The sequence below is a fragment of the Hemitrygon akajei genome, chromosome 1, assembly GCF_048418815.1.
Source record: "Hemitrygon akajei chromosome 1, sHemAka1.3, whole genome shotgun sequence".
In the NCBI taxonomy this organism is placed as follows: domain Eukaryota; kingdom Metazoa; phylum Chordata; class Chondrichthyes; order Myliobatiformes; family Dasyatidae; genus Hemitrygon; species Hemitrygon akajei.
The window spans coordinates 133,905,336-133,977,424 of NC_133124.1; the positions used below are offsets into that span (position 1 = coordinate 133,905,336).

The following is a 72,089-nucleotide window of genomic DNA, read 5'->3' on the forward strand; positions in this document are numbered from 1 at the left end:
CCTTCTACTTCCTCATCCAGGTCATTTATAAAAATCACAAAGGGGAGGGGTCCCGGAACAGATCTTTGTGGAACACCATTGGTCACTGACCTCCATGCAGAATATGAACAGCCACCCTTTGCCTTCTGTGGTCAAGCCAGCTCTGGATCCACAAAGCAAATTCTCCCTAGATCCCATGATTCCTTACTTTCTGAATGAGCCTAGCATGAGGAACCTTATCAAATGCTTATATACATAGATTGATTGTACGTACATAAAATGACACTAGGTGTGGGAGTGTCAGTACATAAGGACAGGAAATGCTAAAGTAGTGGAGATGTTGATCGGACTTACTGCTGGGGAAATTAATGGTTTTTTGAGCTTGGTTCTCCTGGCATGGATGCTACTTAGCCTCCTGCCTAATGGAAGTGGGACAAAGTGGGATCTTTCATGATACTGCTGGCCTTTTTCTGGTACCTTTATGCATATATGTCCTTGATGCATAGGCTGATACATTTGACTACCCATTGTAGAGGCTTCCTGTCCACTGCAGTGCAGTTTCCATACCACATAGTGATGCAGCTTGTTAGGATGCCCTTTACTTTACATCTGTAGAAGGCCATGAGTATTATGTCTCTCTTCATCCTCCTCAGGAAGTAGAGGTTTTAGTGAGCTTTCTCGAATGTGTTCTGGGACCATAAGAATGGTGTGAGATGTGCACCCCCACAAGTTTTAAACTGCTTTCAGTTTTCACCGCTGTGTGGTCAGTGGAAAGAGGGTGTCGAGTGATGCGAGCTCTCCTGAAGTCAGTAATGATCACCTTTGTCTTGGAGACATTGTCCGCTGTTGAGTCATCGCCGTACTTCACAGGGGGAAGAGATCCTGCACAGTGAGTACAGGGAGTCATGGAAGAGGCTGAGGAGCTGGACCTCCAAGACAGTAATCTCTGGATTACTCCCAGTGCCACATGCTAGTCAGTGCAGGAATAGAATGATAGTACAGATGAAGGAGTGGCTGAGGAAATGGTGCAGGGGGAAGGGTTTCAGATTTCTCGATTATTATAATCCCTTCTGGCAAAAGTATCATCTGTACAAAAAGATGTTGGGGCAAATTGCTGATACAATTGAAAAGGGTGATGAACACAGGACTGAAGGTGGTATATTTGAATGCATGTAGTATGCGGAATAAGATAGAAGGGGTGTTGTTGCACAGTTAGAGATTGGCAGGCATGGAATTGTAGGCATCAATGAGACATGGTTGAAAGAAGATCACAGTCAGAAGCTTAACACCCAAGGATACATCTTATATTGAAAGGACAGGCAGGTAGGCAGAGTGGGTAGAGTGGCTCTGTTGGTAAAAAATGAAATCAAATCCTTAAAAACACGAACGTAAGACAGGTTGTGGGTACGGTAAAGAAAACACAAGGATAAAGACTCTTGTAGGAAATTATATACAGCTCCCTGTACAGTAGCCAGGATGTGGGATATAAATTTCAAAGGAAAGTAAACAAGGCACGTAATAAGGGCAATTAGCAATAGTCATGGGAGGGGGTTTCAATATGCAGGTAGATTGGGGAAATCAGGATGATGAATCCTGATGAGAGGGAATTTATAGAATGCCTTTGAAATGGCTTTTTTGGAGCAGCTTGTGGTCAAGCCCACAGGAGGAAAGGCTATTCTGGTTCGGATGCTGTGTAATGAACCGGATTTGAGTAGAGAGTTGAAGGTAAAGGAACCCTTAAGAGACATGTATCATAATATAATAGAATTCACCCTGCAGTTTAAGAGAGAAAAGATTAAGTCACATGCATCATTACTACAGTGGAGTAAAGGGAGTTATAGAGGCATGAGTGGAGTTGGCCAAAGTTGTTTGGAAGGGGACACTAGCAGGGATGATGGAAGAATAGCAATGGCTGGAGTTTCTGGGGCCAATTTGGAAGGCACAGGATACATACAGGCTGAAGATGAAGAAGTATTCTAAAAAGTGGATAAGCCAACTGAGGCTGACAAAGGGAAATCAATAACAGCATAAAGCAAAAGAGAGGGCATACAAAGACAGGAAAGTTAGAGGATTGGGAAGCTTTAAAAAAAACAACAGAAGGCAACTAAAAAAAAGAGAGAAAAGATAAAATAAGAAGGATACCAAAAGATTTTTCTGCTATATAAAGAGTAAAAGGGAGGTGAGAGTTGAGATTGGACTGCTGGAAAATTATGCTAGAGAATTAGTAATGGGGTCAAAGAAATGTCATACAAACATAATAAGTATTTTTGTATCAGTCTTCTTTGTGGAAGGCACTAGCCGTATGCCAGAAGTTTGCGTATGTCGGGTGGCAGAAGTGAATGTAGTTGCTCTTACTAAGGAGAAGGTGCTTGGGATGCTGAAAGGTCTGAAGATAGATAAGTCACCTGGTCCAGATGGACTACACCCCACAATTCTGAAGGAGATAGCTGAAGAGATTGTGGAGGCATTAGTAATTATCTTTCAAGAATCACAAAATTCTGGAATGGTTCCAGCAAACTGGAAAATTGCAAATGTCGCTCCACATTTTAAGAAGGGAGGGAGGCTGAAGATAGGAAGTTACTGGCTGGTTAGCCAAACTTCGGTAGTTACACAGATGTTGGAATCCATTATTAAGGATGAGGTGTCATGTTACTTGGAGGTACATAATGAAGTCGGCCAAAGGCAGCATGGTTTCCTTAAGGGGAAATCTGCCAGATAAATCTGTTGAAAATCTTTGATGAAATGACAGGCAGGATAGACAAAGGACAGTCAGTGGATGTTGATTATTTGATCTTTCATAAAGCCTTTGACAAAGTGCTGCACATGAGACTGTCATAGGCTGAATCAAAGGTGGTGACAAATCAGCGTATAGGAGGGAGATTGAAAATCTGGCTGACTAGTGCCACAACAACAACCTCTTCTTACTCACTGTCAGCAAGACCAAGCAGCTGATTATTGACTTCAAGGAGGAGGAAGCCTGAAGTGCATGAGCCAGTCCTCATTGGAGGCTTAGAGATGGAGAGGGTCAGTAACTTTAAGTTCCTCGGTGTTAACATTTTGGAGGACCTATCCTGGGCCCAGCACTTAAGGACAATTATGAAGAAAGAATGCCAGCACCTCTACTTCCTTAGGAGTTTGTGAAGATTCAACATGACATTTAAAACTTTAATGAACTTCTATGGATGTGTGGTTAAGAGTGTATTGACTGTTTGCATCATGGCCTGCTATAGAAACACCATTGCCCTTGTATGAAAAAGCTTACAAAAAGTAATGAATATTACACAGTCCATCATGGATAAAGCCCTCCCCACCATAGAGCATATCTACACAGAGTGCAAAATCAACATCTATTATAAAAGACCACCACCATCCAGGTCATGCTCTCTTCTGAATGCTGCCATCAGGGAAAGGTACAGAAGACTCAAGACTCATACCACCATGTTCAGGAACAGCTATCACTGCTCAATCGTCAGGCTCCTGAAGCAGAAGAGATGACCACTCAACTTCACTCACCCCGTCACTGAATGTTCTCAGAGCCTATGGACTCATTTTCAAGGATTTTTCATCTCATGTTCTCAATATATATAGTGCTTGCTTGCTTGCTTGTTTGTTTATTTATTATTATTATTCTCTTTCTTTTTGATTTGCAGTTTGTTGTTCTTGTTTGCACATTTTTTGTTGTCCGTCCTGTTGGTTGCGGTCTAAACAGATTGTGGAGGCATTAGTAATGATTTTTCAAGAATCACTAGATACTGGAATGGTTCTGGAGGACTGGAAAATTGAGAATGTCCTCCATTATTTAATATAGGAGGGAAGCAAAGGGAAGCATCGGCCAGTTAGCCTGATTTCAGTGGTTGGGACGATGTTTGAGTCCATTAGTAAGGATGAGCTTTCAGTGTACTTGGAGGCACATCATAAAATAGACCAAAGTCAGCATGATTCCTTTAAGAGGAAATCTTGCCTGACAAAGCCATTGGAACTCTTTGAGGAAATACTGGCAGGATTACATCCTCCCCGTGGAATGCGTGGGTTTTCCTTGAATGCTCTGATTTGCTCCCATAGTCTAAAGACGTTCTGGATAGGTTAGTTGGTCATTGTAAATTGTCCCACGATTAGGTAAGGGTTAATCAGGTTTGTCCAGGGTTGCTGGGACATCGTGGCTCGAAGGACCAGAGGGGCCGACTCCACACTGCGGTGCTAAACAAATAAATAATTATAGATGATACAACGGCAGGTGGGGGATAGGTAGTGAGGTAGCGTTGAGGAAGCAGGGAGTCTACAGAAGGACTTAGATGGATGAGAGAATGGGCAAGGAAGTGGCAGATGAAATACAGTCTAGAGACACAAGTAACAGTCCTCCTCGATAATACAATAACTAAAATATAATTTTATTATTTAGTTATAATAAAATTAATACAATTCCTTTCATTTTTTCTTGTGCACGAGGAGAACAGTAGGGGAGGAGGACCCCTGCCACCCACACAGTTCTGAAGTCTGAACAGAAAACTGCTATTTTTATATGAAATTTATTATTAGGTATGGATATTGATTATTCTATTTTGTATGTTTGAATTCTTTACTCTCAAGATCAATTGCCATTCACATTAGAGATGTAAAAAGTCAATTGAAACTTCTAACAAACAGCCAATGAAATTTTAAAGGTAGTAAAGACAATGCAGCCTGAATTGTTGGGTATGTTTCCCATCATTCTGATATCCTGTCTTTCTCTGGCACCTCCTTTTGTGTGAAGTGATGCTAGGTTTCAGGAAGACCTTTCTGGAAAAAATCTTGTTATTATAGAGAGGCTTTATATAGTTGATCGTGTTTGTCGGGGCTTGGTGGGGCAGCATGGCTCAAAGGGCCAGAAGGGCCTACTCCAAACTGTATTGCTAAATATATAACAGATGATGCAAAAGAGAGGCAGGGAGTGTTGGCTTGTGTATGAAAGAGGACAATCTTGGTGTTCCCAAACTAGAACCCATAGATGAACTCGGAGATCCAGTCCCTACTGAAGTCTAGAACTGCAGTGCTCATGTCAGGTGACCCTGACCTTTACAAGAAATCAAGATATGATCTCTGTAAAACTATCCACCATGCCAAGAGACAATATCAGTCCAAAATCAAGACCCAACTCAGCCGCCAGTTGTACCAGCATTCATATGTTGTAACGGGCTAGAAGACCAAGTTGGGTAACATCGTTGACAACAGTGCATCCCTTCCCAATGAACCTCATGCATCCTATGCATGTTCAAACAGAGTGGGATTGGAATGTCACCACCACCCCAACAGCCTCCAATGCACCTCAAACCAGTCCTGTTGAAGACATAAGAACAGTTGTTCAGAGAATGAATCCCTGGAAAGCAACTGGCCTGGATGGTGTCCCAGGTGATGTCCTTATATCATATGTAGATCTGCTGGTGGGAGTATTTGCAGTCATTTTTAATCTCATTCTGAGATTCTCAACCATAAAAAGACCACTATCCTCCCTAAGAAAAGCAATGTAACATGCTTCAATAACCACGGCCTGATGTCTCTGGCATCCACCAACATGATGTGCTTCAAGAGGCTGGTCACAGCCTCCCAGACAACCTTGATCCACTGCACTCTGCCTAATGCTGAGAAAGGTCTACAGCGGATTCCATCTCCCTGGGCTTACACTCATTTCTGGAGCAGATGGACAGTAACACACCTATGTCAGATTATTAAAAACACAAAATGCTGGCAGAACTCAACAGTCCAGACAGCATCTATGGGAGGAGGTAGTGACGATGTTTCGGGCCGAAACCCTTCATCAGGAGCTGTCAAATTATTGTTTATTGACTACAGCTCTGCATTCAATACTATAATTCTGAACAAACACCTCTCCAAACTCCTAGACCTGGGATTCAACACCTCCCCTTACACTTGGATGCTTCACTTCTTGATCAACAAACCTCAGACAGTAAGGATAGGTAGCAAGACCTCCGTCATGATTATCCTCAACACTGGTGCCCGACTCTGCTCCCTATGCATTCATGACTGTGTGGCCAGGTCCTGCTCTAACTCCATCTACATAGAGGGCTGAATATCATCAAATAACAATGAGCCAGAGTACAGGAGGGAGGAAGTGAGCTTAGTGACATGGGGTCATGACAATAACCTTTCCCTCAATGTCAGCAAAACAGAAGAGCTGGCCATTGACTCCATGAAGGGGGTTATGTACCTCAATGGTGCTATGGTCCAGAAGGTTGAGAGCTTCAAGTTCTCCCGAATGAACGTCAGCAAAAACCTGTTCTGATCCAATCACGCTCGTGCCACAGCGAAGAAAGCTTACCAGGGCCTCTTCTTCCACAGGAGGCTAAAACTTGACAAGTTTCTGTCATCCCTCATCAATCCTTATGGATGCACTGTAAAAGCATCTATCCGGATGATCATGGATTGCGACAGGAACTGCTCTACCTGTGAGCACAAGAAACTGCAGAGAGTTGTGGGCCTAGTTCAGCACATTACAGAAACCAGCGTCCCCTCTATGGGTTCTATCTCCATTTCTCACTACCTCTGTAAAGCAGCCAGCAGAATCAAAAACCCCACCCACCCAGATGTTCTCTCCTCCCCCTCCCAAAACGGTCTAAAGCAGCCTGAGGAGATGTATCACCAGGCTCAAAGCAGCTATTATCCTTCTGATACCAGACTGCTGAACAACTCCCTAGTGGCAGCACGGTAGCACAATGCTTTGTAGTACAGGCGACCTGGGTTCCATTCCCGCCATTGCCTGTATGTTCTTCCCATGACCGCATGAGTTTTCTCCTGGTGCTCCAGTTTCCTCCCACAGTCCAAAGACATAGCAATTGGTAAGTTAAATGGTCATTGGAAATTGTCCTGTGATTTGGCTATGATTAAATCGGGGGGGGGGGGGGAGGTTGCTGGGCAACGTGTCTTGAAGGGCCAAAACGGCCTATTCCATGCTGTCTCTCGATAAATAAATATTTAAAAATTTATAAGATGGATCTTACAATCTACCTCGCTATGACCTTGCACCTTATTGTTCACCTGCACTGCACATTCTCTGTGATGGTAACACTTTATTCTCTACTCGCTGATTGGTTTAGCCCGTACAACTCCCAAGCACTGTTGTAATGAATTGATCTCTATAAGAAAAGACAGATTTTTCACTGTACCTTGGCACATGCGTCAATCATAAACCAATTTACCAATTTATCCCGAGAACAAATTTAGTTATCAAGATGGACAGGAGCACAGTAAAGACTATTAGTTTAAACCATATTCACTTCAACACAGCCGGCTTGACAGGTAAGGCAGATGAACTCAGGGCATGCATTGCTTCTGGGGACTGGGACATCATAGTTTTAACAGAAACACAGTTGAGTGAAGGACAGGAATAGCAGCTCAACATTTCAGGATACAGATGCTACAAGTGTCTTGAAAGAGAGAAGATCGGGTTGTGTTATTAATGAAAAAGGACATATCACAGTTATTAAAGAGGATATTTTTGGGGACCATCAGGTGAGGCCATCTGGATGGAATTACAAAGGAGATATTCACTCTGAGAATGTTATATTATAGCCCCCCCAAGAGTCAATGGGAATTGGAGGCCAGGTATTGAGAGATGCTGCATCCTTTCTTGCTTGTAATTTATATAAATTATATGGATGTGAAAGTACAAGTCATGATTAGTAAGTTTGCAAATAACATTAAAATAGGTGACAGTGCAGAAGGCTATGAAAAATTACAGGGAATTCTTAATCAGCAAGGTACGTGGGCTGAAACTGACAAACAGATTTCAATGCACTTTGGGAGATCAACTAGAGTTTCACTTATACAGTGAATGGTCAAACCCTGGTTGTAACATGGAAGAGAGGGTTTACGAGGAATGATTGATAAGTTTGTGGAGTCAGTTTTAGAAAACCTAGCACATTTATTTCTCAACATAGTCCCCTCCTACATTTACACACTTAGTCCAGCGGTCGTGGAGCATACGGATCTTGAACCTCCAGAAAGTGTCCACAGCAGGGGTGATTGATAAGTTTGTGGCCTAAGGTAGAAGATGAGTTATTAACTTCAAACTTTCTGCATAATCACTTAAAGAGTTAACCTGCATGTGCAAGTAACGAGAGCTGTATAACTCATGTCCTTCAACCTTAGGCCACCAACTTATCAATCACCCATCTGTGGACACTTTCTGGAGGTCCATGATCCATATGCTCCACAACTGCTGGACTAAGTGAGTCAATCTATGCTGAAAAATAAATGTGCTAGGTTTTCTAAAATTGACTCCTTCTACCCTAGGACATGAATTTATCAATCATCCTTCGTAGGATTATGATTGCATTGTTTACTGAACGTGGCATCACAGGTAAATGGGTTGATGAAGAAGGCTTCTGGCATGGTGGCCTTCATCAGTCAGTGTGCTGAGTATAGGATTTGGTAAGTTATGTTGCAGTTATACCAGATATTGGTGAGTCTGCACTTGGATTATTGTGCACAGTTTTGGTCACCTGTTACAGGAAGGATATTAAACTGAAAAAGAGTGCAGAAAGGAATTACCAGGATGTTTTCTGGACCAGGTGGCCTGAGTTACAGAGGTTAACTGGACTAGGACTTTGTTCACACAAAGTTAAGAGATTCAGGGGTATCCTGATTGAGGTTTATAAGAATATGAGGGCATAGACAGAGCAAGAACGCATGATCTTTTTTGCTCAGGAACAGGGTGCTAAAAACAAGAGGATATAAATTTAAGATCTGAGACGAGAGATTTAATAAAGGACATCAGGGGTAGCTTCTTCATGCAAAAGGTGATGCAGAAATAGTGGTTGAAGTTCCGGTGTCAGCTACCTGTCATCAAGGACATACAGAAAGTATGTACAGAAAGGTGCTGGGAAAAGGCCAGCAATATCCTGGAGGAACCCTCACGCCCTGCTTGTGGACTATTTGTTACACTCCCATAAGGGAAGAGGCTACACAGTCACGCCAGGACCACCAGACTCAAAAACAGTTACTTCCCCCAAGCTGTCAGGCTGACCCAACACCTCCACCCATTGACCCACCATGTCCACATCAGCCACAGCTCTCCACTGCCTCTCAGCACTCCCATGCTCTGCCACCTTGCTTAAACGTTGTGTTTCAGAGGATTGCTTTTATATTTATTGTGGAGTACAATCATTTCATTGTAATAATTATTTGGTTCTCCTTTACACTCACGTGCTGAAGAAAGACAATAAACAATTTTGAATTTTGTATTAGCAGTATTGATTATCTATCTGGATAAGTACATGGTTATTATTCTATTATGGATTTATTGACTATGCCTGGAAGAAAATGAATCTCACGGTTGTATATCGTGACATGTATATACTTTGATCATAAATTTATTCTTGAATAGCAACATTGTATTTGTTGAAATACATTTTATACCATAAGACCATAACAGATAGGAGCATTAACTAGGCCACTTGGCCCATCGAATCTGCTACGACAGTTTAAATGCTTTACGGTTTTAGTCGTTGTATTTCTTTTATAATAAATATCCTTATATCCTTCTTATCATTCGCTTTCCTGTGATAACACCTGCATTAGCTTAATTAGCATTTTTAAGAGACATTACTGTCTGGAAGTTGGCAAGTTTTCAGTGACTTGGAATAATTACGAACCGAAATAAAATAAATGCACTCCCCAAATTTTTTTCGAAAGCCTCCATAGTTATTACAGTCATAGGAAGAAATGCATCTCGGGAGTTGTAGTTTATACTCAATTGTAATCTTGCAAGCAATAAACACGATGAACTACACATCCCATACAGCTGCCCGAATTCCGATTCCGACCGAGAATGGTAGGGACGTAGCAACTATTGAGGGAGAAGTATATTTACCTCTGTTTAGTAAACACCATGGCCTGTATTTTACTTTTGCGAGCAGTGTGCACGCATAGATTAAGAGTGGTATCACAGTCCAAGGTGCAGTTTCGGTTCGGTGACTCGGGACTGTTTGGAATCTGCAGTTCAGTCTCACTGAGGCCCGGGACAGTCAGTTGTTTGCAACAAAAGCTGGATTCACTTCACTGTTTTAGAGCGGTCTCCAGTCGGTGCATTTTTACCCAGACCAGTCTGAGAACCAGTGATGACGTTCCAGCGAGGAAGCAAAACAACACCGTGTCCTTAAGAAGGAGCCCGCCGCCCGTGTCTACAGCTCAGAAAGGTAATCCTTGCAGAAACGGGCCTCTGAATTCAAAGTTTCGGCGTGTGTGTAAGGAAAAACATTAGCATTGCTTATACCGAAATAAGCCAAAGTCAAAGTAAAATTGATTATTAAAGTACGTATACGTTATCATATACTGCCTTGAGATACATTTTCTTGCAGGCATTTAAAGAGATACAATTTACGGAAAACTATACAGTGCATTGAAAAAGTATTCCGCCCCCACAACTATTTTCACATTTTAGTATCTCTTTTCTAAATTTAAAATGTATCGAAATATGGTTCTTGAGCTAATCTGCAAAACGTTGTGCATTATGTCAATTCAAAAGAAAAATTCCAAAACCTGTCAACAATTTTCTAAAAATTAAAAACCAAAATTGAGGCTGAAAAAGTATTCATCCCATTTGTAATTACTATGCCAACATTCCTCAGGTGAAATACAAAGTATCACTGTACCACCTCACCCAGTTTGTTAATGTAGTAAATTGGAGGCTCACTAACCAGTCAATCCAAGCAACACACACAAAGTACTGGAGGAGCTCAGCAGGTCAGGCAGCATCTACAGAAAAAAATACAGTCAACGTTTCGGGCTGAAATTGGAGGGTTATCTGTTTTCAATGAATTGTTAAGAATAAACTCCTCTCTCTCAGTAAAGTCCTACAGTATGGTAGATCTTCAACAGACCTAACCAAAATGAAGACAAAAGAGCGTTCAAGACAAGTCAGGGAAATGATAAATGGAGAAGCACAAATCTGGGGGAAGATAAAAAGATTATCTGGAAGGCACTGAGCTCAGTGAAACCACGGTCACACTGCTTGGGTCAGGACACTCCTCGAAACTTAGTCGCCGGAGTCGAGTAACACTTGTAAGAGAGGCAGTCCATTTCATTGTGGTTTTTCATTGGTTCTGTTGGGTTTCTTTGTGTTTACTATAAACACCCACAAGAGAAAAAAGTCTCAGCCTGTCGTTTGATAATAAATACTGGGCAACAAAGATTTTGCTTCATGAATATCTTCATGTGTATCCTATGAATTTTGGCTACTGATCATGAAAATCACCATGAAATTTCCCCATCGCGCACATTTTTTACTAAACATGTTTATTATTTCAATTCTTAATTCAAATCAATTAAAATGTTGCCTACAATGTAAGCTGGAAAGTTTCCTATCTTGTCCAGGCATGCTTAGGTGGCGTGGCTGCTGCACGGCAGGACAAGTTTTAGTAATAATTAATGGGTTCAGGACTGTAAGGATGGAATTTGCTATCACCAGGCACAAAAATTTCTGTGAAGGATTTTGATATTTGAGACAGATGCTTCCCAGAATAACTGATGCCAAGATTAAGGACAGCATTTTTGTTGGTCCACAAATCAAATAGGCCATCAGTGACAGGCAATTTGAAGAATTTCTAGTGGGACCGGAGAAAATCACATGGAAGGCATTCAAGGAAGTTGTTGAAATTTTTCTCGGTATCTACAGAGCACCAAATTACATGCAGCTGGTTGAAAGCATGCTTCAAGCATATAAAACCATGAAATGCAACATGTCAGTAAAGATTCATGTTCTGCATTCCCATTTAGACTTCTTCCCTGCAAATCTTGGTGCTATCAGTGATGAGCATCTTGAAAGGTTTCACTAGGACGTTGCAATCATGGAGAAAAGATACCAGGGCAACTGGAATCCATTAATGCTGGCACAGTGGTTATGATAAGTGTGCTTAAATGGTTTGACATGGACTAGTTGGGTTGAAGGGCCAGTTTTTCCTGCTGTACTTTTCTATGACTCTATGCTACTGTTACGCCAATGGTCTAAGTGAGCTGCAGAAGTTATTGGAGATTGTTCATGGCTCCACAGTCTCTATGGTCTTGCACAAAAAGTGTATTTATGGAAGAGTGGCAAGGAAGAAGCTTTGGCTAAAAAAAGCACATCCTTACCTGTTAAGACTTCGCAAAGCATCACTTAGAAGATACTGTAAAGATGTGGAAGAAGGTCTTGTGGTCAGGTGAGACCAAAGTGGAACTTTTTGGCCTTAAGACTAAGCGACACGTGTGGCATAAATCTAATACAGTGCATCAGCTAGGTAACACCATCCCTACTGTAAAGTATGGTGGAGGTAGCATCATACTATGGGAATGCTTTTCAGCAGAAGGGACGGGAAATGTGGTCAGGAATGAGGGGAAGATAAATGTTGCTAAATACAGAGAGATCTTGGATAAAACCTACCAGCCTCTGCCAGAAAGCTTAAGCTGGGGAGCAAATTTCATCTTTCAGCAGGTCAACAACCCAAAGCCACCGTCTCTCCCCAACTAATCTGCCACGCCCTGAGCAATTTTGCAAGGAGGAATGGGCAAATCTTGCTCCATCACATTATGCAAAGTTAATAGAGACTTAGCCAAAAAGACTACTGGCTGTAATAGTTGTGAGGGTGGTTCAACTAAGTGCTGAGCAAAGGGGGATGAATACTTTTGAACTGTTGACATTTCAGTTTTTGAACTTACAGTTTTTCATGCTTTTCAATTTTCCCCATTTTTTAAGGCTCCACTGTGAAAAAAGGTGCATGAGATTCACAAATAAAAATTCTCAGTTAAATTGATCAAAATCCCTGATTGTAAATCTCATTTATGTGAACAAAGAGTTGGGGGCTGCATTCTTTAATGAGACTGTATATCTGGAGCTGTTGGGTCTCCACTAACAGCAGGTGCCAACTGCTAAAAGTAAAATAATAAAATTGGACATACTGGTTTAGTCTCAGTTATTGGATTCCAGGCCAACGCTTGTTTTGATTTTTTTGCCATTCCCGTATAAATTTCATTCTCAAAGCAATATTGTCAGCAGCACATTCACCTCACTGCTCTTTGCCTTGTATAAATTGGCTGTCAGGTTGCAAGAGAGTCTGAATTTGAAGAAACATTATTTTGTAATGCACTGAAGTGTGTGAGGTGCAGATCGTGCTACTGCTTGTGTCAGAGTGGCTTCGGAGGAGTTGGTGTGTGAAGAAGGCATGCAGTCTAATAGCAAGTGACCGTCTTTGTTGCTTTTCTTTCGCGTGATCGTCTTACCCCTTTGGGCATTGTTAATGTGGAATTCTGCAAGTCTTTTTCACTGATTTATTGGCAGACAACAGGGCGGACGGCCTAGTTTTATTTAGGAATGCAGTGCCTAAAATGCCCTTCCGATTCTTCGAGCTGTGCCATCCAGTAACTCACCGATTTAACTCTGGTCAATAGGAGAATATACACTGACCAATTAACCAACTAACCGGTATGTCTTTGGACTGTGGGAAGAAACTAAAGTGCCCGGAGGAAACCCACATGCCCAGCGGAATGAACATAACAAACTTGCTTACAGAGGACACCAGAATCGAACTCTGATGCCCCAAGCTGTAATGGCGTTGCGCGATGACCACTACACTACCGTGGTTCCCTGGTAAGTTGTTGCGGTATGCCAAATGGATCCAGTCCCCTGCTGTGCAAAGGGATGTTCTTCAAAGACTTTACTTGCCTGGGCTGACTGCACACTGTCTGAAAGATATCTTTGACTGGATGTTAACTTAACCTTTACCTGACTGCATCTTCTACATGCAATAATCAACAAGCATCCCCAGTCTGATCTTACGGAGCTAAAGCTGTTGATGGAACGGCTGGTGTATGTTTACTCAAGAGCTGACCTCTTCAACTAAACTCCTGTGGCTTTTTACAACCACGGTCATTTTCCCCCATGCTAAGTAGGCTTTCAGCCCGTGGAGAAATCATCTCTTCAACATGCATAAGCTTAGATTTTACTTCAGCTCCTGACCCTACATTCAGCCAAAGGCCACTCTGATGTTAAGGTTGTTGCTTCACCCCTGAAATTTGTCCCGTGTTCAGACATGTAACAGAATCATAGTCTGGAGGGAGGCAAGTGACTGAGAATGATCCTGGGGCTGAACGAGCTAACGTAGGCAGAGCATTTGGTGGCTCTGGGCCGGTACTTGCTGGAGTTTAGAAGAACGAGGAGATCTCATTGAAAACTGTCAGATAGAGTGGACGTGGAGAGGATGTTTCTTATAGTGTGGGTGAGTGTGGATGTCTAGGACCAGAGGACACAGCCTCAGAGTACAAGGATGTCCCTTTAGAACAGAGGTGAGGAGAGATTTCTTTAGCCAGTAGGTGGTAAATCTGTGGAAATCATTGCCACGGACAGCTGTGGAGGCCAAACCATTGGATATATTTAAAAAAGAAGTTGATAGGTTCTTGATTAGTAAGGGCATCAAAGGGTACAGGGAGAAGGCAGGAGCCTGGGGTTGAGAGGGATTCCATGATGGAATGGCGGAGCAGAATCAATGGGCCCCATGGCCTAATTCTGCTCCTATGTCTTATGGTCTCATATGGAGACGGGATTAATGTAGGAGTACAGACTTGTCAGCATTGCATGGGCCTGTCACTGTGCTCTTCACAAGAATGCAAGTAATTAGGAGCAGAAATAGGCCATGTGGACCCTCAGGCCTGTCCTGCTAATCAATATAATCATGGCTGGTCACCCTGGTCTTAAGTCCTGTCCTAGTTCTCCACAGCCCTCGCTCTCTCAATTTTTCAAATATTTATTGAGCTCCGCTTCTAATGGGCTAGCTTGTATAACACTAGAGCAGAGTATTCCAGAGGTTCACCGCCCTAGGGGGAGGAAAAAAAAGACTATCCAGTGCATCCAGCTACCCGTTACTATGTGGAGTGAAGAAGTGGTTGAAGGTAGTGATAGTGGGGCTGGTGAAGAGCTCGAGGCGAGTTGTCCACTTGGCTCTTTTCTGGCGAAAACTGAATAATGCTTCACTTCTACTTTTTTCTGCTCCTCGTCAGTCTCACCACTGGTGAGGGTAGGAATGTAACCGAGCCCCCTGTTCATGCTCTTTAGTTAAAAAATAATGCCAAGAGTGTGTTGGAGTGTAACCACGAAAGGACGTTCTAATGTGACGATGATGTATATACATTCTGAACAGTACAAGTAATATACTGCAGACAGTCATACGATCCTACGTGCGATCAATCCCTGCCTCATCCAATCAGGAATGGTGATTGAGGGATTACATAACCATCTGTAACATATTGCTTCCTCTTGTTTAGGATGCCAGCTCTGGGCTGGCAGCCCTGACTGGTCAAAAAGCAATTAGCTGTTTTGGGTGATCTTGAATTGGGGCAGCCTGAAGTAACAAACACTGAGCTGAACAGAATATGCCTGGTCACTTAAGGTTTTGTGTTTTGTTTTTGTGTTTTTCCCTTTTTATTTGGTCACCGTTGCACACTTTGTTTTTCTTTTGCACGTGGTTGGGGGCTTGTCTGTGGGGAAGACAAATCATAAGACTATAAGGCATAGGGGCAGAATTAGACCATTCAGCCTGTTGAGTCTGCTTCACCATTCTATCATGGTTGATTCCGGATCCCACTCAACCCCATACGCCTGCCTTCTCACCATATCCTTTGATGCCCTGACCAATCAGGAAAATATCAACTTCGCTTTAAATATGCCCATGGACTTGGCCTCTACTGCGTTCTGTGGCAGAGCATTCCACAGATTCAGTGCTCCCTCCTTATCTCTGTTCTAAAAGGTCACCCCTCAATTATGAGGCTGTGCCTCTAGTTACCCCCACCATAGGAAACATCCTCTCTGTATCCACCCTATCTAGTCCTTTCAACCGTTGGTAGATTTCAATGAGATTTGTCTACATTCTTCTAAATTCCAGTGAGTACAGGCCCAAAGCTGCCAAATGCTCCTCATATGTTAACACCTTCATTCCTGTAATCATCCTTGTGAACCTTCTCTGGACTCTCTCCAATGACAACACATCCTTTCTGAGAAACGGGGCCCAAACTGTTGACAATGCTCCAGAATCAAGTGGTTCTTGAAAGATCATGACCAATGCATCCACTATCTCTTCAGCAGTCTCTCTCAGGACTCGGGGATGTAGTCCATCTCAAGGTTGTATACTGCTTACATACTTCGATAATAAATGTACTTTGAAGATGAAACTCCATCCTCACGAGGCCCAGACCATCCAATATGTACTGGTGGCCAGATATGTTGTTACACGTGAGGATGAAGTTTTATCTTTTATTGAATTCTCTTACCATCTTTGCAGATGGTAACCCATTTTCAGGAGCATATTCCAAGACTCTCTGTTTTGTTCAAGTAGTTTTTAATATAATGAAATATAGGTAGTCCTGCTATAACGTGTTTTCCATAATGCAACTTGACATGACTGATAGATGTAAGAAGTACTCTTTTTATTATACAGGCCACATTGTTTCAAGCAGTGGTTACCAAAGTGGGAGGTTTCACCCCTTCCCAACTTGGCAGTGGGCATTTCTTAGGGGGCAATATAGATTTAGGGAGCAGTGGGGGGCATCTGAAGGATTATAGGCTTAATTTAAGAAATGAATAATCACATAATCATCTCATCTCTTGCTAACCCACCGTTCCCTTATACTTTGCTCAAAATGCATTATAGTTGTTGAAAAGCAATGTGACTGTCCTTTCCAGTCCTCATTGTACTAGGGCTACAATCGGCCCGATATGTTGACTGTTTACTCGTTTTCATTGATGATCTCTAACCTAACCAGCCTGACCCGGCATTATTACTGTTCACGATAATCATTGTGAGTGTCAACAATTAAGAATGAAGATTTGGAGAATGCGATCATCGACAGCATTGCATGAAGGCAGTCCATATCTGCAATAGGTGTTGGCACTGATTTTGTTCTTTGAAGTCAAAAGAAAGTTATGTGATGAATTCCTTTGTCGATAAGTATTAGGAACTGAGAGGGTAATTATGTCGATGCTATAGAATCATTAAGTTTTCCATTATCGCTGTTTAATGCATTCCAGTATTTTCCCAACAGATGTTAGGCTAATTAGTCCTTAGGATGCCTTTTTTTTGCCTCTGTCCGACCCCATTTTCTTCATTAATGGTGTTGGGTTTGCTGTTTTTCTATCTCCCAGGTCTATTGTAGAATCTAGATTACAAGATTACAACCAATTCATCCACTATCTCTGTTGCCACCTCTATTCAGATGATTTGTCTGCACATATTCCCTTTAGAACCTCTTTGCTTTACTTAAGTGTGTTTTTTTATGAGTTCCTTCTTCCCGGTAGCTACTTGTTCACCTGCATTTTTATGTTTTCTCTGACTTGCTGTGGTGATCGATGCCACTTATTGTCTGATAGTACTGGTATTTCCTTATTCCCTATTTTTAATCTTCTGTACCATTCTTTTTTGTATTCTTGGAAATGTTTATATTTCTTAATTTATATACTCTTTTTATATGAGTTGTGCATTATGAAGGTCTCCCAGTCCTCTGGCCTGCTGCAAATCTTTGTAATTCTATAAAACGTTTTTACACTAAAGTCCTTTGTTATCCTTTGTTTTTAATTAACCATGGATGGGTTACCTTTCCAATGGGGTCTTTATTTCTCAGTGGATGTTATATTCATTGGGAATTATGAGATATTTCTTGTCTGTATTTTAAACTACAGATATTTTTCCAATCCATATGAAACAACTTGTCCCTCACCCCTGTAGCTGTTCTTATTATCTCATACCAGATCTGAAAAATGGAAAATGATGTATTACTGAGCATTATATTCAATGCTTCCTCTTATTTCCATGAAATAGATAATAAACGTAAATAATATAAGACCTATAAGATACAGGAGCAGAAATATTGGCCCATTGAGTCTGCTCTGCCATTACACCATGCCTGATTCATTTTCCTTCCATGTCCTGCATTCTCCACGTATCTACTTATGCCCTGACTAACCGCTGCCTTAAGTATACCCGATGACTTGGCCTCCACAGCCACCTGTGGCAACAGTTTCCGCAGATTCACCACTCTTTGGCTAAAGAAATTCTTTCTCATCTCTGTTCTAAAAGGACGTCCCTCTATTTTGAGGCTGTGTCCTCTGGTCTTAGACCCCCCCCCCCCCCCCCCACCATCCTCTCCACATCCACTCTATCAAAGCCTTTCACCATTCTGTAGATTTCAATGAGGTCACCCCTCATTTGTCTGAATTCCAGTGAGTAGAGGCCCAGAGTCATCAAATGCTTCTCATCTGACAAGTCTTTCTATCCCAGAATCATGTTTGTGAACTTCTTTTAAACCCTCTCCAATGTCAGCACATCCTTTCTTAGATAAGGGACCCAAAACTGCTCACAGTACTCAACTGGGGCCTTATCCGTGCTTTATTCTCCTGAAGTGAATGCTAAAACATTGCATCTGCTCTCCTCACCACCAGCAGATAGATATATGGTTAGAGTCTTTCCTGTGATAATAAAAATACAATTCTCAGATTTGTTTTACTTTTTGATTTGTGAACATTATGTGGTGCTACTAAATTGGACTATTATGTTGAGAAGCTGAAGTAAACTAGGAATTACAAAGTAGCTAGCTTTGCTGTGGTGAAGCAACAATTTCAGATTACGCCTGAATAAATGAAATGTGCTATGTAAAAGCAATTTTTTCCTGCTGAAAATATATATCTCTATTTTAAATGTAGAAAGCAATCAATTTATAGTCTAAAAATTAAGTACTTTTCCATGTAAACATTCACAAATGATTAATAGAACTGTTCACAGGTTGTTTATTATTTTAAAACCACAAAATTTACTGTTAATTGTTTAACACATGTTTCAAATCCTTGAATGCTTCAGTGAAAGAAGCTGGCAAAGACCTTACCTATCTTCTTGTCGTGTTGGTTGGGATTGGCATAACAGGTAAGTTTTTTTTGTGCATGTACATCTTTATATAACTATATGTATGATATTAACCGGGGTTGTCAAGTTGTAAAGTGCTAATCTCCATTTTACATTTTGCAATTTTTTCTGTACTTAATCGGTGGCCACTTTATTATGTGCCTCCTGTACCTAATTAACTGGTCACAGTGTATGTTTGCTGCTATAGTCTACCCACTTCAAGTTTTGATGTGTCGTTTCAGAGATTCTCTTCCGCCCACCACTGTTGTGTAACATGTGGTTATTTGAGTTACTGTCGCCTTCCTGTCAGCTGCAACCAGACTGGCCATTCTCGTCTGGCTGCTCTCAGTAACAAGGCGTTTTCACCCACAGAGCTTTTGCTCACTGGATGTTTGTTTTTCACAGATCTCTGTCAACTCCAGAGATACTTATGCATGAAACTCCCAGGAGATCAGCAGTTTCTGAGATACTCAAACCACCTCATCTTGGCACTGACAATCATTCCACTGTCAATGTCATTTTTCTTCCCCATTCTGATGTTTGGTCTGGACGGTAACTGAATCCCTTGACCATGTCTGCATGCCTTTATATATTGTGCTGCTGCAACACATTTGACTGATTAGATATTTGCATTAACAAGCAGCTGTACAAGGTGTACCTAATAAAGTGGCCACTTTAGAATTGCAAGGAGTATTGTAAAGAGGGAAGGAAGGGAGAAAGAATGATAGAACAATAATGAATTGTGTACACACCTGAAAATTAATTGTATAAAATTATTAGCATTTAGAATCTTTAAGTTGTTGTTCTGGCCAGTTGAAAATGAATGAATAGTCTTCAAATTTCTTATTTATCATAAATTCTTATTTATCTATCCTTCCATCCATCCATCCTTCCCTCCCTCTCTCCCTTCCTTCCTCTTGGTCCACGCTGATATTTATCTTCGTGTTTAGGTGAATTCCCAACTTTTTCTAATGTAATGCCCTGCTTATGATTTTACTGTTAGGGTAGTTCATTTCATGGCTTTCTGCGGGAGCAGTGTGTTCTGCTGGTAATGTTTGGGTTACGGTTAAAGACAAGGGGTTGTGATGTCCAGCTTAGGAATGTCGAGTCAGCCAGTTAGGATGGTGGAATTGGAAGATGGTTCTAGAGAAAGCTGGGTGGAGAGGTTTTGTGAGTGGGGTGGGTTGAGGTCTTTTCAACGGGAGACAGAGAGAGAAGAAGCTTGAGAGAACCAACCATAGAATTCAACTGCAATGCGTGATTCGATGGAGTCCAAGATGGAAAATTCCACCGGTGATCGGTGAATAGGAGTTGGTGCCATGGCACATCCAGCTTTAGAACGATCTGATCTCCAACCTTGTGCACATTTGACTGTTTTAATTATAATGGGTCCTTTTGTTTTTTCTTTTGTCTTTAATAACGGTTTTGTTAAGTTGACATTCATAAATATACTCTTTATAACTGTTTGCGATCTGTTATTTCTAGCTGAAGGCTAATTGCATGGGGGCAATATTTACCCAATATTCTCACTGATCGGGGTTTAGGTGGTCGAGACTTCCTGGTTTTGGTGGGACCCGAGTTGAACGGAGTTTGAGAAAGATGGTTTTCTCACTGCTGAGTTCAGTGGCTGTCAGCAAGGGGCTAACGAGCTGCGTCACTAGAGACGCCCGGTAAAAAGAAGTTTCACTAATATAACCAATTGTAAGTATTATCAGACCCTAAAACCTTTAGCAAAAAGGATCAGTTGAACCTAGTTTGTGACCATGTGTATCACAAAGATTTCACTCGTAATGTTACGTATTGAACTGTCAAATACTGTAAATCCATTTCTCCAACTTCCAGTAATCTCTCCCTGCTCCCCGTTCTCTCCTTTACCATTCTCCATTTTGGCTAACCTTCTCACCTGTCTATCACCTCCCTCTGTTGTCTCTCCTTTCCTTTCTCCCGTGATCCTCTCTCCTTTTCTGTCAGATTCTTCCTTCTTCAGCCCTTTACTACTACCACCTATCACCTCCCAGCTTCTCACTTCATCACCCCTCCCCATCCACCCACCTTATCCCTTCCCTCACCTGTTCTCATCTTCCAGTCTGTATTCCTTTCTCTCCCCCCACCACTCCCGCCTTCTTATTCTGGCTTCTTCCCCCTTTCTTTCCAGCCCTGATGAAGGGTCTCAGCCCGAAATGCTGACTCTTTATTCATTTCTGTAGGTGCTGTCTGTCCTGCTTCAGTTCCTCCAGTGTTTTGCACGCGCGCGCGCATGTGTGTCTGTGTGCGTGTGTTACTTTAGTAACTGAATATTGATTTCTCCAACTTCTGTTAATTCCTCCCTCTTCCCCCTCTTCTCCCATTTCCCATTCTAGTTACCCCCTCACCCTTTCTTTTCTCCATGATCTGTCTATTACCTTCTTCTGGTTCCCCTCTTCCTTTCCTTTCTTCCATTGTCCACTGTCATCTCCTGTTAAATTTGTTTGTCAGCCCTTTATCGCTTCTACCTGTCACCTCCCAGCTTCCTAAATCATCCCTGCTCACCTACTCACTCACCTTCCCCCTCACCTGCTCTCACCTACCAGCTTGTACTCCTTTCCCTCCCCCCATCATTTTATTCTGGCTTCTGCCCCCTTCCTTTTCAGTCCTGTTGAAGGGTCTCAGCCCAAACTGTCAACCTGTTTATTCCCCTCTATAAGTGTTGTTTGCCTTGCTGAGTTCCTCCAGCATTTTGTGTGTGTTGATTGTCAGCGAGGACAATCACTACACACAAGGTTTCCATCTGTAGAATCTCTTCTGTACATGTTTGTTCATATTTTCTTTTCCTTTGGAGAGCCCAGACAGCAGCAAGACCTACATCAAGCTGCTGTTCATCGATTACAGGTCAGTGTTCAATACTATTATCCCCTCAGATTTAATCACTGAGCTTCTAAACCTGGGCCTCTGTTGCTCCCTTGAATTCCTCACCGGGAGTCAGTACAGATCAGTCTTCTTCCTCATTGTTAATCAACACAGGCACATCTCAAGGATGCCTGCTTAGGTCACCCACTGCTCTGCTCTCTCTAAATTCATGACTGTGGCCACACGCAGTTCAAATGTCACTTATAAATTCATAGATGACACCACTGTCATTGGTAAGATCTCAAGGAGGTGCCCAGGAGTGAGATCAGCTGGTTGACAGTTGCCACAACAGCATTCTTGCACTCAACATCAGCAAGAGCAAGGAATTGATTGTGGACTTCAGGATGGGGAATTTGGGAAAGCGCTCATCAGTCCTCAGTGAGGGGTGAGCTTCGAGAACCACTTCTGGGCCCAAAACATTGACATCAACACAAAGAAAGCCACAATAGCAGCTCTATTTTGTTTGGAGTTTAAGAAGATTTAGTATGTTACTAAAGACTCCTGTAATCTTCTATAGATGCATCACAGTGGAGAGGATTCTGATTGGTTGCACCATAAGGAGGCTGCATTGCACTGGTTCGAAAAGGGCTGCAGAGGGTTTTTGACTCAGCCAGCATCATCATCTTTTCACCTTAAAATTATGCTCTGCTCACGTAATGCATTTCTGCCCTGGATAGAAGTCTCTGGTTAGCTACTCAATCAATGCCTCTTTGCCTCTTATCATCTTGTATGCCTCTATCAAGTCACCTCTTACCTCCTTCACTCCAAAGTACTGGTTCCTGCACACTGTCAGCTGGGTAGAGGACGGGTCTCTCAGATCCGTCCCTGCACCTTGGGTGTGTGGTAAGGCACAGCAAAACGATTAGGCTTTGGGAATTATTATCCTAAACCCTTGTTCCTGAACTATATCAATCAGTGAATATGCTTATCAATTTTATCACTTTAGGTGATTTCAGTTAGTAGCATCTCATTGTCTATGTGGACTTGAAGCACCAAGAGAGATCTTTATTCAGTTCATTTGCTTTGTGGAATGTACTATGAGGATGTACATTAGGAATTCAGAAGCCTTGGCTAATAAGCCTACGCAGATTCAATCCCACCTCAGGACCTGAGCAGTTTAAATTCAATTAAATAACTGGGAATTGTTTTCTCTCTGGTTGGGAAATCTAGAATCAATCTCACTGTTGCAAAATAAGGACTGAGATGAGAAGGCATCTCTCCTTCTAGCAGTCATGGCCCTTCTCTAATATCCGCCTGTAGAGTTAGATCTGCTTCTGAGCATCTGTCAGCATGAATTTTCATAATCGGGATATAAAGACAATTTATTACCAAGAGTGAGTCACCAGCAAGAGATCAGTGGAGCAGCTCTTGCAGCTTTATAGTATCAGCACATTCTCTCCCTCGGGTATTCCATATTTGGGAAAGACCGATGATCTTAAAAGGATACATGTCCATCCTACCCTGACCCCACCCAGCTACGTACTCATATCAAGTATCATCTTCTTGCCAATGTGCGCTTAAAGCACCAAGAGATTTTTATTTAGTTTATTTGTTTTGTGGAATGTGCTACTAGGAAATACTGAACTAGTAATTCAGAAGCTTGTGCTAATGAGCTACAATCCCAAGTTCAATCCCACCTCAGGACCCAAGCAACTCAATTAAATAACCCTTGGGTTTTCTTTCCTCTCTTTCCGGTTGGGGTATCCAGAATCAGATCTCACTGTTTCAAAATAAGGGGTAATATTAATATAAGTAATATGTGAATCTCGGACTGGCCTCTACAGTCTCCTGAAGACCCACCAATAGACAACCCCTTGGAAAACATCATACTTGAGTAATTGTAAAGCTACTAGTACAAAGGTGGAACTGCTTCAGATGGAATGTGGAACTAGACATGGTCCCAGTTTGATTCCAGTAGAATCTTGCCATCTCAAGTTTCTTTGGACACCCAAGAACGGCTCTGATAAGACAAGTTATAGGCTGATCCTAGTGAACTGCCTAGAATATGACAACATTTTGCTTTGAATGTGCATCTAGAGGTAATTACGGTGAATAATCAGACTAGATGTGTTTTGTGTTCCACAGTTTCCTGAGGGAAAAGAAGCCCTGCTGAATATAAAAAAGTAAATAAAACAAAATATTAAGGAATAAATCCCTTTCAAACCCTGTGAAGAATTTCACACATTAGAATTTTCCAAGACTGCATTCACTTCACAAATCTTCTCTCTTAACATGTGTTTCTGTTATTTCAGGAGGATTATTCTACGTGATATTTAAAGAGCTGTTCTCCTCCTCAAGTCCAAGTAAGATATATGGAGATGCTCTGAAGAAGTGTCGAGCCCATCCAGAGGTATGGTTTTATGTGTCATGTGATTTATTTTTTTTAAAGACCAAGATTTACTTTTTACCTTCAAACCTTAAGTATTCACATGGGACGTGTTCCAAAAACCATTGCAAATCTTTTTGTATTGTACAGTAAACTTGGTGATAATGGCGTTAGCTTTGACAGGGCTAATAAACAGCAGTGAAGTTCACATCTTGATTAATATCAGCTTTCCTGCATTGTCACAGGAAAGCAGCATCCATCATAAGGGACCCCCACCACCCAGATCATGCTCTCTTCTTGCTGCTGCCATCAAGGTGAAGGTACAGGAGTCTTAGGAGTCACACCACCAGGTTCAGGATCAGTTATTACCCTTCAGCCATCAGGCTCTTGGACGGAAAGAAATAACTTTACTCAACTTCACTTGCCCCATCATTGAAATGTTCCTACAACCTATGGACTCTCTTTCAAAAATTCTTCATCTCATTTTCTCAGTATTTATTGTTTATTTGTTTATTATTATTATTCCTTTCTGTTTGTATTTGCACAGTTTGTTGTCTTTTGCACCCTGGTTGAACGCCCAAGTTGGTGTGGTCTTTCATTGATTCTATCGTGATTATTCTATTAGGGATTTATTGAGCATGCCCGCAAGAAAATGAATCTCAGAATGACACAAATATGTCATTTGATAATAAATTTACTTTGAACTTTGAACTCTGGTGTCCCTTCTCTTTCTCCAATGGCCCACTCTCCTCTCCTATCACATTCCTTCTACTTCCACCCTTTGACTTTTCCACCTATCACCTCCCAGCTTCACACATCAGTCCCCCCTCCACCCCACCCACCTGGCTTCACCTATCGCCTTCCAGTTTGTACTCATGCATTCCACTCCCCCTTCCTTTCCAGACCCAATGAAGGGTCCCGACCCACAATGTCAACTCTTCATAGATGCTGCCTAACCTGCTGAGTTCCACCAGCCTTTTGAATGTGTTACTCTGGATTTCCAGTAACTGCAGAACCTCTTGTGTTTTTGATTATTAGATAGATAGATAGATAGATAGATACTTTATTCATCCCCATGGGGAAATTCAACTTTTTTCCAATGTCCCATACACTTGTTGTAGCAAAACTAATTACATACAATACTTAACTCAGTAAAAAATATGATATGATATGCATCTAAATCACTATCTCAAAAAGCATTAATAATAGCTTTTAAAAAGTTCTTAAGTCCTGGCGGTTGAATTGTAAAGCCTAATGGCATTGGGGAGTATTGACCTCTTCATCCTGTCTGAGGAGCATTGCATCGACAGTAACCTGTCGCTGAAACTGCTTCTCTGTCTCTGGATGGTGCTATGTAGAGGATGTTCAGAGTTTTCCATAATTGACCGTAGCCTACTCAGCGCCCTTCGCTCAGCTACCGTTTAAACTCTCCAGTACTTTGCCCACGACAGAGCCCGCCTTCCTTACCAGCTTATTAAGACGTGAGGCGTCCCTCTTCTTAATGCTTCTTCCCCAACACGCCACCACAAAGAAGAGGGCGCTCTCCACAACTGACCTATAGAACATCTTCAGCATCTCACTACAGACATTGAATTACTTTATTTGCAATTTTTGGTATTTTTGCAGCAGCGTTTTTCCTTGTAACTTCCCGATGACAGCCATTGTCTGTCTCACATGACGGAGAGTAACACGATTGAGCCGGATAATCAGAAAAGGTATTTAAGTTGATCAGCTGGTTTTGTATAGGAAGAGGTATCAACACATCAAGGGGAATCGTGTCAGAAAGGCCCATGACATGAATTAAATTCTGAATCAATCCTCAAGTTTGCATTAAGTTAAAAATGAAGCCTGTTTCACCAAAGTTAAACACCCCCTTAAATAGTCTACTCCAGATCAGGTAAACTTGCGACTATTACCAAAATTATTAACCAGACATGAACACAAGCAATTCTACAAATGCTGCAAATCTAGAGTGCTACACACAAAAAGCTGGAAGGACTCAGCAGGTCAACAGAGATGCCGCCTGACCTGCTGAGTTCCTCCAGCATTTAATGTATGTTAACTGGACGTGATGGTGCATGCAAGGAAGCTAAGGTGTAATTATTGAAAATCCTTCTTTTTAAGTGGTGGGGAACTAGCACATTCATATTTTCAAAGTACATTTATTATCAGAATATATATGCAGTATACAACCCTGAGATTCCCAGTAAATAATTTTACAGCTTGGCTGGACTTGTGTGAAATCTGCCTGCTCTGTCTATTATAACCACATTAAGGGCTGCATCTACTATGGGATGTAGGTGGGGTAGGTTGGGTGGGGGGAGGTGGAGTTCATGGAGTATAGTTCTTGCGTTGTGATGCGGCCATGCAGGCTCACCAGGAAACTATAGCAGTGGCTTTTTGATTTAAATTCATGACACCAAAACAGCTTACAGAAATGAAGGAGGCAGCATAGAGGTTAGTGTAACACCATTACAGCACCAGAGACCCGGGTACGATTCCCACCTCTGCCTGTAAGCATTTTGTAGATTCCACCCCCCCTCCCCCCGACCACATGGATTTTCCCCTGGCCCTCCGACTTCCTCCCACGTTCCGAAAACGCGTGGGTTAGTAGGATAATGGTATTTGGGTGTAATTGAGTCACATACTCTCATTGGATTGGAAGGTACTTTTACATGGCTGTGTCTCTACATAGGAAAGAAAGTTAGGTGTGTTTACTTTAAGTGACATGTTCCACGAGCTGTTGATCCATTTTAAAACATTGGAGAGAAGAGAAGTCAGAGATTGAAGTTGAATTTTGTGGTGAGGCAGCATCAGTAGAGATCTGGGAGCTGAAGTGTCAGTGAAACTCCAGGCGAGGGTTGCTCCCCTTAGTGCGGAGGTGCTTGATGGGAGATTGTACCTTTTGGAAATCTTTCACTGATGGATTGCTTAACCAGACAAGACATTTAATGCAGGTACCAAGTGAAGTAAGAGAATTGTTTTTTATTGTGATAGAGTTTAAAATCTACTGCCATAGGTGGTGAAGGCAGATTCAGTAAAATCTGTCAAAAAGAGCACAGTTTAGATAATCAGTTTCAGAAGATTTAAGATTTATTAACCTACCTATGAACACAACCTCCCTACTTTTTGTTCTCTTTGCAGTACTCTTTATTTAATTTTAAAGTTTATATATATATATATATAAAATTGGTTTCTTATTTACTTTATAGTACTTGTGTATGCACTGTGGTGCCACATGATATGGTGGCATCCGTCGGTCTCGAGAGACCATGGATCTGCGCCTGGAGTTTCCAGGGCGCAGGCCTGGGCAGGGTTGTATGGGAGACCGGCAGCTGCCCAAGCTGCAGGCCTTCCCCTCTCCACGCCACCGATGTTGTCCAAGGGAAGGGCACTAGGACCCATGCAGCTTGGCACCGGTGTCGTCGCAGAGCAATGTGTTGTTAAGTGCCTTGCTCAAGGACACAAACATGCTGCCTCAGCTGAGGCTCGAACCAGTGACCTTCAGGTTACTAGTCTGATGCCTTGCCCATTAGGCCATGCGCCAACACAAAACAACAAATTGTGGTGCCACAAAAAAACAAATTTCACAACGTAATATATGTCAAAGCTAATAAAACTGATTCTGACAGCTCTTTAGCAGAGCTATCACAGCTCTGATGGGATGAATGGGCTAGTGAGCTCCACGGTTCTATTACAGATAGAAAAACTGTTGTCCCTGAGGTATTACATTGTTATTTAATGGACATATTATTTGCTAGCATTAATTTTGGTGTACTCTGACCTCTTCAAAGTACACTGGCTTGATATCTCACAAATGAGCAGTCGGAGTGCTGAGAGTGGCTTTATAACTCAGTCGGGAAGAAGAATCAAAGGTATGAGGGGGCAGAGTTGAGCCGTGAATACTCTGTTAATTCATTCTGTCTCACATACCCAAGACAGCACTCAGAACCACTGAGCTCCAGAATTCATTGCAGCTCGGTCAAACAGAGAGATATTCTAGATACAAGGTTTGCGCTCATCTCTCCCACTACTTCTACTATTCTTTTCTAATTGTATTGATGGACTTGTCATCCTCTTATCTTGCAATCTATTGGTTTACACCCAGAACAATAAGCTGTCTCTGCTTTCCAAAGATGCTTATTGGCCTGTTATTTGTTTCTCTTTCCAGATTTGCCAAATGAAGATGTGTATTATATATTCAAAGAAAACATGTTCTGTTTTCCACATTACATGTATTAAATATAGCGGTTAGCACAATTGCTTTCAAGCGCCATCGATCACTAGTCAGGGCTCAATTCCACCCTCTGCCTGAAAGGAGTTTGCAAGTTTTCCCCGAGATCGCAAGGGCTCCCCCAGGTACTCTGATTTCTTCCCACATTCCAAAGATGTATAGTAAGGGTTATGGTTAGTGAGTTGTGAGCATGCTATGTTGCTGTCGGAAGCGTAGCAACATTTGCAGGCTGCCCAACATGACCCTTGCTGATTTGATTTGACACAGAACAATGTAATTTCTGTATTGATGTTTCAGATTCAGATTCTGATTCTGATTCAGATTCAGTTTATTGTCATTTATAAACCACAAATGCAATGCAGTTAAAAAATGAGACAACATTCTCTGGAATTATATCACGAAAAAGCACAAAACAGACCACACAAGAAAAACCACATAACGTTTGGTAATCCCCAATCCAGAGCCTGGAGAGGCTGCTGCATATCAATATCGCGCTACAGTCTTAGCACGTTCCCTGGAAAGGAACTACAAACCCATCAGACAAAACTAAAGCTACAAGACCTACACAAAACCACATAGTTACATATAGTTATAGTTAACATATAGTTTTAACAGTGCAGACAATACCATAATTGATAAAAGACTAACTGACAAAGACCAGATAATTATAACACATGGGTTCAACAGTGCAAAGCAATACCGTAATCTGATAAAGAGCAGTCCATGGCACGGTTTAAAAGAAAGTCTCGAAGTCCCGACAGTCCATCATCTCACGCAGACGGTATAAGGTAGAAAAACTCTTCCTGCCATGAACCTCCAGCGCCGCAGCTTGCCGATGCAGCTCTCTGGGAGCCCCGACCACAACCAACTCCGAGTCCGTCGGAAAACGTACATATGACAAATAAAGTTGATCTTTAAAACCCTCTTTAAAATTTATATGACATATATATTTAATGTAAACTTAAGTATGCCATGCATGTTAAATACTTTCTGCAATCTATTTGAGCAAATTTTGTTGACCTTTTCTACCTGAATAAGTGGCAAACATTCAGAAGCCAGGAAAGAGCATCCCATCCCACCATTACTAATCAATTGGAAATAAATTGCTGCTAATATAAATGGCACTCTGTGTTAGAAACATAGAGAACCTACAGCACAATACAGGCCCTTCGGCCCACAAAGTTGTGCTGAACATGTCCCCACCTTAGAAATTACTAGGCTTACCCATAGCCCTCTATTTTCCTAAGCTCCATGTACCTATCCAAAAGTCTCTTAAAAGACCCTATCGTATCTGCCTCCACCACCACCGTTGCCCCCGCAGCCCATTCCACGCACTCAACACTCTGAGTAAAAAACTTACCCCTGACAATTCCCTCTGTACCTACTCCCCAGCACCTTAAACCTGTGTCCTCTCGTGGCAACCATTTCAGCCCCGGGAAAAAGCCTCTGACTTTCCACACGATCAATGCCTCTCATCATCTTGTACACCTCTATCAGGTTACCTCTCATCTTCCGTCGTTCCAAGGAGAAAAGGCCGAGTTCACTCAACCTATTCTCATAAGGCACGCTCCCCAATCCAGGCAACATCCTTGTAAATCTCCTCTGCACCTTTCTATGGCTTCCACATCCTTCCTGTAGTGAGGCGACCAGAACTGAGCACAGTACTCCAGGTGGGGTACCTCTGCTATTTCTTCCGGTTCCATACACACTTTCCCACTGTCACACTTGATAGGTCCTATTCTTTCACGTCTTATCTTCCTGCTCTTCACATACTTGTAGAATGCCTTGGGGTTTTCCTTAATCCTGCCCGCCAAGGCCATTTCATGGCCCCTTCTGGCTCTCCTAATTTCCTTGTTAAGATCTTTCCTGTTAGCCTTATAATCTTTTAGATCTCTAACATTACCTAGCTCTCTGAACCTTTTGTAAGTTTTCTTTTCTTCTTGACTAGATTTATTACAACCTTTGTACACCACGGTTCCTGTACCCTACCATAACTTCCCTGTCTCATTGGAACGTACCTATGCAGGACTCCACACAAATATCCCCTGAACGTTTGCCACATTTCTTCTGTACTTTTCCCTGAGAACATCTGTTTCCAAATTAAGCTTCCAATTTGCTGCCTGATAGCTTCATAATTCCCTTTACTCCAATTAAATGCTTTTCTAACTTGTCTGTTCCTATCTCTCTCCAATTCTATTGTAAAGGAGATAAAATTGTGATCACTATCTCCAAAATGCTCTCCCACTGAGAGATCTGACACCTGACCAGGTTCATTTCCCAATACCAGATCAAGTACAGCCTCTCCTCTTGTAGGCTTACCTACATATTGTGTCAAGAAACCTTCCTGAACACACCTAACAAACTCCACCCCATCTAAACCCCTTGCCCTAGGGAGATGCCAATCGATATTTGGGAAATTAAAATCTCCCATCACAACAACTCTGTTATTATTGCACCTTTCCAGGATCTGTTTCCCTTTCTGCTCCTTGATATCCTTGTTACAATTGGGCAGCCTATAAAAAACAACCAGTAAAGTTATTGACCCCTTCATGTTCCTAATCTGCACCCACAGAGACTCCGCAGGCAATCCCCCCCATGGTGTCCACCTTTTCTGCAGCCGTGACACTATCTCTGATCAACTGTGCCACACCTCCACCTCTTTTGCCTCCCTTCCTGTCTTTTCTGAAATATCTAAAATCTGGCACTTGAAGTAACCATTCTTGTCCCTGAGCCATCCAAGTCTCTGTTATGGCCACCACATCAAGTACTGATCCACGCTCTAAGTTCATCCACTTTTTTTCGCAACACTGCTTGCGTTAAAATAGACACATCTCAAGCCTTTGGTCTGAGCTCGTCCCTTCTCTATCTTCCCCAGTCTCTTCAGTTTGATTCCCAGCCCCCCAACAATTCTAGTTTAAACTCTCCCCTGTAGCCTTAGCAAACCTTCCCGCCAGGATATTGGTTCCCCTGGGATTCAAGTGCAACCCATCCTTTTTGTACAGGACACACCTGCCCCAAAAGAGGTCCCAATGATCCAGGAAATCTGAATCCCTGCCCCCTGCTCCAATCCCTCAGCCACACATTTATCCTCCACCTCATTCCAATTCCAATTCTCACTGTCGCATGGCACAGGCAGTAATCCTGAGATTGCTACCTTTGAGGTCCTGCTTCTCAACTTCCTTCCTAACTCCCTGTAGTCTATTTTCTGGACCTCTTCCCTTTTCCTATCTATGTTGTTGGTACCAATATGTACCACGACCTCTGGCTGTTCTCCCTCCCACTGAAGGATATCTTGGAGGCGATCTGAAATATCCCGGATCCTCGCACCTGGGAGGCAAACTACCATCCGAGTTTCCTTCCTGCGACCACAGAATCGCCTGTCTGACCCCCCAACTATAGAGTCCCCTATCACTCTTCCTTTCCCTACCCTTCTGAGCCACCGGGCTGGACTCTGTGCCAGAGGCACGGCCACTGTTACTTTCCCCAGGTAGGCTGTCCCCCCCAACAGTACTCAAACAGCAATACTTATTGTCAAGGGGTACAGCCACAGGGGTAGTCTCTAGTACCTGACTCTCCCCTTCCCCCTCCTGACTGTGACCCACTTGTCTGCCTCCCGTGGCCCCGGTGTGTCCACCTGCCTGTAACTCCTCTCTATCACCTCCTCGCTCTCTCTGACCATGCAAAGGTCATCAAGCTGAATCTCCAGTTCCCTAACTTAGTCCCTTAGGAGCTGTAGCTTGACACACCGAATGCTGATAAGGCTGTCCAGGAGACTGGGAGACTCCCGGAACCCCCCCCCCACATCTGACAACGAGCACAAAAAACTGGCCTCACACACATACTACATCCTTTCCGTAATTAACACAGTTAAACTTACATCTCCTCATCCTGTTACCACCTAAGCCCGTTGAGCCAAAGCCCTATCACTCTGCTGCCTCTCACTCCGCTGCCCACTGCATATGGCGGCCTTTTTAAACCGTTCGCGCTCTACTGGCTGACGTCACGCACCTGCGCAGTCTTGCCTCTCTTTTACCTCGAGTAGTAAAAACTGCCTTCGCTCCCGAAATCAACCATTCATGCGCAGCCTTCTTGCTCCAAATCAAAAACTGTTGAAGATTCTTTGCCTTTTTAAACCTTTGGCACTCTGCTCTCTGGTGTTGCGACATTGTCTCTAACAGAGTAACCAACTCTGAGATTCTGTGCACTTGAATAATTTAATTTGGGTGGAATATATTTTTTAAACTGCTTTGCCCCTAAGTAGTCATAATTGTTCATTTTCAAATTGTGATAAGACTCAGATTAAAACTCATTAAATTCTAAATTAGCTGCAGTATTCTGTAAAGTTAGCTAAGATGTTTAATTTACGATCTCCTGCACACGCCTGTATTCTAATGTTGATTAGATTCCAATTTTTAATAAGTTCATCTGCTTTCAGCTAATTCTTTTGGGAATAAGAGAATAAGACAGATGGAGCTGTAAGAGAGCTTGTTATCTCCCTGTCAGTAGCACCTTTGGCCGTCCACACTAGTGATTGCTGGTTGTTCGATGATTATCAAATATCCATTCAGTCATTATAGAACAATCTTCTAAACCAGTCCCACAGAAATCAGAAGCTTGCCTAGGCCAGATATTTCAAACTTAATGTGTCATTTTAACAAAAACAACATTTTCCCCAAGTTCTAATTGGCAGATGTGACTACCTTTCCACTGTTTTTTTTAAGATGATACAAAGCAGGTTTTACGTCTCAATTAAAAAGAATGAGTTCAGGTTTTTCCATGGTTATTGAGAGTTTTGGCCTGCAGATTGTTCTATTTACAGTTTCCTTCTGTGACCTTTGATTACTCTCTCTCCCTCATCATGTAATTTTCCCTCAAGTTACCGTTGCTCTTCCACAATTCCTTTGGTTTTCCCTGAGCTTTAAACACCACTAATCCTCATTACTAAGTTTATTTTGATTCCACTTCAATCATTTTCAAGACTTCCAGGTGAGAGCAAAAAAAGGTGTAATGAATTTAACATGACACATATGTTCTGTATATGTTTGTGTGTAGTTTCTCATAGATTTTGTTGTATTTCTTTGTTCTACTGTGAATTCCAGCAAGAAAATGAATTTCATAGTACATGGCGACACATATGTACTTGTTAAACTTACTTTCAGGTTTGAAACTCAAGGTGGAAATTCAGATTAAGTAGTCTTACTGAACTCAGTATCACATTTTGCAGTGGGAAATGAGCTTTCAACTTCTGGGCTGATAGTGTGGGAGCATAACCACTTGGTAACTATTACGGTAATTGGAGTATTACCTGTTCTCTTTTCCTGATCTTAAGATCTGCAGCATAATGTGTCAGACGTTCTGACAGACAGGCGCACACACACGTCTTTAGTATGTCCTTGTGACTAAGAGTACAAACACGTAACATTTGTTTTTGAAATTCTGCTCTGCCTTTTTCATAGTGGTACTAACCCACTTAATATAAAAACAATCAAAATAAATGTATTATCACAGTATGTATATGTCACCATATACAACCTTGAGATTCATTTTCTTGCAGGCATTCACAGTGGAACAAAGAAATACAATATAGGTGAAAAACTACACACAAACGCTGATAAACAATGTGCAAAAAAAACGCAAACTGTCCAATACAAAGAAAATAAATGATACAATAAAAATACTGAGAACATGAGCTATAGAGGTCTTAAAAGTGAATCCATAAATTGTGGGAACAGTTCAGCACTGAGGTGAGTGAAGTTATCCACATTGGTTCAGGAGCCTGATGGTTGAAGGGCTCCTGTACCTCCTTCCTGAATCTGAATGCAGCCGCAAGAAGAGAGGACCTGGATGCAACAATAATAATGGTGAAAGAACTCATTGTATTGTATGCTTGTGTAATTTCAAGACCTTGGTAAATTCTCATTGCTGCCCTCCAAATGGCATAGAGCTCATCAGGGCTTGAGTGACAGGCTACTTACAGACGTGATTTAAAGCTGCGTGACTTGCATGCTCAAGCTGCTGATGAGGGAATATTGAGGTGAATCAGAGTCACCTGATGAGGTGCACTGCTGGAGAAATTGGCATATAATTGTGTATTTCTGATAAAATAATTAGATACGTGTGCGCCTGCTTAAATGTATACACAAAGTAGGCAGGAAGGATGTAAGTACCGATGTGTTCAACGTGCACTCAGTGGCCACTTTATTAGGTACACCCATACACCTGCTCATTAATGCAAATTTCTAATTACTAACAAAATGCATAAATGCATGCAGACATGGTCAAGAGGTTCAGTTGTTGTTCAGCCCAAACATCAGAATGGAGAAGAAATGTGTTCTAAGTAACTTTGACTATGGAATGGTTGTTGGAGCCAGAAGGGTGATTTGAGTATCTCAGAAACTGTTGATCTGGGATTTTCATGCACAACAGTCTCTAGAGTAGCGGTCACCAACCTTTTTAAGCACAAGATCCCCTACCTCGGCCTTAGTAAAAGGCAAGATCGACCCCAGATCAATTAGTTACACACATGCGCACTGGGGCAGAAAAGACTAGAAGTAAAACCCCGCAACCCGGAAGTAGACATAATGTATAATCACCAGTGGTACCCACCCTTTGCACTGTGGGGCTGGTTTAATATTGACAGTATTCTTGCGGGCCGGCTGATGGGGGGGGGTGGGTGGGTGTTAAATACGACGGGAATACAGCGATACTTGACGCAGGTTCCTTATGTCCAGTCTATTCTGCAATTTAGTTTTCGTGGCTCTCGGCACTTAGCTTCTCTCCCGCGCTGCTCACACTTTTTCCGCTGAAAAAACTCAATGCATTTGTCTTTAAGTGCGGGGTGCTTGGATCAGGATACCGAAGCAGTTTTGAGGGCTTCATTGCCTCATTAGACAGCCTCCGGGTCCGAGCTCCAACCTCCCACCCGCCTACCGCTAGACGCCTTGGCCAAGTGCGTTTGGTCGTGGGTCGGGTAAGAGGACAAGATCAGGGCCAGAGGTCCCCCTGCCAAGGCCGCAGCGGTCGCAGTCCGGGGAGAACGACTGACTGAGTGAGGAGTGCAACAGGGTGCCCACCCGCTCCCCTTGTAGGATCTATCGGCCGACAAAAGTTTGTTTCAGTAGATCGCAGCAAGTTAGCTGCTCTGATACTTACAAAACACTGAGCCTGAATTAGGTCGCCTGCGAATATTTTAGCACCGGCTTCCCCACGAACATTCGGTGTGGTGAACAGGTTTAGAGGCAGCACTCCAGGCCAGTAATGACGGCACTTCCTGCCGGCCGCCCAAGGCCAACCAGTGATCCCTGGCGCGAGGGTGTCACTGCGGTTAGGCAACTGATGACCTCACATGCATTCAAGTTCTAACAGTGGGCGTGACAGGGAATGAGGAAAGGTGCAGCTGACTCATATTGTTTCCTCGCAATTGGGGACCACTGAATTAGACTGTGTAATGCCGGGGAGCTACACGCATGCGCACTGGGCAGAAAGAACGGAACTAAAACCCCACAACCCGGAAACAATCTCTCAACAGTATTTGTGTATCTATTTTTCTTTTTTTTTTCGGGATCTACCGGGAAAGTCTCAAAGATCAACTGGTCGATTGTGATCGACGGGTTGGCGACTACTACTCTAGAGCTTATAGAGTAGTACAAAAACCAAAAAAAAATCCAGTGATCAGCAGTTCTTTGGGCGAAAACACCTTGTTAATGTGGGAGGTCAGAGGAGATGACCGACTGGTTCAAGTTGACAGTAACTCAAATAACTACATGTTACAACAGTGGTGTGTGGAAGAGCATCTCTGAATGCACAACAGATCGAACGTTGAAGTAGGTGGGCTACAGCAGCAGAAGACCATGAACATACACTCAGTGTTCACTTTATTAAATACAGGAGGTAACCAATCAGCTGGGCACTGAGTATTGTAACAGAAGCAAATTCCTCTTAAATTCCACGTTTCATTCCTACTGTGGCAAATGGGTAAGTTATAGAAACAAAGTCTAATGCAGTTTTTACTTCCCAGTGAACACTAAATAGTCTAGATTGATACTGTTAACACTTGAATATTAAGATTTAAAAACAACTTGTGTCAACAGGTAATTGCAGTGTTGGGAGAACCTATAAAAGGTTATGGAGAGACAACTCGGCGGGGTAGAAGACGTCATGTCAGGTAAGTTTGAGCATGCTTACAAGATTATTATATGTTTATAAAAATACAACATATTAAGTAGCTTTTCTGGTTGTTGAACAGTTGTGGAAAGAAAATAGCTTGCATTTTATAATATTCTTACCAGAGAATATTTTAAGCTACTTCAGAGGACATTTAATAACAAAATTTGGCAACCACTTGAGAAAGATGCGCTTATTTCTGGTGCACCAAGCACATCTGTGTTTGAGTTCTCTGCAAAATTGCAAGTATTTTAAAGATAGGGCAGAAAAGTGACAACTCTTTGTGTGCAGCTTCGATAGGAATCATCAAATATTCCTGTTTAGGACTACTACAGCTGAAATCCATAGTCAATTCAGTAAGCAACATAATTTTTGGATATTTAAAAATCCTATCGATCCTCAAAACTGGTGGACTCCAGAAGGCAGACTCAGGTTGCCAGTGCAGTTTCCCGTTAAGAAGAAGGAAGTGAGCAAGATTTGCTGGGCAGCAGGTACAATTAAAATGCAGAGACCTTTGATCCCCCCCCCCCCCCCACTCCTGACCACGTTGCTGGCAAATGTATAGTATCTGAAAAATAAAACTGAATACCTCAGAGCAAGATTGCAGTAACTGAGGGAGATCAGGGACTGCTCTGTACTTCACTGCACAGAAACATGGCTTAGCCCTGCCATTCCAATGCAACACTGTAGCTCACGGGCTTCACCATCCACCGCAAAGACAGAACAGTTGAGTCAGTTAAAGGTGGAGGAGTTGGAATGTAATTCATTGTGGTGCTTCTGTCTCAATCCTGCTTAGCCGACCTGGAACATCCAGTGGTCAAGTGGTCAAGGTTTGTCTAACTCTAGAGACTGTTGTGCATGAAAATCCCAGGAGATCAGCAGTTTCTGAGACTTGGGCACCAACAATCATTCCATGGTCAAAGAGACTTGGATCACATTTCTTCCCCATTCTAAACACACGAGATTCTGCAGATGCTGGAAATCGTTTTAGAAACAGCTTCTTCCTCTCTGCTGGAGGAACTCAGTAGATCAGGCAGCGTCTATGGAAGTGAATAAACAGTTGATATTTTGGACTGGGACATCAATGGCAATTGAGTGTATATATGCCTAAAAAATAAATAAATGTATAGTGTAAAAAGAGAGTAAAAGTAGTGAATGGTTTCATTTTCCATTCAGAAATCTGATGCTGGTGTGGACTTAAGCTGTTCCTAAAACATTGAGTGTGTGTCATCAGGCTCCTGTACCTCCTCTCTGATGGTTGCCCTCTGAGGAGGGCATTTGCTTCCTTTTGAAGATGTCCTTGATTACGGGGAGGCGAGTGCCCATGATGGAGCTGGCAGTGCAAGACATTTAACAAACTGAAGAAAGGATTCATTGTCAGCTCAGTCAGTGCAGCTGCAAAGCAAAATGTGTGAATTTAGACCATAACACTTAGGAGCAGAATTAGGCATTCAGCCCTTTGAGACTGCTCTGCCATTTTGTCATGGCTGATCCATTTTCCCTCTCAACCCCATTCTCCTCTCTTTTCCCCACAATGTTTCATGCCCTGACTAATCAAGAACTTATCAACCTCCACCTTAAATACACCCAAACACCTGGGCTCCGTAGCTGCTTGAAGCAACAAATTCTCACAGATTCACTACCCTCTGGCTAAGGAAATTCCTCGTCATCTCTGTTCTGAGGCTCTGCCAACTGGTCCTAGACTCTCCCACTATATAGGAAACATCCTCTCCACATCCACTCTATCTAGGTCTTTCAACATTTGATAGGTTCCAAAGAGATCCTCCCTTCTAAATTCCAGCGGGTACAGGCCCAGAGCCATCAAACATTTCTCTTGTGATAGCCCTTTCATTCATGGAATCATTCTTGTGAAACTCCGCTGACCTCTCTCCAGTGTCAGCACATTGTTTCTTAGATAAGGGGCCCAAAACTGCTCAGAATCCTCCAAGTGAGGCCTCACCAGTACCTTATAAAGCCTCTGCATTACAGCTTTGCTTTTATATTCTAGCCCTTTCGAAATGAATACTAACATTTTATATTCCTTCTTCGCTACCAATTCAACCTGCAAGTTAACCTTTAAGGAATCCTGCACAAGAACTCCTATGAACATATAGGCAGTCCTCGGGTTACGTATGAGTTCCGTTCCTGAGTCCGTCTTTAAGTCAGATTTGTACGTAAGTCGGAACAAGTGCATCCGGTATTATTTAGCGTCAGTTCGTCAAACATTTGTCTTAGTATATAGTATATATTTTATCTTTCTATGCATATAAAACACTTAAGAAACGTATGTATTCCAATAATTTAACGACTTCGTTGCTTAGTAATAATTGTAGCTTTCATCGGGACAAGGCATTTCACATGCTCCATTATTCTCACTTTATCCTTTAAAATTGTTCCGATAGTTGACCAACTGTAGCCTAACACTTTTCCAATGTCCGATGGCATTTCACCTCTTTCCAAACGCTTTATTATTTCCACTGTATTTTCAATCGCGATCGCTTCCCGTCAGTGGAACAGAAACACTGCGGGCAGTGGGTCCCGAACTCCGTTGGGTCCTAAGGACCACAACACTGAATTCCCCGGGTCCTAAACTGCACCGCACTGAGACAGGTTAAATGGGACAAATGGGGGCTGTGCTGGGTTTGGGTATTTGATCCTCCACAATATTCCGCATGGGAATTTAAACAGGAGGTGGCAGTGTTTTTTTTTTATGAGGTCGAGTTGCGAGCTCGACATCAACCTGGCACGGATGGTGCGGGAGTCACTGGATCGAAATCAACCCGGCACGGTGGCAGTCTGTCACTGCATCGAACTCAGGAACCTCCGTTCTCGAGCCCGGCACTGATCTCACTGTGCCACCAGCCGACCGGAATAGGAGAGGCGGGGTCAGGGTGAATCTTACTAAGAAAAATTTAAGCCAAATACAAAGTTAAACACTCGACACAGTGTCAACGGCATCGACTTAAAATGGTGTACGGCGTTCTCCTTCCTCGGTTCGTAAGTACGAGTTGTACGTAAGTCGGACGTTTGTAACTCGGGGACTACCTGTACACTTCTCAGCATTGTATTCCATCTGCCCCTTCTTTGCATGTTCTCCCAATCTGTCTAAGAACTTCTGTAGATTACCTTCTTCCTTATTAACTTCCTGTCCCTCCCGCCTATATTTGTACATCCACAAAATTACGCACAAAGCCATCAATTCCGTCAATCAAATTGTGGACGTGTAAAAAGGGTTCCACACAGACCTCTGCAGAATGCCACTAGTCACTGGGAGCTAAACAGAAACAACTTCCTTTATTCCCACTCTTTGCCTCCTGCCAATCAGCCAGCCCTCTAACTATGCTAGTATCTTTCCTGTAATACCATGGGCTTTTGTTAAGCAGCCTCATGTGTGGCACCCTGTCAAAGGCTTTCTGAAAACCCAAGTACACGACAATTATTAATTCTCCTTTGTCTGTCCTGCTTGTTATTTCCTCAAAGAATTCTAACTAATTATCAGACAAGATTTTCTCTTAAGAAACCATTTTGGACTATTTTAGCATGTGTCTCCATGTGTCCTGAGACCTCATAGAAACATAGAAAATAGGTGCAGGAGTAGGTCATTTGGCCCTTTGAGCCTGCACCGCCATTCAGTATGATCATGGCTGATCATCCAACTCAGAACCCTGTACCTGCTTTCTCTCCATACCCCCTGATCCCTTTAGCCACAAGGGCCATATCTAACTTTCTCTTAAATATAGCCAATGAACCGGCCTCAACTGTTTCCTGTGGCAGAGAATTCCACAGATTCACCACTCTCTGTGTGAAGAAGTTTTTCCTCATCTCAGTCCTAAAAGGCTTCCTTTTACTCTGACCCCTCGTTCTGGACTTCCCCAACATCGGAAACAATCTTCCTGCATCTAGCCTGTCCAATCCCTTTAGAATTTTATACATTTCAATAAGATCCACCCTCAATCTTCTAAATTCCAGTGAGTATAAGCCTAGTCGATCCAGTCTTCCTTCATATGAAAGTCCTGCCATCCCAGGAATCAATCTGGTGAACCTTCTCTGTACTCCTTCTATGGCAAGAATGTCTTTCCTCAGATTAGGGGACCAAAACTGCACACAATACTCTAGGTGCGGTCTCAACAAGGCCTTGTACAACTGCAGTAGAACCTCTTCTGTTCCTGTACTCAAATCCTTTTGCTATGAATGCCAACATACCATTTGCCTTTTTCACCGCCTTCTGTACCTGCATGCCCACCTTCAATGACTAGTGTACAATGACACCCAGGTCTCATTGCATCATCTTGAACTATCTCCAACATTTTCCCAACCACTGAAGCCAGGCCAACTGGCCTATAATTTTCTTTCTTCTGCTTCCCTCCCTTCCTCAAGAGTGGAGTGACTTTTGCTATTTTCTAGTCCTCTAGGACCCTGCCAGAATTTAGTCATTCTTGAAAGATGATTGCTAATGCTTCCATAATCTCGTTAGCTACCTTTTTCAGAACCCTGGAGTGTAGTCCATCTGGTCCAGGTGACTTTTCAGCTTCCCAAGCACATCCTCCCTAGTAATAGTAACTGCACTCACTTCTGCCTCCTGACACTCTCAAATGTCCAGCATACTGCTGGTGTCCTCCACAGCGAAGACTGATGCAAAATACTTGTTCAGTTCATTTGTCAGTTCCTTGGCCCCTGTTACTAACTCTCCAGTGTCATTTCCTGGCTGTCTGATGTCTACTCTAGCCTCTCTTTTAGGGAGGAGCAGTTCAGCATCCTGACTATCTGTTGGTTAGGAAGTTGCACGCCGAGTTGAACAGTTGTGTACTTAGTCCAAGGAGTAGGAGTTTGTTCATCAAGGTCTGTTGGACAGTAGTGGTGAACACTGAACTGAAATCCAGAAACGGCATTCTGACATGTGTCCTTGCTTCCTAGGTGTGTCAGGGCCAGGTGCATGACAGATGCTATGCCATCTGCTGTAAAGTGGTTCTGTCAATAAACATATTGGTGAGTGTCCAATGTGGCAGGAGTGGAGTTTTGATATGTGCCATTAATAACTGTTCAAAGCAAATGATGATGATTGATGCCAACGCCACCAGATGGTAGTCATTTGGTTCTGAAGCTGTAGAGTTCTGTGTTACAGGAGTGAAGCGTGTGTGGACAGTAGCCTGCATGAGTGAAGTGTTGAAGACCAGTGAGTTGGTGTACCCATTCCCCAGGTACTCAGCCTGGGACGTTCCAGCCACCTTACGGGTCCTTCTCACATCTGCTGCTGTAACAGACACTGTCTGCTCACCTGGGAGGAGGGTAGCTTTCATGGCTGGTGCTGTGTTGCACGCCTCAAAGCGTGCGTAACAGTTGCTTAGAGCGTCTGGGAGGGAGGTGACACTGGTGTAATTGACGCCGTTTTCCTTTACACAGTCAGTAATACCCTTGATGCCCAGCCTCATTCGCTGGGCATTGTTGTCAAGCAGGTGTTCCCGATTTTTTTTTCTTGTGTGTAGGTGGTCTTTGCCCACTTGATGCGTAAAATGAGTTTCCTGCTAACTCTAAGAGCTGTTGTGTTTCCAGACTTGAAGGCAGCATCCTGGACTTTTAGTAGGGAGTGCACCTTTGTTTTCAGCTGGGGCTTCTGGTTGGGCTGTGAGATGGCTGTTCTCGAGGTACCAGTGTTGTCTCCACACTTACAGATTAACCAATGACAGGTGAGGCAGATTCCTCGAGGTACCAGTGTTGTCTCCACACTTACAGATTAACCGATGACAGGTGAGGCAGATTCCTCGAGGTACCAGTGTTGTCTCCACACTTACAGATTAACCGATGACAGGTGAGGCAGATTCCTCAAGGTATCAGTGTTGTCTCCGTACTTACAGATTAACCGATGACAGGTGAGGCAGATTCCTCGAGGTATCAGTGTTGTCTCCGTACTTACAGATTAACCGATGACAGGTGAGGCAGATTCCTCGAGGTACCAGTGTTGTCTCCACACTTACAGATTAACCGATGACAGGTGAGGCAGATTCCTCGAGGTACCAGTGTTGTCTCCACACTTACAGATTAACCAATGACAGGTGAGGCAGATTCCTCGAGGTACCAGTGTTGTCTCCACACTTACAGATTAACCGATGACAGGTGAGGCAGATTCCTCGAGGTACCAGTGTTGTCTCCACACTCCAGCATTTTGTATGTATTACCTTGAGTGAGAGGTTGTTTTTGTGGCACCAGCCAGATTTTCAATCTCCCTCTTACATATTGAATCATCACCAACTTCGATTCAGCCAAGGGACTGTAGAGTGTTAGCAAATTTTAATATGGCATTAGAGCTGTGCCTTGCCTCACAGTCATAAGTATAATGCAGGTAGAGCAGGGGGCTGAGCACGCAGTCTTGTGGTGCATCTCGGCTGATAAAGATTGTGGAAGAGATGTTGTTGCCAATCTGAACTGGGGTCTGTAAGTGAGGAAATTGAGGATCCAGTTGCACAAAGGAGGGGCGGGTATTGAGTATAACTTAGTGTGTGCCTATAAACAGATGGGAGTTTCATGTGAGCTTGTATTTAATCACATTTTGCAATACTCAAGAGCTGAGCTAAAATCAAATTGTTAAAAGTGGCAGATAAGCAGCGACTAAAGTTGAAAAGAAGAGTTGAGTCCTGCCGCATCTTTGGAAAGAGAAGCAGGGTTACAGTTCAACTTGATGGCCTTCCATCAGAAACAAGGCTGAGGTAGGTTTGCCTGATATCTCACTAAACTCTGATTTAAAAATTTAAACTGTTATATTTTACCTCCAAAATTTATCTCTTAACAACTGTACAGTGTCTATATTCACTATTATTTAGCTAACACCTTGGCAGTCCCTAACAGGTCATGGCCATTCAGGGGTTGTGAACCAATGGTTCCAACATCTCATTTTTCTCGTATTTTTGGTTCTACATCAAGGTCAGGTTTTTAAGCCATAGCATTTCTTGTATTTCCAAAATTATCCTATCTAACTGTTTGCACATTGTGGTAAAACCCAGCTATTTTCCTTCAGCTATCTTTGTTTATTTCTTTAAAATATTGCCACCTACAGGAGTATGTTGGCTCCATGTTGCTACCAAGCATAAAGCTCAAGGTAACTTTTGCAGTGGTTTGCTTAATTGCATTATGTATGCTAAACATTCGTGTTTGACTGTTACAAATTAGCTCCCGAGAGAAATCCCAGAATCAGTCATAGGATGAGAGTCGGCAGATTATTTATTTCACCAAAACATTCAAATAATATTTAAACATACTTTTTCGACATTCATTTCATGGTATCTCTTTCACCTTTAAATTGGGAAATTTTAGGACATACAGTCTGACCTGCAATAATCTTCAATAAGAGTCCTATTTCCTCACAAATTTGCTGGAGGCCTCTTGACCTGAGTAGAACTAGGTGGTTGTCAGGACCTGTCGATCTCATTCTTCCACTTACTTCCCTCACTCACAACAACCATCCCCTCCCCACTACAACCCACCCCCCCACCGATCTCTCCTAATATCTTCCTACCTTCCCAAAAAATCTCCTATCTTCCCAGATGTATGGATGGGCCAAGGACATAGGGTAACAGAGGAAATGAAACAGATTGACATTAGGAAGGAAACGGTGATGAGAAGACTGATGGGACTGAAGGCTAACAAATCCCCAGGTCCAGATGGTCTGCATCCTAGGGTACTAAAGGAGGTGGCCCTGGAAATTGCGGATGCATTGGTAATCATTTTCCAATGTTCCTTAGATTCAGGATCAGTTCCTGAGGATTGGAGAATGGCTAATGTTATCCCACTTTTTAAGAAAGGAGGGAGGGAGAAAACAGAGAACTGTCGACCTGTCAGCCTGACATCGGTGGTGGGGAAGATGCTAGAGTCCATTATTAAAGATGAAATAGTGGCATATCTAGATAGAAGTGATAGGATTGGGCCGAGCCAGCATGGATTTACCAAGGGTAAATCATGCTTGACTAATCTGTTGGAGTTTTTCGAGGATGTAACCAGGAAGTTAGACGGGGGAGATCCAGTGGATGTAGTGTACCTCGATTTTCAGAAGGCATTTGATAAGGTCCCACATAGGAGATTGGTGGGTAAAATCAAAGCTCAGGGCATTGGGGGGAAGACATTGACATGGATAGAAAACTGGTTGGCAGATAGAAAGCAAAGGGTAGTGGTGAATGGGTGTTTCTCGGAATGGCAGGTGGTGACTAGTGGAGTGCCACAGGGCTCGGTATTGGGACCACAGCTGTTTACAATTTATGCCAACGATTTGGATGAAGGCATTGAAAATAACATCAGCAAATTTGCTGATGATACTAAGCTGGGTGGCAGTGTGACATGTGATGAGGATGTTAGGAGAATTCAGGGTGACTTGGATAGGCTGGGTGAGTGGGCAGATACTTGGCAGATGACATTTAATGTGAATAAATGTGAGGTTATCCACTTTGGGAGTAAGAACAGGAAGGCAGATTATTATCTGAACGGTGTAGAGTTAGGTAAGGGAGAAGTACAAAGAGATCTAGGAGTCCTTGTTCATCAGTCACTGAAGGTGAATGAGCAAGTGCAGCAGGCAGTGAAGAAGGCTAATGGAATGTTGGCCTTTATTACAAAGGGAATTGAGTACAAGAGCAAGGAAATCCTCTTGCATTTGTACAGAGCCCTGGTGAGACCACACCTGGAGTATTGTGTACAGTTTTGGTCTCCAGGGTTAAGGAAGGACATCCTGGCTGTAGAGGAAGTGCAGCGTAGATTCACGAGGTTAATTCCTGGGATGTCTGGACTGTCTTACACAGAGAGGTTAGAGAGACTGGGCTTGTACACGCTGGAATTAAGGAGATTGAGAGGGGATCTGATTGAAACATATAAGATTATTAAGGGATTGGACAAGATAGAGGCAGGAAATATGTTCCAGATGCTGGGAGAGTCCAGTACCAGAGGGCATGGTTTGAGATTAAGGGGTAGGTCATTTAGGACAGAGTTAAGGGAAAACTTCTTCTCCCAGAGAGTTGTGGGGGTCTGGAATGCACTGCCTCAGAAGGTAGTGGAGGCCAATTCTCTGGATGCTTTCAAGAAGGAGCTAGATAGGTATCTTATGGATAGGGGAATCAAGGGATATGGGGACAAGTTTGGAACCGGGTATTGATAGAAGTTGATCAGCCATGATCTCAAAATGGCAGTGCAGGCTCGAAGGGCCAAATGGTCTACTTCTGCACCTATTGTCTATTGTCTACACCTATTACCATAACCCTATTCGTTTTGTATTTATACAATTTGTCTACATATTGACTTCTAATCCTCCCAATCCCCCCACCAGTCTTTTCTAGTATATTTCTCCTGGTATCTTTGGTTAGTCAAATCAAAATTAAAGTAAATTTATTACAAAATTATATACACGTCACTATATATTACCCTGAAATTCATTTTTTTGCGGGCATTGACAGCAAACACAATAGAATCAATGAAAAACAGCACACCACAAGATGGACCAATGTTCAAAAGACAGCAATGTGCAAATACCAAACGGAACAAAATAATTATAGTAATTATGCCATAAATATTGAGAACGTGAGATGATGAGTCCTTGAAAGTGAGTTCATAGGTTGCGGGAAAAGTTCAGTGATGGGGTGAGTGACATTATCCACTGTGCTTCAAGAGTCTGATGGTTGAGGGGGTAATAAGTGTTTCTGAATCTGGTGGTGTGGTTCTGAGCTCTGGTACCTTCTTCTAGCAGTGAGAAGAGAGCATGGCTGTGTGGTGGATGTCTTTGATGAGAGTTGCTGCTTTCCTGTGACAATGCTCCTTTTGGATGTGCTCAGTGGTGGGGAGAGCTTTACCTGTGATGGACTGGACCATATCGTTTACTTTTTGTTGGTTTTTCCATTCAGGTGTCCCTAGTTCTGCAGCTGATATGTTCATAATCATTGGGCAGAGAGTTCTTCAAGCAAGCTTGATTGAAGTCCTCTGCAAAGCTCAATACATCGAGCGGTTTCTTAACATTGGCCTTTGGTAGTATGTAAAGGAATGTAGAGAGAATCCAGAGGAGGTTCACAAGGATGATTCTGGGAATGAAGCGTTTAACAGCTTTGGACCTATACTCAGTGTAATTTAAAAGAATGTGGGGGGAACTCACTGAAACCTGTTGCAAGGACTGGATAGGGTGGATGTGGTGAAGATGTTTCCAGTGACGGGGGTATCCAGAACTAGAGGGCACAGCCTCGAAATTGAGGGGCAACCCTTCAGAACAAAGGTAAGGAGGTTTTTTTTTTAGCCAGAGAGTAGTAGATCTGTGGAATGCTCTGCCACAGACTGGGGTGGAGGGGCAAGTCTGTGTGTATATTTAAGGCATAAGTTGATCATTTCTTGATCGGTCAGGGCTTCAAAGGATATGGCGAGAAGGCAGGTGTACAGGGTTGAGTGGGATCTGGGATCAGCCATGATAGAATGGCAGAGCAGACTCAAAGAGCTAAATGGCCTAATTCTGCTCCTATGTCTTATGGTCAGGATCACAGAGGAGAACTCTCTCGGTAAGTAGATTGGACGGCATTTAATCATTAGATGTTCCCAGGTTGGGGGAGCAAGAGGGCGACAGGACTGCTATGTCTGAGCATCACAAACAGTTTATCATGAACCACAAGCCTCCACCTTTTGCCCTTTTTGAATTAGCAGTCCGGTCAATCCAGCAGATTGAGAAGCCCTTGCGTTTAACAGCCATATCCAGCCTGTCCGAATTGAGCCACGTCTCTGTGAAACAGAGGACGCAGCAATTTGCCATTGGTTGCTGTTGGTAGCTATTCAGCAATTAGCATGTCATTGAGTTGGGGAGTTAACACATGTAAGTTTCACACAGCATTAAGGATCAGAATGGAGCATGACTTCCGGAAGTTCTGAGGCAGCAGCACCAATCACACGCCGCCTCTTGAAGCAGAACAGTATAAAGAAGGCATTGCAACACACACAAAATGCTAGTGGAACGCAGCAGGCCAGGCAGCATCTATAGGGAGAAGTACAGTTGATGTTTCGGGTCGAGACCCTTTGTCAGGACTAACGGAAAAAAGAGATAGTAAGAGATTTGGAAGTGGGAGAGGGAGACCCAAAATGATAGAAGGGAGGGGGAGGGATGAAGCTAAGAGCTGGGAAGTTGATTGGCATTGGGTTGGTAGCCTCCACCCTGATGGCATGGACATTGATTTCTCTAACTTCCGTTAATCCCCCCCTCCCCTTCTTACCCCATCCCTAATTATTAATTTTTTTCTCCCTCTTTCCCTCTCACAATAACTCATTGCCTGTTCTCCATCTTCCTGTGCTCCCCTCCCCCTTTCTTTCTTCCAAGGCCTCCTGTCCTATGATACTCCCCCCTTCTCCAGCCTTGTATCCCTTTTGCCAATCAACTTCCCAGCTCTAGGCTTCATCCCTCCTCCTCCTGTCTTCTATCATTTCAGGTCTCCCCCTCCCCCTTCCATTTTCAAATCTCTTACTATCTCTTTTTTCTGTTAGTCCTGACGAAGGGTCTCTACCTGAAACGTCAACTGTACCTCTCCCTATAGATGCTGCCTGGCCTGCTGTGTTCCACCAACATTTTGTGTGTGTTGCTTGAATTTCCAGCATCTGCAGATTTCCTCGTGTTTGCAAAAAGAAGGCATTGGATGAGATGTTTACCTTCTTGACTAAGTATGAAAACAATCCCATAGTATTTACTTTTTCAAAGGCACCAGAGTTTTCCTGGCATTCAAAGTTCAAAGTGAATTTATATCCAAAGTAGGTAGATGACGCCAAACACTACGTTAAGATCCATTTTCTTGGAGACATTTACAGAAAAATAAATACAATAGAATATATTAGGAACTATAAATAAAGACTGAGAAACATCCAATATGCAAAAGACAAATCGCGTAAATAAAAAATAAGAAAGTAATACTGAGAACTTGAGTTGTACCGTCTTTGAAAGTGAGTCTGTAGGTTGTGGAGTCAGTTCAGAATTGAGGTGAGTGAAGTTATCGATGGCAGTTCAGGAACCTGATGGTTGTAGGGTTGATAACTGTTGATGAACCTGGTGGTGGAGGATTAAAGCACCTGTACCTCCTGCCTAGTGAGAAGATAGCATGGCCCAGATGGTGTAGCATTCTGGTCAATTGTAAACATTCAGCATCTTAATATTTATAATAAGAAAAATCAGCAGCTGTGCCACCAAATCAAACTCGTTATATCTCAATAGTCACTGACTGAAAAGCTCTTTGAGATATTCTGATGATATGAAAAAGCTATATTAATCCATGTTTGTTCTTTTTAAACCTTTGAGATGTATTTCTGTGTTTCTTTTATTTCAGTCACATAGAGTATGTGAAGCATGGTGTGAAGCATATGCAACTCAAATTTTACATTGAAGGCTCTGAGCCTATAAAAGGAACAGTACACTTGGATGCAAAGGAGGTTAGTTAATATTTTGCTTATTGTACTGCTTTGTGTAGCCTGTTCCATTAATTCTTAGGTCTTTTTAAGCTGAAAAAACTTTTTTTTTTAAGAGTTTGTTTTCCACAACTTCTGAGTTGCATTCAGTGGATTTGGGGGCAATATAATGCTACATGCTAAATTCTTTGCTGGGGTAATCCAGGCTAGAGTGATAGCTGTGTGGTTTGTTATTAGTGCGGGTCTGGAAGTAGGTTGGTAGCAGAGGTGTAAATCAGTGCATACTGAAGAATGGGAATTTAGACCATGGTTTAACACACTTAACAGCACAATGCTTTAGAGTACCAGCGACCCAGGTTCAATTCCTGCAACTGCCTGTAAGGATTTTGTACAATCTCCCTGTAAATGCGTGGGTTTCCTCCGGGTGCTCCGGTTTCCTCTCAGAGCCCAGAGACATGCTGGTTGGTAGGTTAATTGGTCATTGTAAGTTGTCCCATGATTAGGCTCGGATTAAATTGGAGGATTGCTGGGCATCGTGGCTCAAAGGTCCTATTCCACGGTGTATCTCAATCATAAATAAATGAATTAAACTATACTGTTAAAATATTTTCTACAAGTTCTTTATACGTTATCCACTGTTAAAAGTAGATTTCACTTGCTCACTAAAATACTGAGTACTGAAATTTGTACCTTTGCCAATCACACATAAAATTAAAACATGTATCTACGTTTGTAGAATTAAATGCCTTGGAACATTGGTCTTTCACATGCAGGCATGCAGTCGTTTAAGAATCTTGGCCACAGAATATTTCCATATTCATCCGCCCCAAAACGCGCAGTAATGCTGACTGCATCTTGCTAGAACAAAAGCCCATCAAGTTTCCAATCCAGCAGGATGCACCACTTTTAAAATGAATTCCCAGAGTCTTTCACCTTGTTTTAGCTGTTGAGAGAAGTTGTAACTAATTCCAGAAGCGTTAAGCATCACCTTAGGGCCATTTATTTTCTGTGCCTTGTTACAATGAATGAGAGAAAACTAAATTCACATTGATAATGAATGGAAATGTCTTATGCTCTTTATTTCAGAACCCAGAAAGTGGGAAGTATGACTTTCGTTACATATTTGTGGACTTTGACACCTATCCTAAAAGAACCATTATTATTGAAGACAACCGTTGAACGTCATGAATGTGTATTTTTTGATATGCTGAGAGAAAGCTGGAGATCTTTTCATGCTTTAATAAATTAAAGAAAGCCTGTGAATAAGAAATAATTTGGATAATTAATCTTTTCTCAGAGACTGTCAGTGCAATTTATTTGTGAGAAGGTCAGATTCAGAATCTGAAACACAATTACTGCAAATGTTTGGTATATAGACAGTCTGTTAATTAATGTATTTTTATTTTAAATCCTTTTGAGCAAAGCAAATTGAATCATGTATGTAAAATGAAGTAACTTCATAAATAAAGTATTTTGTGACAGTTACACTAAATTATATTCTACTTTTTCACTTAGGTTGTCCGAGACTTGCACTGTTCGCTCAGCTGAATACAACCAATTTACACACCATGGCCACTTTATTAGATACCTCCTGCGCTTAGTAAAATAACATTGACTGTATGTTTGTGGTCTTCCGCTACTGTAGTTCATCCACTTTAAGGTTCGACGTGTTGTGTGTTCAGAGATGCTTTTCTGGACACCACTGTTGTAATGTGTGGTTATTTGAGTTATTGTTGCCTTCCTGTCAGTTTGAACCAGTCCAACTGTTCTCCTCTGACCTCTTTCATTAACAGAAGTGCTGCTCACTGGATAATTTTTTTTTGCTTTTTGCACCATTCTCTGTAAACTCTAGAGACTGTTGTGTGTGAAAATCCCAGATGATCAGCAGTTTCTGAGATTCTCAAACCTCCCCATCTGGCACCAACAATTGTTCCACAGCCAAAGTCACATGGATCACATTTCTTGCCCATCCTGATGATTGATCTGGATATCTTCACCATGCTATTATGCAATGAGTTGCTGTCACAAGATTAGCTGATTATAGATATTAACATTAAGGAGTAGTAGACCTAATAAAGTGGCCATTGAATGAACTTTGAAGCCTCTACCAATGCAAGCCTGTAGGAGCTCATATCCTTGTTCAACCTCTTACTCTTTCCCATCCTCCCTGAGGTGAATCAGCCAATCTTGACACTTCCTGCAATCGTGTTTGATAGCAGAATTTTACCAGGGAGTTGTGGTCTGCTGGCAATGCAGATTGCATTTTGTTGCTCCATAGCAAATATAATTGAATTATTAGGTTTTTGGTTAAACAACCAAGAAATATGAACTCAAAGTGAAGTTTTAAAAACTCTTGCCTATTGGTCTCAGTAGATCACCAAAGTTTAACTAATAAGAAATAGACCTCTAGTGCATCAGACTTATTAAAGTCCTAAGCCCCTTTCAAAGATTGACTGACCTTGAGGAGAGAAGGATGCCACCGATACAGAAACCATATAAATACCTGTCCTGAGAATGTAGGATAGAGCCTTTGAACTGGTTCAGGAGTTTTCATGGTGCATGCTGGAAGAATTGAGGCACAATATCTAATAGAAGTGGATTGTGGATTGTTATGACCCCAGCCCCCTCCTTTGTGAGATTCGCAAGAGCCCTAGTCAAGGGGGGGGGGGGGTCAAATGACCCAAGAGAGAGAGGGAGACGTGCTGAAGACCACGTTCCCCCGGGAAGCAGAATAAAGCGACTCTTTGACTATTGTCTCATGAAGACCACGTGTAAAGCCCTCGGGCAACGTGGGCTGGTTGAGAGAGATTGACACCAACGGTCCCATGAGGAAGTATAAAGGAGGGTCTGGGGGGGGAGGACCCCTTCAGACGCACCAAGGAGACACACGAGGAAGACACGATAGTGCTTCCCGTTGGAGCGAGACGCCATTCTGAAGGAAGCCACGTGCGTTAGATTCCGGATCGGGAGTCTGTGGCTGGAATCACGGACAATCGCTTTTAACTAACAACCGGGAAGCCTGCTCTTCTGATTCCACGGCGGTGCTCCGTAGGGACCCGGGCAGGTGAAGCTGTTTAATGACATCTCTCTCTCTCTCTCTTTCTAACAAAAGTGCACCAACGCGACACCACAACCGACGGCGGCTGGTAGAACTGCAGTGATCTAAAAGACTTTTAGATATCCAGCAAACGATATATATCTACATTACCCCTAGACAACGATAGAGCTTATTTCTGATTGATTATTACTATACCTGTGCTTTAGATTGAGTTGTGACGACGTATATGATCTGAATGTTTTGTATTAACCATACGTTTGTGCCCCTTTATAAATAAAAACGTTTGAAAATAGTAGCATCCGGCTTCGGTGGATCCATCTATCTTTGCTGGAAACTTACCCGGTTACTGGGGAACGTAACAGGATAAAGTGAAGCATTTTGATCTATATCCTTCTTGATAAAATAACTAAAGAGAGGAAATTACTATCTTGCAACAGATTTATTTATGAACTCTAGCTGTGTCATCTGTGCCTCAACTTCCCCTTTTCTTAGACATTTGTCCAAACAAAATTCTTTCTGTTGATGTACATTTGAGTCAGCTGCATCAGTGTGTTGCATTCTACATCTCACAGTTGACACTAATGACTGGAGATGAACAAATAGGCATTTGAGCTGGAGTCTTCTCATCTGGAAGATTAAGAGTTTGGGATCCATGGTGACTTGGATGTTCGGATTCAGCACTGGCTTGCCCACAGAAGTAGTTGACAGGATTTATTCAGACTGGAGGTCCATAGCTAGTGGTGCCCCACAGGGATGCCTATGCTGTTTGTGATTAATGTCGATGATTGGCTAGTAGGTTTGCAGATGGTGCAAAAGTTTTTGGTGTTGTGGGTAGTGTAGAAGATTGCCAAAAGATGCAACTGAATATAGATCAGTTGCCGATATGGGTGGAAACATAGAAAATAGGTTCAGGAGTAGGCCTTTTGGCCCTTCGAGCCTGCACCGCCATTCAGTATGATTATGGCTGATCATCCAACTCAGAACCCTGTACCTGCTTTCTCTCCATACCCCCTGATCCCTTTAGTCACAAGAGCCATATCTAACTTCCTCTTAAATATAGCCAATGAACTGGCCTCAACTGTTTCCTGTGGTAGAGAAATCCACAGATTCACCACTCTCTGTGTGAAGAAGTTTTTCCTCATCTCGGTCCTAAAAGGCTTCCCCTTTATCCTTTGTTACAGATTCAGCAACAATAAATATATGAGTGAGGCAGGGTTTTATAACAAATAAAACATTTATTAAACACTGAAAAACAAACCCCCAAAAGTAAACAAATCACTAACCTAACCGGAAATCAGCTGCTGTGCGGCAGCTTAAACAGTTCTTAAAGCAATGAAGCTGAAACAGTTCTTAAAGCGATGTTGCAAAAACAGTTCTTCAAAGTAGTAATGCAAAAGTTCAAAATGCTTACAGTCCATTAAAGGAGAGACTTTTAAAATGATTTAAATTCTCTTTCATGTCGTGTTGTTGCGGTTTCCAGTGGAACTACTTTTCCCACGGAGAATTTACGAAGATGGAAATGAAACGGCTTACAGGCACTGACCTTTCCTTGACAAAACTTCCCAATCCTTTCTGCTATTCACAGGGATTAACATGGGCACAGTCAACGAATTCCTTCCGAATGAGGATCAAACAAGGTCAAACCTGTTTCACCGTCGAAATCAATCTTCCTCGATCTTTTAGCTCCCGAACTCCGATCTTCACTCTCCACTGATTCTCAACTGGCAGTATTATAAAGAAACTGCTGGCAATGACTTTTTAAACGTTAGGCATTAAATAAAACTCCATCTTTCAACTAAACTGCATCATAGCATTGAACCACGCAGTGGCATGAAGTCAAAATGGCAAATCCAGCCACGAACTGCCCCTCCTCACAGGGAGGGGTCCTCCTTTTATACCTTGTAAAAAAAAACCTGTCACATGACCTCTACTGGCGGGAAAATGATGTCACTCCACCATCACAAGACCACTACTTTAAGTCCAGTATAGCTTCAACACCTGTCACGTGACACGGATACACCACTGTCAGGTGTCACGGGTACGTAACACCTCTCTCCAAATAAAAAATTGGTCTGTCAAGAACAAAATTTTAAGAGTTATTTACAAGGAAAAAAAATGTATAAATTTTATAACATATGCAATATACATAGTATCATCATATAACATCTTACAACTTACAATACAGTAGGAGTGTTACAATTGTAAAAAAAAACACTATTAAAAAAATTACATTGTATATTCAACATTGAGATAGACAATCAGCAACCACATTATCTTTACCTTTAATATGAGTTATCACAATATTGTACTCTTGTAACATCAAATTCCAATTTAATAACCTTCTGTTTTTGTTTTCATCTTACTCAAACACTAACGGATTATGATCAGTGTAAACAATAAGTGGTTTTTGAGTTGTACCAACATATACGTCAAAATGTTCTAAAGCTAAAACAAGAGATAACAATTCCTTCTCTATTGTCGAATAGTTTCTTTGATGCATATTAAATTTCTTAGAAAAGTAAGCTACTGGATGATCAAACCTCATCACCCTCATTCCTTTGCATTAATACTGCTCCTGCAGCCTCATCACTAGCATCTTCAGCTAATGAAAAAGGTTTTTCAAAGTCAGGTGCCTTAAGCACAGGTTGTTGACATATCATAGTTTTCAACTTTACAAATGCTTCTTGACAAGGCACTGTCCACATAAACTTCTCATTCTTCTGCAAAAGGTTAGTTAATGGAAGGGCAACATTAGCACCATTCTTACCAAATTTTCGATAATATCCTACCATTCCCAAGAATCTTCTGAGAGTTTTTCTCCCCGTTGGAGTGGAAATCTCTAAAATTGCCTGAACGTTTGCCTGAACAGGAGCTACCTTACCTTGACCCACAACATAACCAAGGTAAGTCACAGTGGCATGTCCAAATTCACTCTTAGCTAAATTAATAGTTAAGTTAGCTTTTGAAAGCCTTTCAAACAATTTCTCCACCACAATAATGTGTGCTTCCCAAGTATCATTTCCTGTCACTAAATCATCAATATAAGCATCAGTATCTTTCAATCCCTGAATCACAGAGTTAATCATCCTCTGGAAAGTACCTGGGGCATTCTTCATCCCAAATGGAAGAACATTATATTCATATAGCCCAGATGCAGTTACAAATGCAGAAATCTCTCTACCTCTGTCCGTTAATGGAACACACCAATACCCTTTTAATAAATCAACCTTTGTAAGGAACTTTGCTTTTCCAACTTTATCTACGCAATCATCTACTCTAGGAATTGGATATGCATCTGTTTTCGTTACAGCATTCACCTTCCTATAGTCCGTACAAAACCTAATACTATCATCTGGTTTTGGCACCATAACACAGGGTGAACTCCAATTCGAGTTAGAAGGTCTAATAATATTATTCTATAACATATATTTAATTTCTTTCTCAGCAAGTTCACATTTTTCTATGTTCATCCTATATGGGTGTTGTTTAATAGGTTTGGCATCTCCAACATCTACATCATGTGAAGCTATAGTAGTCCTTCTCGGAACGTCTGGAAACAAATCCTTATATTTAAAAATTAATTTCTTCATCTGTTGTTTCTGCTCTAGCTGTAAATGTGCTAGTTTCTCATCCATATTTTCCAGAATGATTGAATTTGGTAACCTGACAGAAACAATGTTGGATTTAGAATGAAATTCAGATGAATCATCTATCATGTTCCTAGTTAAATCAAACTCATTCTCATTAACCACAACAGTCACAGTATCAGATTGTTTCTCATAATATGGTTTTATCATATTTATATGGCAAAGTTGTGTTGGCCTTCTACGATCTGGAGTTTTTATCATGTAATCCACATCATTGATTTTAGAAATAATTTCATAAGGACCATGAAATCTAGCTTGTAAAGGATTCGTTTGTACTGGAAAAAGAACCAGCACCTTATCTCCAGGCTTAAACATCCTCATCCTAGCTTCTTTATCATACCAAATTTTCATTTTCTCCTGAGCCTATTTTAAATTTTCCTTGGCTAAGCTACAAGCTTTATGTAACCTGTCCTTAAATTTCAAAACATAATCCAACAAATTAGTGTGTATTTTCTTACTAATCCACTTCCTCATCAACACCCCTTTTTCCAAGTAATATCCTACTGGCATCTTCTCAATTTCACTATCTAGTAGAGCTTGTTCTCTTAATTTTATAATCTTAGGGTCTCTATTCTGCTCTGCTATCATCTCCTTCCAAGACAGAGATAAATCTTCATAGTCAGACTTACTCCAAGAATCTTGTTCAAACAATGGTAAGAAAGTCTCTGACACATCCTCAAAACTCGAATCCTGAGTTGAACAGTCATGAGTAACAACCTCATTCTGCGCATCAATGTTTTTAGCCATAGCTCTAGTCACAACACAGGAAGAATCTGTGTTAGAATTCATCTCTGGTTCCTCTGACTCCATTGTCAAATGCACTTCAGGAAAAACTTGTCCACCTGCCAAGTCATTACCTAACAATAAAGAAATACCCTTCACAGGTAAGCTAGGCTGTAATCCTACTTTAACAAATCCTGTAACTAACCCTGACTTTAAATTTACTTTATGCAAATGTACAGGCATAAATCCACTCCCAACACCTCGTATATAATTTACCTCACCAGTATCAGACTCTTCATTAAACTTCAATACACTGTCTAACATCAGTGATTGAGAAGCTCCAGTATCCCTAAGGATTTTTATTGGCACCAGAGTAGATCCTTCTTTCAAGGATACAAACCCTTTAGTTATAAAATGATCATATCCCTTTTTAACCTGGTCAGACTCTAACAAAACCTCATTTATGTTTATTGAACTCTGTAATTTTACAGGTGCTTCAATAAGTTGCACACAAGCATCTGGTACTGCTTCCTTCTCTTTCTTTTTCAATCGGAAACAGTTAACTATTACATGGCCAGATTTCTTACAATAGTTACAAATAGGACCAAACTGTCTTTCCTTCACAGGTTTTCCTTCCTCCTTACCTTTTTCATTAACTTCTGATTTAATTTCTGATATACCTTGAGTCTCTGTGTTATTTTTCCTCTTAAAAATTCTGCCCTGAGGAAATTTATTCTTATGGATTAAAACATACTCATCAGCTAATCTAGCAGAGTCCTGCAATGTATCAGTATCCCTCTCATTTAAGTAGGTCCTTACTTCAACAGGGATGCCTCTTTTAAATTCCTCCATTAAAATCAGCTCTTTCAATGTATTATAGTCCTCATTTACATTTTTAGAGGAAACCCAGCTCTCAAAACACACAGCTTTATCATAGGCAAATTCCACATAAGTTTTTTCCACAGACTTCTTCAGACTTCTGAAACTTTCTCTATATGCTTCTGGGACCAATTCATATGCTTTCAAAATCTGCTGTTTCACAATATCATAATCTAGTTCTTGTGCAGCAGTTAAAGCTGTATAAACTTGTTGTGCTTTACCTTTAATTACACTCTGTAACAACCCTGACCATTTATCTTTCGGTCACTCTGAAATCTGAGCAATTGTTTCAAAATGTTGGAAATATCTTTCCACTTCTGTTTCACTAAATGGTGGGACCAATTTAATTTCTTGACTAGCAACAAACGGTTTTCTAGAACCAGAAGACTAATTCCCAGACCTTAATTCCGCCATCACATATTCAAATTCCCTTTTTTTATTATCAGCTTCTAACCTACAACGCTCCAATTCTGCTTTACTTTGTTCCAACTACATTTGTTCGATTTGCAACTGCATCTCTATATTACTTATTGGAAACGACTCTAAAATAGATTCAACAAAATCACCTGAATCCACATAGTGTGACGCAATTTTTCTCTGTATTAGAGCCTTTGATGTAGACTTCAAAATACCTTTAAGTTCCAATCTACTAGCTATCTCAGACACCTCAGTTTTTTTCCGCCTTCGCTAACAACTCCGCGTCTGGCGAAGCCAGGAACTCATCAATATTCATTGTTGCCGAATACCACTCACAAGCCAATCAAACAAAAGAATCGAGTATTCCCCTTTTCCAAAACACCGATTCAAAATATAACAAGCATTTAAACTCAAATGATCCAATCCAGACGCAGCCCCCATATTTATGTTACGGATTCAGCAACAATAAATATATAAATGAGGCCGGGGTTTTATAACAAATAAAACATTTATTAAACACTGAAAAACAAACCCCAAAAGTAAACAAATCACTAACGTAACCGGAAGTCAGCTGCTGTGCGGCAGCTTAAACAGTTCTTAAAGCAATGAAGCTGAAACAGTTCTTAAAGCGATGTTGCAAAAACAGTTCTTCAAAGTAGTAATGCAAAAGTTCAAAATGCTTACAGTCCATTAAAGGAGAGACTTTTTAAATGATTTAAATTCTCTTTCACGTCGTGTTGCTGCGGTTCCCAGTCAAACTACTTTTCCCACGGAGAATTTACGAAGATGGAAATGAAACGGCTTAAAGGCACTGACCTGTCACATGACCTCTACTGGTGGGAAAATGACGTCACTCCACCATCACAAGACCACTACCTTAAGTCCAGTATAGCTTCAACATGGGTACACCACTGTCATGTGTCACGGGTACGTAACACCTTAAACTGTGACCCCTCGTTCTGGACTTCCCCAACATCGGAAACAATCTTCCTGCATCTAGCCTGTCCAATCCCTTTAGCATTTTATACGTTTCAATAAGATCCCCCCTCAATCTTCTAAATTCCAGTGAGTATAAGCCTAGTCGATTCAGTCATTCTTTATATGAAAGTCCTGCCATCCCAGGAATCAATCTGGTGAACCTTCTCTGTACTCCCTCTATGGCAAGAATGTCTTTCCTCAGATTAGGGGACCAAAACTGCACACAATATTCTAGGTGCGGTCTCACCAAGGCCTTGTACAACTGCAGTAGAACCTCTCTGCTCCTGTACTCAAATCCTTTTGCTATGAATGCCAACATACCATTTGCCTTTTTCACCGCCTGCTGTACCTGCATGCCCACCTTCAATGACTGGTGTACAATGACACCCAGGTCTCGTTGCATCTCCCCTTTTCCTAATTGGCCACCGTTCAGATAATAATCTGTTCTCCTGTTCTTGCAACCAAAGTGGATAACCTCACATTTATCCACATTAAATTGCATCTGCCATGAATTTGCCCACTCACCTAACCTATCCAAGTCACCTTGCATCCTTTTAGCATCCTCCTCACAGCTAACACCGCCGCCCAGCTTCGTGTCATCCGCAAACTTGGAAATGCTGCATTTAATTCCCTCGTCTAAATCATTAATACATATTGTAAACAACTGGGCTCCCAGCACTGAGCCTTGCGGTACCCCACTAGTCACTGCCTGCCATTCTGAAAAGGTCCCGTTTACTCCCACTCTTTGCTTCCTGTCTGCCAACCAATTCTCTATCCACATCAATACCATACCCCCAATACCGTGTGCTTTAAGTTTGCACACTAATCTCCTGTGTGGGACCTTGTCAAAAGCCTTTTGAAAATCTATATATACCACATCCACTGGCTCTCCCCTATCCACTCTACTAGTTATATCTTCAAAAAATTCTATAAGATTCGTCAGACATGATTTTCCTTTCACAAATCCATGCTGACTTTGTCCGATGATTTCACCTCTTTCCAAATGTGCTGTTATCACATCTTTGATAACCGACTCTAGCATTTTCCCCACCACCGATGTCAGACTAACCGGTCTATAATTCCCCAGTTTCACTCTCCCTCCTTTTTTAAAAAGTAGGGTTACATTAGCCACCCTCCAATCCTCAGGAACTAATCCAGAATCTAAGGAGTTTTGAAAAATTATCACTAATGCATCCACTATTTCTTGGGCTACTTCCTTAAGCACTCTGGGATGCAGACCATCTGGCCCTGGGGATTTATCTGCCTTTAATCCCTTCAATTTACCTAACATCACTTCCCTACTAACATGTATTTCCCTCAGTTCCTCCATCTCACTAGACCCTCGGTCCCTTACTATTTCTGGAAGATTATTTATGTCCTCCTTAGTGAAGACAGAATCAAAGTAGTTATTCAATTGGTCTGCCATGTCTTTGTTCCCTATGATCAATTCACCTCTTTCTGACTGTAAAGGACCTACATTTGTCTTGACCAATCTTTTTCTTTTCACATATCTATAAAAGCTTTTACAGTCAGTTTTTATGTTCCCTGCCAGCTTTCTCTCATAATCTTTTTTCCCTTTCCTAATTAAGCCCTTTGTCCTCCTCTGCTGGTCTCTGAATTTCTCCCAGTCCTCAGGTGTGCCGCTTTTTTTTGCTAATTTATATGTTTCTTCTTTGGACTTGATACTATCCCTAATTTCCCTTGTCAGCCACGGGTGCACTACCTTTCCTGGTGTATTCTTTTGCCAAACTGGGATGAACAATTGTTGTAGTTCATCCATGCGATCTTTAAATGCTTGCCATTGCATATCCACTGTCAACCCTTTAAGTATCATTTGCCAGTTTATCTTAGCTACTTCACATCTCATACCTTCAAAGTTACCCTTCTTTAAGTTCAGAACCTTTGTTTCTGAATTAACTATGTCACTCTCCATCTTAATGAAGAATTCCACCATATTATGGTCACTCTTACCCAAGGGGCCTCGCACGACAAGATTGCTAACTAACCCTTCCCCACTGCTCAATACCCAATCTAGAGTGGCCTGCTCTCTAGTTGGTTCCTCAACATGTTGGTTCAGAAAACCATCCCGCATACATTCCAAGAAATCATCTTCCTCAGCACCCTTACCAATTTGGTTCACCCAATCTATATGTAGATTGAAGTCACCCATTATAACTACTGTTCCTTTATTGTATGCATTTCTAATTTCCTGTTTAATGCCATTCCCAACCTCACTACTACTGTTAGGTGGCCTGTACACAACTCCCACCAGCGTTTTCTGCCCCTTAGTGTTATGCAGCTCTACCCATATCGATTCCACATCCTCCAGGCTAATGTCCTATTGCGTTAATCTCCTCTCTAACCAGCAATGCTACCCCACCTCCTTTTCTTTCCTGTCTATCCCTCCTGAATATTGAATATCCCTGGATGTTGAGCTCCCATCCTTGGTTACCCTGAAGCCATGTCTCTGTGATCCCAACTATATCATATTCATTAATAACTATCTGCACATTCAATTCATCCACCTTGTTACGAATGGTCCTCGCATTGACACACAAAGCCTTCAGGCTTGTTTTTACAATACTCTTAGCCCTTATACAATTGTGTTGAAAAGTGGCTCTTTTTGCTTTTTGCCCTGGATTTGCCTGCCTGCCACTTTTACTTTTGACCTTACTACTTTTTGCTTCTACCCTCATTTTACACCCCTCTGTCTCGCTGTACTTATTCTCATCCCCCTGCCACATTAGTTTAAAGCCTCCTGAACAGCAGTAGCAAATGCTCCCCCTAGGACATTGGTTCCAGTCCAGCCCAGGTGCAGACCGTCCTGTTTATACTGGTCCCACCTCCGGTGGGAAAATGGCAGATAGAATTTAACCTGGCCAAATGTGAAGTGTTGCACTTTGGGAGATCAAATCTAAAGGGATAGTACACTGAAAATGGCAAGACCTTTCACAGTACTGATGTAGAGAGGATCTCAGGGTCCTAGTCCAAAGCTTCCTGTAAGTGATTGCACATATTGATAGAGCAGTAAGGAAGGAATATGGCACATGAGGCACTGAGTTCAAGGGTTATAATGTTATGTTCAGGCTTTATACAGCTCTTGTTGGGTGACATTTGGAGTTTTGTATTCAGTTCTGAGTTCCCCATTATGGAAAGGATGCCAAGACTTTGGAGTTTACCAGGACATTGTCTGAATTAGAGGACGTGAATAGTACTGTCCTGTGTTCTATCATGGGTTTGAGAGCTGCTCCAAAGACCTAAGCTAGGCCAATATTCAGTTCACAGAGTACTACCTTTTAGATGAGGTATTTATCATCTATCAGTGAGGCTGTTAACCAAAGGTTGGTGGCTCAAAACCACCCAGGGATATCACCTTATGGCACCACGATAGCATAGAGGTTAGCACAATGCTTTACAGTGCCAGCTGTAAAATAGATCAGGGTTCAATTCCCACCTCTGTCTGGAAGGAGTTTGTATGTTCAACCCATGGGTTTCCCCCTATTGCTTGGGTTTCTCCCCACATTCCAAAGACATACGGGTAAGGATTAGGAAGTTGTTGGAGCTGGAAGCCAAGAGTTTTGGGGGCTGTCTCCTGTCATGGTGTACACTGAAAAACTACTGAACCCAGATGCAGAGGAACGACAGGCTCCCACATTGAGACAGAAACAGGAGTTTATTCATAGGAATTCTAACTGAACATGCTGCCTTGACTAAGCAATACCACAAGACCAATCATTCTCAAAACACAAGGACCCCATGAGAAACACTAATTGGGAATCCACTTTCAATAATCACAGTACGCGGAAAACCCGAGCCAGTCACAATAAACTTGACAAGATTAAACAGCACAAGGGCTTAACAATGCTAGATAAGGCAGCAATTAACAAATCCAGGTGCACTTGCCCACAGGGCTCATGACAGGTCTGTGTTGGTCATTGACACAGAAGATACATTTCACTGTATGCTTCAATGTATACGTGACAGACAAAGCCGACTTTATCTCTGTCTTCTATTGTAAGCCTGGTTTACATATTAAGCTGTGCAACTGGGCCTTGAATCCATCATCAAATCCTCAGAGAGTTGGTTCTAGGGTAATATTATGTTCCAAATATTAGGGTTATAAATAAAAGTTAGGGTTATCGCAATGCTTTACAACATCAACATTGCAGCTGGAGATGTTACTGTGGAGGTAAGTAGTGCTGTGAATTAAATGCTTATTACAGGATAAACTGAAAGAGAACTGAGCAAGGACTGAAGTCACATGATGGCCAAGGTGTAACATAGCATTACTCTTCTTAATCAGGACCCAATCATCACGAATCATGGTGTGTCCTCCTTCTGTTGGATCACTCCAAGTGGCAGAAGCCTGTTGAGAAGCAGACTGGACAGCTTGGGATAATTTCACACAATAGTCAACTAAACTGTCGGACATAATGTATATAACCTTATCCACAGGGATAAAAACAGACAATGCCAGAAGCCCAGGCAGCATCAGTGGAAGAGAAAATATGTACATACGCCTGGAGCAAAAACAGCAATGAAGTAGCAGGATTAAAGATTTATACCGAGGTATGTTAGCCACTGTACATGCCGGGCAACTTACATTGCAGGAGCTACAAACCCACAATAGCACTGGAGGTGGAATCATTTGCCACAATCAATCCGATAGGGTTCAAAAGAGATAATGTTTCAATTCATGGAGCCTTTGTCAGCACTGGGAAGGAAACAGACAAGTTGTTTTTCAGTAGCAGACAAGGTGATGGAGGAATTTCTCCCTCCATCTTTTCTTTTTTGTAGACTAACTTGTTTTTCTCTTTTACATAGTTCCAATGAAGGATCCGTTTCCTGAAATATTAACTGTTTCTCTTGTTGTCACTGCTGCTCGGCCTGCTGAGTGTTTCCAGCATATTCTATTTATTTCAAGTTCCTAGGCTAGGCAGTTTTTAAAAATTTTCTTTTAACCTCAAGGAAGCAAGATGAAGCAGGACAACCTGGCCATTTCTTGTAATGGAGAAGTAATCAGGAAGGAACTTATTAAAGAGTGGCGTTATTTGGCACACGCATGTCAAAACTGAAAAGTCTGAGGGTAGATAAGTCATCTCGACCAGATGGTGTACACCCCAGGGTTCCGAAAGAGGTGGCTGAAAAGATTGTGGAGGATTTGCTAATGATCTTTCAAGAATCAATTGATTCTGGCATGGTTCCGGAAGACTGGAAAATTCCAAATGTCACTCCAGTCTTCAAGAAGGGAGAGAGACAGAAGAAAGGAAATTATAGGCCAGTTAGTCTGACTTCAGTGGTTGTGAAGATGTTACAGTTGATTGTTAAGGATGTGGTTTAGGCACATGATTAAACAGGCCATAAACAGCATGGTTTCCCTAAGGGAAAATTTTGCCTGACAAATCTGTTGGAATTCTTTGAAGAAATAACCCAAATATAAATTGACTTTATTACTTACATCCTTCATATACATGAGGAGTAAAAATCTTTACGTTACGTCTCCATTCAAATGAGCAATGTGCAATTATAGTAATTTATAATAAATAGTATGTACAACAGGACAGTCAATATAATGTAGAAATACAGTTGTGTCAGCAAGAATTAATCAGTCTGATGGCCTGGTGGAAGAAGCTGTCCCGGAGCCTGTTGGCCCTGGTTTTTATGCTGTGATACCATTTTCTGGATGGTAGCAGGTTCTTTATTTTTTGACATTGAGGGAGAGGTTGTTTTTTTGACACCACTGTGGCTATTGAGTTGGCTCAATCAGTTGAGTCAGTAGGTGAATTGTAAGGGTGGGTGGTAGCATGCTGCAGATGTAGTCCTTGACCAGCCTCTCAAAGCATTTGCTTATTACTGAGGTGAGTGTGACAGGACACCAGTCATCCAGACATGTTAGCTTGGTCTTTTTAGGTACAGGAACAATGGTGGATGTTTTGAAGTAGGAGGACACTCTACACTGGGCAAGGGAGAAATTAAAAATGTCTGTAAGCACACCTGCCAGTTGTGCCGTGCACACCTGAGTACCCGCCCTGGGATGCTGTCTGGTCCCGCAGCCTTGCAACAGTCCATCCGTTGGAAACACCTGCATACTTCGGACCCAGAGATGACCAAGCTGCCGGTCGCATCATCTGCAGATCTCTTCAGGGGCTCAGTATTGGTGACATCAAATGGAGCGTAAAAAAAGATTTAGCTCCTCTGGGAGAGAGGCATCGATGTTGGAAACATCACTGTGTTTAGCTTTGAAGTCTGCGATGGTGTGCAGACCTTGCCATAAGATGCGTGTGTTGTTGGTGGAGAGTTGAGTCTGGATCTTGTCTCTGTGTTGTTGTTTCGCTGCCTTGATGACTTTGCGCGGATCGTAGCTGCATTTCTTCAGTTCATGTTGTATGCTTGTGATTTTCAAGGTGCACACATGTGGCTGCTTAACAAGTTAAGTGCCCATGGTATTACAGGAAAAATACCAGTATGGACAATTCATTGGCTGATTGGCAGGAGAATAAAGTGAGCCTTTTCTGCTTGGCTGCCAGAGACGAGTGGTGTTGGGATTGAGGATGATATAAAGATAGGTGGAGGATCAGGTAGTTTGGAGGAAGGAGAGAGGCTACAGAAGGACTTGGACAGATTAGGAGAATAGATGGAGAAGTGGCAGATGGAAGATAGTGTCATGGACTTCGGTAGAAGAAATAAAACCATAGAGTATTTTATAAATGGAGAGAAAATTCAAAATTCTGTGGTGCAAAGGGACTTGGGAGTCCTCATGCAGGATTCCTTAAAAGTTAATTTGCAGACCGAGTCGGTGGTAAGGAAGGCAAATGAGATGTTAGCATTCATTTCGAGAGGGCTAGAATATAAAAGCAAGGATGTACCGTTAAGGCTTTATAAGGCACTGGTGAGGCCTCACCTGGAGAACTATGAGTGGTTTTGTGCCAGTTATCTAAGAAAGGATCTGTTGATATTGGAAAGGGTTCAAAGGAGGTTAACGAAAATGATTCTGGCTTTGAAAGGCTTGTCGTATGAAGAATGTTTGATGGCTCCAGGTCTCCACTCACCCGAATTCAGAAGAATGAAGGGTGACATTATTGAAACCTATCGAATGTTGAAAGACCTTGATAGAGTGGATGTGAAGAGGATGCTTCCTAGAACAGGGGAGTCTTAAATCACAGGACACAGCCTCAGAATAGACGGGCATTCATTTAGAACGGAGATGAGGAGGAATTTCTTTAGCCAGAGAGTAGTGAATCTGTAGAGTTTTTGTGGAGGCCAAGTGATTGGGTATATTTAAGGCAGAGGTTGATAGATTCTTGATTAGTGAGGGCAGAAAGGGATAAGGGGAGACGGGAGCGAATTGGGACTGAGAGGGAAAATGGATCTGCTATGATGAAATGGTGGAGGAGGCTCAATGGGCCAAATTCTTCTCCAATGGTCTTATGGAAAGATACAGTGAAAAGCATCATTTGCATCAGATGAAATCAGCAAGGATTGAGATAGTGGCAGCCCCACAGTGTCATCACACTTCCAATGCCAACATAGAATGTCCACAACTTACTAACCCTAAATGTACCCCTTTGGGAGGAACTCTGAGTGCCCAGAGGCATCCCACGCAGTTACGGGGATAAATACAAACTTCTTACAGGCAGTGGCGGAAACTGAGCTCCACTCCTATAGCTGGTGTAAGTCTTGATTAGGCTAGCTGCTTAACCTAGGGGAAGACAGCCCTTGACCCAGCCAAATTTAAGAAATCTTGTTTGGGTGGATGCTGTGCAATGTGTCCCCTGTTACAAATCAGTACCACGAGATAATAAACAGTACACAATATGCAAATAAACGACTGAGCTTTATAATTCGTAATTTGACTGTATGGTTGGTAAAGGAAAGGGTCCATTCTCATGAAGCAGTCTAATGCGCAACATCAGAGCTGATGGTTCCTTTCATTGGTTCCCCGTCGATCTCCTCTGAGCATAGCCAACCCTCGGACCCTCACTCCAAGTCCACTCCATCCGGCGGTCTATCAACTCTCTCCATTCATGTCTTCTCTCCTCATCTCTTCCTGGCAAAAGACCACAAAATCCCTGCTCCCTGACCCACAGGAAAGAACAACATCCCGTTCATTGGCTAGCATACATTCCAAAGCCCTCGTTATCTCTAGTAATAACCCAAACATTACTGCTACAGAGAAACCATTTTTACCTTAGCAGTGAAACCTTACAGAGAGGCTATCACCTTAACAGTGAAACCTTACAGCATGTTACACCGGCACTGTAAAGTAAAGCGCTAATCACCATGCTACCAGGCCCAGCTTATTGGCTTACATGGGGGATTGGGTGGAGGTTAGAGACAAATAGAAGGAACAATAAGTTTGCAGTCAAGGTATTCAGTATGTGCTAAGAATCTGTACTGGAAGCTCAGTATGTTTACGGAAACCTTTATCTAGGTTTGGTGGTGATATTAAGTTAGGTGACCCAGTAAATAGTGTAGCTGGAGCATAAGGTTGTAAAAGGACATTGATAGATGACTGGGAAATAATATGGCAGATGGAGTGCAATGTAAAAAAATCTGAGATCATCCACTTTGGACCTAGAAAAGATAAATCGAACAATTTTTTTAATAGCATGAACCTAGGAACTGCAGATGAGCAGAAATTTTAGTTGTCCAAGTACATAAATCATTAAAAGCTGGTAGACAGGTACAATAAATAATTTTAGAAGATAATGGAATGTTGGCCTTTACCTCAAATGGGTCGGATTCAAAGGAGTGAGAGTGGTGCTGCGGCTGGAGTAAACTCTCAGTAGTCCTCATCTGACCCAGTGCATCTCAGGAAGGGGATGTTGGCTTTGATTTCTGTAGTTAAATGTTAATGAAACTGCCATTTCCAAAAGCTCCCTTCTGGAGAGCACTATAGGGCTATTAAAACAAAATCTTCACGCCATCTTAAACATTCCTTCTCCTGGGCAGCAAATTCAGAGTAACACGTTCAGGCAGCATCTGTGGAAAGGAATAAAGAGTCAATGTTAATCTGATCAACCATCTTTTAATAAGCCCTGCCCATTAACTGCAGACACTTAAAACCACTTTTTATAATGCTACTTCCATTGTAAATATATGCTGGTATTTATGTATTTATGCACATTTTATTCCATATCCATAGTTCAACTCTCACTTTATATTTTCTATAATTCCTTATTCTTTATAACCATTGAATGATTTTTGTTGCATGTCCGGTAACAACAACTATTCCACAGTCAAAATCACTCGGATAACTCTTGTTCCCCACCTTGATGTTTGGTCTGAACACCAACAAGAGCCTCTTGACCATGCTCGCATGTTTTTATGCATTGAGTTGCTGCCACATGATTGGCTGATTAGATACTCGCATTAATGAGCAGGTGTACCTAATAAAGTGGCCACTGAGTGTTTGTGGTGAATAGAGTTGATCCCTGATCCTAGATCCTCGATGAAACCACAAGCATTCATTCATGGTAACCTGGGCAACAGTGATTTCCACATTTTGAGTAATTCATATGAATACAGATACCAGTAAGTTGCTATCAGTAATTCGCCACAGGAGCATCAGGGATCTGGACTCCTTGTGGCCTAACAGGTCACTTGTTGAGTCTTCCTACATCAAACTAATTGTCACACTTGCTCTGTTCCCCACTTGACTTGAAATGAAGGAATCAAATATGAGAGCTTTAGGTTAGAGTTAAAATATGCAAAAGCCTTGAGGTAAACTATTTCTGAGAATTATGAACACTGTAAAATCACAAACAAACTGCCAGTTCACATTTTATTTCAGCATTTAGAACTGTCTGAACTCTGCAGTATTACACTCAGTGGCCACTTTATTAGGTACACCCGTACACCAACTCGCTAATGCAAATATCTAATCAGCCAATCCTGATGCAGCAACTCAATGCATGAAGCATGTTGACATGGTCAAAAGGTTAAATTTTTGTTCAGACTAAACATCAGAACGGGGAAGAAATGTGATCTAAGTGACTTTGACTGTGGAATGATTGTTGGTGCCAGACGGGGTGGTTTGAGTATCTCAGAAAAAGCTGATCACCTGGGATTTTCATTCACAGCAGTCTCTAGAGTTTACTGGGAATGGTATGAAAAATAATAAACATCAAGTGAGAGGCAGTTAGGGCCCCCGAAATTTTTGCACAAGTCTCCCACTAGGTTGTAGGGAAAACTCTGTCAGGCCCTGGAGATTTATCTACCTAATTTCCCTCAAGCCAACAAACACCTCCTCCTCTGTCATCTGTATGTGGTCCATAACCTCACTGCTGTCTTGTCTCACCTTTGACTCTGTGTCTATCTCCCAAATAAATTCATATGCAAAAAATCTATTTAAGATCTCTCCCATCTTTCAACTCCACACATCGATGACCATTCTGATTTTTAAAAGGACCAATTTTGTCCCTTGCTATCCTTCTGCTTTTAATATATCTGTTGAATTGTTTGGATTCTCCTTCACATTGTCTACCAGAGCAAACACATGCCTTCTTTTAGGCCTCCTGATTTCCTTCTTAAGTGTTCTCTTGCATGTGTCATACTCCTCAAGTACCTCATTGATTCCTATCTGCCTATTCTGCTATGCACCTCCTTCTTCTGCTTAACCATGACCTCAACATCTCTCAAAAACCAAGGTTCCTTAAACCTGTTATCCTTTCGTGCATCAATGGTGTGACTTCAGAAACGGCAATTTGACTTTTTATCTTTTTCTCTACCCTGTGCAGTCCACTTATTTTTGCCTGCCCAATATGCTCTTTCTATGTATCCTACTTGCATTTTCTGCAAGTTTTGCATTTAAACCTGCATTGGTCTGGTATATGTGAGCCCCTGCTACGATGATAACACAATTTGTTTGGCCAGGAAGGATTCAGTTTCAATGTTCCAATTTCATTCATGCTCACTTTCATTCCTAATTGCAGCTCGGTTGTGTCTCTTGCTACTGTTTCTATTCATACAGCAATTTCAGCTGCTCTGTAACTGTGAGTTGTGCTTCAGCTTGGAGCCATTTTTGAATGCCTTTCGGTCAGATCCCACAAACTAAACGATACTTGCGTGCACTGTTATGTCCATCACTGAACTGACAATGCTGAGACAATTTCTTCAGTTCAGCCACAAAAGCTGAAATGGACTCCCCTGTCTTTTGATTGCACTTATGAAACCTTCTTCATACTTGCACAGTTAGAACAGTAGGGATGCCTTTCCTTCTTTCTGAGTCACAGAGCCAAACTCCACGTCACAGACTTGACCGCCGTGACTCTCCTCATTCACCCCCCCCCCCCAACAGTATCCAAAGAGATATACCTATTGTTGAGGGAAATGGCCACAGGGGTACTCTGCACTGGCTCTTTAACCCCTTTGCCCTTCCTGACTGTCACCCAGTCTCTGCCTTTCCACATCCCACAAGAGGAGCATCCAACAACAGACAGACCTCCAGTGTCTCTGATGACTATAACTGCGAGAGGTGCATCCAGCTGCAGCTTCTAACACTCCGCATTATGGAGTTGGAGCTGGAACTGGATGAACTCCAGATCATTCAGGAGGCTAAAGGGGTGATAAATAGGGCATATAAAGAGGAAGTTATACCCAAGGTGCAGGACACAGGAGACTGGGTGACAGTCAGGAAGGGGAAAGGGGTTAAAAAGCCAGCGCAGAGTACCCCTGTGGCCATCTCCCTCAACAACACTTTGGATATTGTTGGGGGGGGGGGGGGGAAGGAATGGCTTAGCAGAGGAAAGTCACAGTGATCAGGTCTGTGACACTGAGTTTGGCTCTGTGACTCAGAAGGAAAGGGTGGGGGTGAAGTGAGCTGTGGTGATAGGGGAGTTTGTGTAGAGGAACACTTTGGATCTCATGATCATAATAGATAGATAGATAGATAGATAGATAGATAGATAGATAGATACTTTATTCATCCCCATGGGGAAATTCAACTTTTTTTCCAATGTCCCATACACTTGTTGTAGCAAAACTAATTACATACAATACTTAACTCAGTAAAAAAAATATGATATGCATCTAAATCACTATCTCAAAAAGCATTAATAATAGCTTTTAAAAAGTTCTTAAGTCCTGGCGGTAGAATTGTAAAGCCTAATGGCGTTGGGGAGTATTGACCTCTTCATCCTGTCTGAGGAGCATTGCATCAATAGTAACCTGTCGCTGAAACTGCTTCTCTGTCTCTGGATGGTGCTATGTAGAGGATGTTCAGAGTTATCCATAATTGACCGTAGCCTACTCAGCGCCCTTCGCTCAGCTACCGATGTTAAACTCTCCAGTACTTTGCCCACGACAGAGCCCGCCTTCCTTACCAGCTTATTAAGACGTGAGGCGTCCCTCTTCTTAATGCTTCCTCCCCAACACGCCACCACGAAGAAGAGGGCGCTCTCCACAACTGACCTATAGAACATCTTCAGCATCTCACTACAGACATTGAATGACGCCAACCTTCTTAGGAAGTACAGTCGACTCTGTGCCTTCCTGCACAAGGCATCTGTGTTGGCAGTCCAGTCTAGCTTCTCGTCTAACTGTACTCCCAGATACTTGTAGGTCTTAACCTGCTCCACACATTCTCCATTAATGATCACTGGCTCCATATGAGGCCTAGATCTCCTAAAGTCCACCACCATCTCCTTGGTCTTGGTGATATTGAGACGCAGGTAGTTTGAGTTGCACCATATCACAAAGTCCTGTATCAGTTTCCTATACTCCTCCTCCTGTCCATTCCTGACACACCCCACTATGGCCGTGTCATCAGCGAACTTCTGCACATGGCAGGACTCCGAGTTATATTGGAAGTCTGATGTGTACAGGACCGGAGAGAGTACGGTTCCCTGCGGCGCCCCTGTGCTGCTTACCACCGTGTCAGACCTACAGTCTCCCAACCGCACATACTGAGGTCTATCTGTCAAGAAGTCCACTATCCAATCCACCATGTGAGAGTCTACTCCCATCTCCGTTAGTTTGTGCCTTAAGATCTTGGGCTGGATGGTGTTAAAGGCACTAGAGAAGTCAAGGAAAGTAATCCTCACAGCACAACTGACCCCATCTAGGTGAGAGAGTGATTTGTGCAGCAAATACGTGATAGCATCCTCCACTCCCACCTTCTCCTTATACGCAAACTGAAGAGGATCCTGGGCATGCCTGGTTTGTGGCCTCAGATTCTGTATTATCAGCCGCTCCATGGTCTTCATCACGTGCGACGTCAAGGCAACAGGTCTGAAGTCATTCAACTCCTTTGGTTGTGGTTTCTTCGGTACCGGGACAATACAGGATGTTTCCCACTGTCTGGGTACTCTTCTCTGCTCCAGGCTCATGTTGAAGATGCGCTGTAGTGGTTCTCCCAGCTCAGTCGCACAGGCCCTCAGTAATCGTGGGGAAACTCCATCCAGTCCAGCCGCCTTGCTGGTACAGATCTTCCTCAGTTGACCTTCCACCTGTGCAGCCGTTATGTGTAATGCCATTAGTTTCAAAGTAATTATGGAAAAAGAGA

At 42.2% G+C, this 72,089-nt stretch overlaps 1 protein-coding gene across 1 annotated transcript; it reads left to right on the forward strand.

The window, feature by feature from the left end:
- Positions 1–9,753: 9,753 nt before the first annotated feature.
- On the forward strand, positions 9,754–50,375 carry timm21 (translocase of inner mitochondrial membrane 21). The gene is given in 7 exon segments (XM_073051810.1): positions 9,754–9,840; positions 9,842–10,169; positions 18,846–18,908; positions 24,026–24,123; positions 36,424–36,497; positions 48,805–48,907; positions 49,970–50,375. Coding segments are annotated over 7 exon segments (846 nt in total). The 3' UTR covers positions 50,063–50,375.
- The last annotated feature ends 21,714 nt before the right edge of the window (positions 50,376–72,089 follow it).